Below are 58,940 nucleotides of genomic sequence, written 5' to 3' on the forward strand. Positions count from 1 at the left end.
ATTATACATCCCATTAAAACGACAAAGTAACACTGTTAGAAGAGTATTACTTTTACTTATTCAGACATCTATAATTCTTAATTAATTATGTAAAGTTATATTGTTATCAATGAATTTTAAAAATAACTATTACTAATTAAATCTTGGTTGCTTCCCCTGCTTCGGAAGCCACGCTACAACACTATTTCTATCCATTCTTTCACTTACTTCACAAAAACATAATAATTTTACAGTGTCCAAGCTCTTAAGAGACCTTTGAGGCTTATCAAAAAAAATCGAGTTATTATTCCTAGAAACAAGGCCTATAAGTTCGTGAAAACTATGTATCGTAACATTTAGCTGCACTCCGATCCTTTCATATATTAAGTTCACTGTTGGCAGTCTGGAGAGAGCAGTGCGAACCGACATTGTGGCAGAAGTCTCTAAAGGCTACGACCTTGACTCGCAAGCTTGTGGAGGGACCGGGGAGAGGATATCAATTCGCTGCATCTCTGTACAAAATGAGGCTAGCCTTCCGTCACAATATTACGTCGCGCTATATTGGTGTTCTCTGAAAGTCCTGCGTTGTTGAGTTTATTTTAATCAAAAATACATGTATGTGTCGGTTACATATTAATTTTGCGTAAAATGGCTAATACTGAGGGAATATTGCGGTCATTATTTGTATAATTAAAAGAGAAACGTTTTCAAGTTGGACGTATGAAGCAAAATGTGCTTACAAAGATAGAAACATTTACATATTAAAATAGCGGATGGAGGAAGACAAAATATAAATTTTCAATTTTCATGTATAAGAAATATCCTTGACTAACAGGGTGCTCTGAGACAAATACAGGGACATCATTTTATTTTTACTTCAATTTTTATTGTACCTGAGTTTTTGAATGTACTTCACTCCCACCCCCTCTACTAGTAAACTTCCAACCGTTCTCCACATAGAACCAAGCGTATACGTCAAAGTCGCCTTAAGGTCATAGTAAACACAAACAGTACTCAGTGAGTATAGTATGTTCCAGAAATATATTCGCGTTTTCCAATGACGAAAGAGCTTTCAATATTGAATCATATTTTTGCACAGATACTATCGTCCGTTTGCCTACATCGCATCCTGGTTTCCCCTATCCGCTTCTGCTGGCCCTCTGTAAAGGCTAGTGGCTGGGCTGTCTTAGCTCTTTTCTGAAAACATTAATTTCTGTTAGGAATTGGACGTCTACGTAATATTATACAACTATTTAAAATAACTTAAATAAAAGGGCCTCGTTAATTAATTGTCACGTGATTTCCCTTCTTTTTATACAACCCTGCGACAAAACTCTTGGACGGACTATACCTGCATGTCTGAGTAATTTTATCTTTTCGGATCGGGCAGAAGTGAAGACTGAATTTATAGTACGTAAGGTACTCTTTTATAGAGTAGGTACAGAATTATTTCAACATGAGTTACTAGTACGAAGGACGAAACTGGTAATTGGAATTAGATGCAATAGTCTGTAGCGCGATAATATGCAAAAAAAAACTGGAGCCTTTATCGAAATGAACGGCCACCATTTTCAAAATTGTATTTAAATATCCATATTATGATTATTTTTTAATTTAACTTAATTCTCTATATTGTACGCTAATGTGCTGTAGACAGTATAATGTACACTGCATAATGAATACGTCCGAATGGATAGTTCATTTCGTGAGTAAAAACACTTATTGTTAATACTGTGCTGTATTTTGATTAAAGAAAAACCTAATGAAAATTATCAAACTCAAAATCGCGATATTTCCTAGTTTACGTAAATCGATGAACTACTTTTCTTCCCTCCTATACCTAGTAAAGTGATTTGTTTTCATTTTACGCCAGTATCATCGAACTCCAGTCGTGGAAGGGGATAGCAAACGGTGTTTCCGTTTAATCCAAAGGTATAGCCAGGTTAATATTAGAAATGTTAGTAAAAATAAGATGATGTCCCTGTACATTATATTGTTTTACCTGTATTCTGTTTGGGGGGTGAAAATGAGTGGTCATTCTTCTTCTTGTGGGGTCTGTGTCACAAAATTTTTTTATAGAAAAGTCGATAAACATCTGATCTATAAAAACATACAAGGTATGCAGATTTTTTCTGCCTACCCAGTATTTACACCTTAGCTTCGCCACTTGTAATTTATAATAATTATGGCTACTTGGTTATTGTCGTACCCGTATGAGAGTCATTAACCTTTGATAAGTTCAGATTGTTTCTCAAACTAAATTTGATATTGTTCAAGCTACAGATATTTGTAGCACGAGATGTCGAAATACATGAGAGATTTTTTGCTCCTTTCATTGTCCCATATTACATACGTACACAAAAATATGGTAAGCCTACATAGGATTTATGCTTGACACCTAACAGTCTGTATAGAATTCTGCGCTCCATAACGAAACCCGCGATAAAACATGGGGAACTAACTACCGCTCTAAATGTTCTCACAGAGATATTATTTATACGCTATCTGTCTATCTGAATACTTAGGCTGTCATGCTACTGGGGTAACTAGCATTCGGAGCTGTTTTCAGAAATATACAGATTCTGTGTGAAGCCACTTGTTGCTGCTTTACGGTTTTTATTTCGACTTTTCGTCCAAGACAAGAAGACCAGTTCGATGAGATTCGTACGGAATCCCTGGAGTTGGCGCCGCCGCCTGAGTGCAAGCCCTGGCATTTAAAGCCAATCTGAAATCCTCAATTCATCATATTTGATACATTACAAATACAGATGAATGAAACGATGTAGTGGAATAGAGTGCATCGCAAAGAGACTGTCGGTGGTGGATTAACGCGCACGTGATATGATAATGACGAGATCTGGACGATACAGGCAGCCTCTATTGACAGCAATGCAAGCCAGTCAGTCGGTGGTCGTCGCGAGAGCAGAGTGGAGGCATCATGGAGAGGTGAGTACTAGGTTACACACAATCAGTTAAAGGATCTCGATAATTGTTCTGAAAATAGGATTTCTGAGTGAAAGATATTTGGGAGGAAGACAAAAGAATAATGAGCGATATAATCTCCTACGTTGTAGAATTTCTCCTGCTTTTATTTCTGTGCCTATTCCAGGATAAGTGCAAATTCCAGCAATTTGCGTTGATTAGATGTTCGTTGTAAATGTTTTCTGTGCCAGTGATGTTTATGAGAGTGAATTATGATTATATAGTAGGCTAATGGGATGGAAAAGAAAGTGTCCCAATACTTCAATTGTTCATAAAACAAATTTCAATTTTATTCGCCGATATATGAATCCGGATCTCCGGTATAGAGATACGTCGTATTTCTTGTATTTTACAAAAAGGATAAACAGGAATGCGAAATTTTAAATACACACGCGGTGACTTGGATTTTAGGCCAGGAAACGAAGCGGCAAAGCGGAGATTTTATTATTATACACTATATTTATTTATGTGATTTATTCTTCAAACTTGCTTCCTATTTTCTTGTGACTCCATCTCTTGTCAGATTTTACATAACTGCTTAAGTTGGTGTAATATTATTTAATTCACTGATGAGTTAGAATAGTGATATAAGAATGTATTGGACGGAACAACCTGAATATATGAGAAAAGTTTGACATAATTTTTATAAACGTAATACCTACGTTGAAAAGGATAGACGTAGTCTAATAGGTTAAAAAATGCATATGGAAGCACTGTATTATAATAACTCTAAAGAGGCAGGTGGTCTGCGGCTTTCAGAGGCCGTGTTGGTATCTGTCAAGATAAAATGAACGAGAAAAAAGGATAGCGATTGCCATCTTGAAAGTCCTTACAATAACATTACTTTGTTCAGCTGTTGGCAGTGCATTAATCATATCGTATTTCCACAGCAATCTTTGTGATTTAAGTAATAGATCACCACCACCACCACCACCACCACCGTTGTTAGTAGTATTAAAACTTAATCATCCTACTCCATTACCTCCTGGCCTAGTTGCCTCATAAGGTGCCTTTTTGTATCACTTGTGAGGTTCAGACCTGTCTTCGGACAGTTGACTATACAATAATAATAATAATAATTATAATAATAATAATAATAATAATTATTATTATTATTATTATTATTATTATTATTATTATTATTATTATTATTATTATTATTCTCGCTCCATTTTACACCGGGATAGCCACAGGCGATAGACTTAATATTCCGATAACATTTCAAAAAATAATGTAGGCCTAAACAGATGGTATTAGAACTTTAATATAATGAAACGTATATTAACATTATTAAATCGGTTGTAAATACATTTTATAATACAAATGATACAAGAATTAAATAGAGTAGGCCAGTCGGATAAGGCGCTTGCCTACCTATCCGGAGTTGAGCTCGGGCGCGGATTCGATTCCCTCTTGGGCTGATTACCTGGTTGGATTTTTCCGAAGTTTTCTCCAACCGTAAGGCAAATGTCAGGTAATCTATGGAGAATCCTCGGCCTCATCTCGCTAAATATCTCGCTATCACCAATCCCATCGATGCTAAATAACTTCGTAGTTGATACGTTAAATAATCTAGTAAAAAATAGAGTAGGCCTACGTCTCGCCTAATGATATTGCTCAAAATTTATACTAGATTGCCAGATGAAATATCGTAAACGTTTTGAGTTTATTATGAAATAGAAATATTGTTTTAAAATTAAAATTCTACAGTCCTTGGAGGGCCAAGGCTTCGCGTCCATATGTCTCAGAAGAGGTGAACGATCTTCCAATCAGAAAAGGGTAATGTGTGATCAGCACAATGATTCTGCTGGCTGTAGTTTACGATTATCCGGCACTTAAGTCGTGTTTGCATTACTATAACATGTTAATCGAAAATTGTTTCTTTTCTTTTTCACTATCCTCTTCTCCTCTTCCCTTTTTTCTTGCACCCTTGTACTACCGCTTTCTTCTTTCTTCTTATACAATCCTTACTTGTCTATTCGTATCTTACTATCCCTTACCTTTCTTTCATTATTTTTTGCATATATAGGGACATCATTTTTTTACTTCAATTTTTATTGTGTCTGAGTTTTTGAATGTACTTTACTCCCACCCCTTCTATTAATGAAGTTCCAACCGTCCTCCACACAGAACCAAGGCCGCATACAGTAAACATACTGACTTAGTGAGTATAGTACGTTTCAGAAATATGTTCGCGTTTTCCATTGACGAGCTTTCAATATTGAATCATATTTTCGCACAGGTACTGTTGTCCGTTTGCCTACGTCGCATCCCGATTTCCCTCACCTGCTTCTGCTCGCCCCTCTGTAAAGGCTAGTGACTGGGCTATCTTAGATCTTTTCTGAAAACATTAATTTCTGTTAGGAATTGGATGTCTACGTAATATTATACAACCGTTTAAAATAACTTAAATAAAAGGGCCTCGTTAAGTAATTAACTGTTACGTGATTTCCTCCTTTTCTACGATCCTGCGACATAACCACTTGGACGGACAGTAGATAGCATGTCTGAGTAATTTTATCTTTTCGGATCGGGCAGAAGTGAAGATTGAATTTACAGTACGTAAGGTACTCTTTTATAGAGTAGGTACAGAATTATTTCAACATGAGTTACTAGGACAAAGGACGAAAGTGGTAATTGGAATTTAGATGCAATAGTCTTTAGTGCGATAATATACAAAAAAGAACTGAAGCCTGTATCGAAATAAATGGCCACACATTTTCAGAAAATGTGTTTAAATATCCATATTATGATTATTTTTCAATTTAACTTAATTCTCTATATTGTACGCTAATGTGCTGTAGACAGTATAATATACACCTCATGGATAACTCGGTTCGTGAGTAAAAACACATATTGTTAATACTGTACTGTATTTTGATTAAACAAAAATCTAATGAAAATTATGAAACTCAAAGTGGCGATATTTCCTAGTTTACGTAAGTGGATGAACTACTTTTCTTCCCTTCTGTACCTAGTAAAATGATTTGTTTGTATTTTACTCCAGTATCATCGAACTCCAGTCGTGGAAGGGGATAGCAAACGGTGTTTCCGGTACTCAACCATTAATCCAAAAGTATAGCCAGGTTAATATTAAAAATGTTAGTAAAAATAAAATTATGTCCCTGTATAAGACCGCACAATTTCATACATGTTTTATCAATTTTTGTACTTAACGAGTCTCTAACCATATGGTGCAAGGATTATATAGACTAGTGATGAGTGTTTTAATTTTATTTCAATAAAAATCGAGGTGAAGTTTAGTGATTTGGTTAATATGAGGGGGCACGCCCCCCAAGTCCGCTTTTCATTATTCTCTCAGAAAAAAATGCGGGGACTCGAAACAGCGCTCATTCCATATCGTTAATCCAAGTATAGCGTTTCAGATCAAGCAGCTGCGACGAGGAATATTATAGGTAGCAATACTGGTAGGCCTATACAATTTTACGACTGAATATTTCGTCCTTAATTACATTATTGTTTCTAATGTAGCAAAATGCAGAAAATACTTAACATTTGACACATAAAGATACAGTTTGTCTAGGTATCGGCACATGTAATGTACATTTATGAGTTGAAGGGGTGAGAATGAGGTAGTCCAAAGCCATACCTTTAATAAAAATGTTTTTTTTTTGTGAGAATTCATTTCTTATAGGCCTACACATGAGGAAGCTACTAGTAAAATATTATAAAAATGACTCAACAAATGACGCAAGTAGGCTTATACGCCGAAGAAATTATGATGCGGTATTGCACCTGATAGCATCGGACTCTAAATCTTCAATTTACTCATCTATAAAATGTTGTCTGTGTGGCTTAGGACTATAATACCATTCTCATCCCTTCAGTTATTTATACAGCTAAAAAAATCCTCTACCATAGGCGAGGATATTTTGAAAAGAGTTTGTTCTTATAGGGCAGTCCACACCTATGGAGTAACGGTCCGCGAAACCAGGTGGCCCGGGTTCGATTCCCGGTCGGGGCAAGTTACTTGGTTGAGGTTTTTTTCGGAGTTTTCCCTCAACCCAATATGAGCAAATGCTGGGTAACTATCGATGCTGGACCCCGGACTCATTTCGCCGGCATTATCACCTTCATTTCATTCAGACGCAAAGTAACCTGAGATGTTGATACAGCGTCGAAAATAACCTACTAAAAAAATCTTATAGAGCAGCGGTGACCAAAACTGGTATCGTGATTACATCGTGTAATCACAAACATTGAAACGGATAAGGAGAGTTTTCTGTAAATTGCTGTCTGCCCCATTCACGTACTGAAAACAAGCAGTGGCGGTATCATGTCGCTCTACAAGCAGAAATAGAAGGTTTTATAAGGAATCGGAAAAGAAATAGTTTCGTTTTCCTTTGCTGAACGGTTCAGTTAGATTATTTAGAAGCAACAAAAGGCATTACAAGAAGTCACATTGAATACACAGACTTAAAAGGGATTATATTATTATTATTATTATTATTATTATTATTATTATTAATATTGATCAGTAAATGTTATAAATTTATTCTTCTGTACGTGTATGTATATTTTTTTCATAATGTTTGCCAGGCGATGTAAACATTGCCGGCAGAGGAGGATAGAAGTGTAATATTGCTATTCCAACAATGGCAGAGATCCCGGTCCACGTTTATCTTGAAGTTGTGGGGGGGGGGTCTGAAGCGTTCTACCCCCGCCCAACTTCAAGATAACTTAGAATGAGACTCTGCCATTGGTTGAATAGTACTTAGGCCTATACTTCCCTCCCCCTCTGGAGGCAATGTTTACATCTCCTGTCAGACAGTATGGAACGAAGTATAGGCTACCGGTACATATCAATTTTAAGCTTTTTAATCTTTAGATGAGTTTACCTATTATCAGTTATTTACTAGTTATTCTTTTAATAATACCCTAATATTATAGAACAACTGGTTCAATATTATATGTTTTGTAAGAATGGAACGAGCTATTAAACTCCATTATTCTCTGCTTAAAACATTTGCTGCTAAGATATTAGATATTCTACTTATGTCAATATTGTTTTCACAAGTTACACTTTTTAAACACAAAAACATGTCCCGCCTTATAGACGAAAACATAGTACAGTTGAGAATTGCCGTGTGTAACATTTAGCCGACTTTGTTTCCTTTTCAGAAAGATGCACAAAAAATAATTTAATGTTAAAGTTTTGTTTCAATAATTAAGTTAATATATTTATCTGTTTGAAAAGGGGGGTTTCGTATATTTTTAAGCGACCTTACAAATGAGATCTGTTTTTTCCTTATTAAATTATACATGAATTAATATAAAACGATTTTCTTCTTTGCAATAAAGCTATTGAGATGAATGAATATACTGCTTGATTATAAATAAAACACATTCTATCTAGAGATAGACAGGAAATGAGCTATGGAATGTTCAGTTCAGCATGTAAGTTTTCATGCAAAGTACCTCTCCCTCGTCTCCGTACTTCTTATACCTGGTAAGGCTTATCTTGTCTCAGTAGCAATAAAACCAAGTCCCTTCAAATGAGGGTGGAGATTGCTGTAAATTTTCAGGATTCCTTTCAAAACCTTGTTATTGTACAGGCTGCCGGATCTCAATTTCTTGAAAGACAAGCTCAGTGACGGAACTACACAGTACGAAGAGAGATATTTTGTAATTTTATTTTGCGCTACAGAATGTATCAACTAGTCCCTTCCGCCACTGGATGGATGGACGGCATCGCTCCATCCCCCCATCGTCATAACAATACAGACGAAGTAAGACATATCTCCTTTCTCTCTCTTTTCACAGTGAGACAAGATACATCACACATACTTTAGACTGTCTCTCGTGTGTAATCACAGCCGTTCGAGTTTTGATCACCCCTGTTATAGAGCCACAGTTGCTAGATGTGCTTTTAGCAGTCAGGATTTGTTTTTCCGTACCGCACGTACCACCGTGCCCGTTTTCTGTTTCTGTTTATGAAGTACCGGTAGCTTGACAGTCTGATATTTACACATGATTATATTTCAGAAATATATTTCGGAAAAGTGTCCTAGTATTTACATTAGACACGTATGATTATTAATAAAATTTAACTGTTTTAATTATATTATTTAGGCTTGCATGTTGTTTGTAATAGATGAGGCCTATACTACATCGATTTTTCACTTGCATAAGGAATACAGTAAGTAAGTTAACACTTATGACATGGCTGAATATATTATATATTCATCATAGGCGCCGACTACGGGCATGCTCGGTCGCTCGGGCAGACCCTAGAAAGAAAGTGGGCATGCTCAGCATACCCGCTCATGTGATTTCTAGTTCTTGATATTACTTATTATTATTATTATTATTATTATTATTATTATTATTATTATTATTATTATTATTATTATTATTATTGTAACTTATTATGATAATTATTCAAAAAGTTTTACTAAATTATCGCTTAGCTTGTACAGGGACATCATTTTATTTTTACTAACATTTCTAATATTAACCTGGCTATACCTTTGGCTTAAAGGTTGTAAACCGGAAACACCGTTTGCTACCCTCTTCCACGACTGCAGTTCGATGACACTGGCGTAAGATAGAAACAAATCACTTTCCTAGGTATAGGAGGGATGAAAAGTAGTTCATGCATATACATAAAGTAGGAAATATCGCGATTTTGAGTTTGATAATTTTCATTAGGTTTTTCTTTAATCAAAATACAGTAAAGTATTAACAATAAGTGTTTTTACTCTCGAACTGAGCTGTCCATTCGGACGTATTCATTATGCAGTGCATATTATACTGTCTACAGCACATTAGCTTACAATATAGAGAATGAAGTTAAATCGAAAAATAATCATAATATGGATATTTAAACACATATTTGAAAATGATGGCCGTTCATTTCTATACAGGTTTCAGTTCTTTTTTGCATATTATCGCACATAGACTATTATACCTAATTCCTATTACCAGTTTCGTCTTTCGTACTAGTAACTCATGTTGAAATATATATATATATATATATATATATATATAATCTATAAAAGAGTACCTTACGTAGGCCTACTGTAAATTCAGTCTTCATTTCTGCCCGATCCGAAAAGATAAAATTATTCAGACATGCTATTTACTGTCCGTCCAAGTGGTTTTGTCGCAGGGTCGTAGAAAGGAGGGAAATCACGTAACAGTTAATTACTTAACGAGGTTATTTTATTTAAGTTATTTTAAACAGTTATATAATATTACGTAGACGTCCAATTTCCTAACAGAAATTAATGTTTTCAGAAAAGAGCTAAGGCAGCCCAGCCACAAAGGGACGGGCAGAAGTGGGTGGGAGAAACCGGGATGCGACATAGGCAAACGGACGACAGTACCTGTGCGAGAATATGGTTCAATATTGAAAGCGAACATATTTCTGGAAAGTACTATACTCACTAACTCAGTACTGTTTGTGTTTACTATGACCGTAAGGCGACTTTGACTGTATACGCTTGGTTCTGTGTGAAGAACGGTTGGAAGTTTACTAGTAGAGGGGGTGGGAGTGAAGTACATTAAAAAAAAACTCAGGTACAATAAAAATTGAAGTAAAAATAAAATGATGTCCCTGTACTTTTATAGATAGGCCTACTATTTTGTCATCTATGAAAGAAGCCAGAAATACTGATGAATTTTTGTCACTTTGGAAAGATGCTAATGAAAACTCTCATATACTGCAATTAAGTCCCTCTAAACTTTCACTGCCAAGAAAAATTCCATTAAGATTAGAAAGTGGTAAGACATGTAACTTCTCAAACATTCAGGAAAAGTTCCGTGATTTATAGTATGAGGTAGTGAATCAAACAGTAACAAGCTTGAAAACCAGATTTCCATCCGAAACAATGTCATCTTATAAAAATGGAACAGTTTTTACTAGGCTAGAAGATAATAGTTATGTTATTTATATATTATGGTCACGATTTTGACGGTGTAAACTTAACATCGATGGAATGATCAACGAGTCCATCAGTAAAACAGCTGTCAGGAGAAACATTTTCCAGGTTCTATCATCGTAGGTGAGTGATTAGGCCTATATACGTAATGTTTGTATTTATTTCATATTTTCACAACAAAGTTGTATCAATAAATAATAATCCGTGGCGCTACAGCCCTTTAAGATCCCAGACCGACCAGCCGGCCTCACGTCCACATACCAAAGCAGAGGTGGACGATCATCCAACCAGAATGGAAGTATCGTGTGGTTAGCAGCCGTTATAGTTAGCTTTCATAACCGGATTTTGCTACCTATCGTAGCTTCCCAATTGCATTACGATACTGGATGGTCACCGATCCTATACACTATCGGAAATTTCATGAGAAAATTTCTTCTCCGTGAAGACTCGAGTCAGCGCGCATTCCGTAAGGCAGGATGCCTTAGACCGCGACGCCACGGTGCGGGACACAAAATTATATTAAGAATTTATAAATGTAAGTAGCGCAGTTTATAACATGGACCTCGGATTTTTAGACTCTGGTTGAAACATACGTTCTTTAATGCATCTAGTTTTAGACAATATCATCACTCGAGAGTTTCTCGTGTTACATACATTTAGGGATTTTGTATAAAATTGTTGCAACCTATCCTATTCGAGCCTAAACATGAGCATGCCCCAAGAATTTCAAAAGTCGGCGTCTATAATATTCATCCATGCTTATGATCTTTGTGCGGGACGAAACAAATTTAATTATTGCAATGATTCATTTGTCGAAATTATCATACGCCCTATGTGACTATAAATTGATGAGCTACCATCTTGTAAAGAACTGTGAAAGTCTAGAATCCGTACGACTGGAGCCATTCTTGCTTAAACGTGTCAACAGTGCTTATAAGAAAAAAATAAAGCTTAATTAACTTACGTCTTTCTATTCAAACCATCTCCCCTCCCTTCACATATTTCTTCATCCTACCGATACCTGATCTTGTCACTGATAGTGGGTCTACTTGTCAGCAGAATGTGGTGGTGGAAGGGGACGGACCACTGATCACTGATCAGCAGACTCAGGATCCGAGACAACTTGAGAATGAAGTAAGTTACAGTGCAACAGAGTACAGATGGAGTGAGGTAGTGCATTGAGTTTTGTTTACCTGTGCTTTAGTGTACAATCCGGTTCATGATCAGAGGTACAGTATTCTTCCATCTCTCCCTACCAAACGAATTCAGGCCATCACAGTACATCTTCAATTCATAGTGAACAGTTTTTTCGAACTAGTTGCAAGTATGTACACGGTTGTTCATTGTAGTGCTAACGCCTTCAACGTTGCCAAGAGACCAGTGGCGGCTCGCAACCTCAAAAGTTGGTGAAGCTCTTTTATTAAGGAACTTGATGTACGTCTTACCAATTTTTTATAGATTAAGCTGATTCGTCTGTCTCTACGGAAGGAGAATTGTTACTGATGTCATGAAATGGCTGCTTTTCAATCATATCATGTAACAAGTCCTTGTGAATGGAGATGCACGCCAATGATGTTAATCTTCCTTGTGCCATTGAATTGCGAAGATTTGTCTTTATGCGGTTGAGTGCAAAAAAACTTCTCTCCACTGAAACGCTTGTTGGCGGTGTCACAATAAGGGAAAAGAGCCTATAGGTTTCTTCAATACGTCTTTGTTTCAACTTAAAAGTTTTAGTGCTTGTATCAAGGGAAATGTTCTGGTACTCATGATCTGCATAGAGAAGCTCTAGTTCTGTTTTCAAACGACTTACTTTGAACAAATTTGGGAAAGTCTTTTGTAGAATGGCAAGAGCATTAGAAGGAAAAATATTTGAACACTGAAGAAATTTTGAAGTATTGGCAAAAGAGCAAAACTGAAGCTGTTCAACTTGCATAAAAATGACGTCACGTATTTCTAAAATAATTGTTTGTACTTCTGAAAAAGTTCACCTTCTGAAGCTTAACATATTTCCACCCTGAAAATTCACCCCTTTCTTTAGCCTTTTCAAAAAAAAAAAAAAAAAAACTGACAAAAACTACATCTGTTTTCACAAAATCCATCAGAGTTCCATGCCGATTTTTTTATTCCAACTAACAACAGGGCCAACAAAACAATTTTTCCAAATAATAACTACCGCACAGCCACTGATATTCACTGTACCACGCACTTTTAAAATGTTTGTTGTAAGATCTTGCACCTTTTCTTTTCAACTTTTTTGCCGATATATAAATAACTAATGTTGGTTTCCCCGCTAACAATTTTTAGCTGTTATTTAGCGTCGATGAGATAGGTGATAGCGAGATGGTATTTGGCGAGACGAGGCCGAGGATTCGCCACAGATTACCTGGCATTCATCTTGCAGTTGAGGAAAACCTCGAAAAAAATCCAACCAGGTAATCAGCCCAAGCGGAGATCGAACCCGCGCCCGAGCGCAACTTCAGACCGGCAGGCAAGCGTCTTAACCGACTGAGCCACGCTGGTGGTTTCCCCGCTAACACATCTCATTCATCACCTTCAGTCTATCGCGAAAATGGTGTCTGTAACACGCTACACACTATATCGTTTATAGGATACATTCCTCGTTGTTAATAAAAAATATTTGAGTCACCACTTTTAAAAATAATTATGAAACTATCACTAAAAATAAATAACTGCTTAGTTAACTTAATCCTCTAATAGGTATATCGTTTTAGCAACAAGACATAACATAGTCACTCTATTTACATGTCTCACATACTGAAATTAACAGGTACAAAGAAGTGTGAACACTGTGAAAGACAAGGAATTTTATCTCATTGTATTCGCGTGCCGTTATTTTCCTTTCAAAAGAGCCAAGCCAGGAGGCTACAATGTGTTTGCAGCTACAAGAGAAATGTTTTGTCAGCGATTCAAGTACCGTCGCAGACAGGTTCTATAGAAACCTTACAAGGGTTCGTTGCCATGGTTACCCGTAAACAAATCCGCAAATTGAAAAGCTCTACCTCTGAAAGAGGGATATAGCTGCAATATTGTCACCCTTCTCCACTCTGCGCCAACTATAGTGACAATGGGACTAGTGTTCCATAATGCAGAATACCTAAGTGCAGAACATATCACAACGCAGAACGTAAAAGACAAAAATGAAGTGAAATAAAATAAAATATTAAAATACTTGTAAATAAGTGAAGTTGCGCTTAGTAAAAAGGTGAAGTGCCGCTTCACGAGCTTCATCCGAAAACCCGCCCCTGCAAGGGACATGAAAACTTTTGAGGTATGTATCCTACTTTATTTTTCACTAGATTATACTATTAACAGTAGAATATAACGGAGCACATTGCCGTCATTGTTTACATTCACAGTACTGTATGCAGGGGCGGCTCGTCCATAACAGCTGCGGAGCTGCAGCACTCCCTGCTTTGACAGGAAAATAAAAATAATATTTATTTTAATATTTAGAAGAATTGTTACAGCTTTTATTGGTCAATTGCTTTATATTTCATCTGGCCGGGAATATGTACTATTATCTTATGCATAATCTTTTTGCGCGTCGACTGTATTGGAATTGACACTGCATTCAAAGTCGTCCTGGGATCTGCAGGGTGGTCAGCTCATAGAGAGTGTGTCTTGCATGGTCAGGGAGTAGAGAGGTGAAGGGAAGCAGAGGAAAACTGCCGCTGTTTAAAACACATATCTCGCTGCAGTGGCTTGCAGAGCCAGGCCACAAGGGATCTTTCCTCTCCTCCCACACCACTATTGTAATGCTGCGTCAAATGGATTCTCTATTCCCTTGAAACTTAATGAAAACATTTTTATTTTCTTTTCACATACTTATTGTTGTAGAATCTTATCGACTTAATATAACCAAATTAATATTCTCTTTTGCCTTATTATTACGTATATATCCAGCCTCCAGCAGAACCTAATATTTGCCTTAACTCAAAATGATTGCACGAGTAGAATCCTTTTGATATAGCACGTAAAATGCGAAAGAGACTTCTTTTCCAGTTTTAGAAAATTGTTGACCATCATCAGTATATCTGAGTGTTGCTTTGGTGTGACGTCTTAATACCGTAACTTAACCAGTGCAAATTTGCAAGCATGAGTGTGTGTGAATTACAGAATATTAATTTTATTTTTCTCAACTTTCCCTTGCGGAGAATATTGATGTAATGAAGTGAAATTAAAGGGTCGTCCGTTACCCGACTTAAATCTTACTTAAGCTTCATCCAGCCGAAATAGTGCATATATGTAAGGAAGTATAACAATGAAATTTACGCTAAGCATTTGTGGTTACGTGGATATGAACAAAAAAAAAATCTGTATTTTGTTTTCCTTGCCTCCTCTTTGGTGGTGATGCTGCATGGACTGGGAGTGGACATTTGCCTCTAAAAAGCAAAATGCACGAATCTTCGCAGTCTCACCTGAAAAATGTTGTTTCAGTGGCTATGTTACGCAACTCATACTGCTGTGCAATTAAGTGAAACGAACAGAACAAACATTGTCAAACATAATCAAGAAGTGAGAAAAAATCGTGAAATTATTTTAAAAAATAATATTGATTGTATCAAATTTTGTGGTCAATATGAACTTCCCGTTAGGGGACATGATGAAAAAACGATTCGAAGAACCTTGATGTGTTTCGTGGGTTACTGCAGTCCATGAGTAATCTAAACTAGCCTCTCAAAAATCATTTGGAACATGCCACTATTTAAGGTTATTCTAAGACAATTCAGAATGAACTGGTAGATTGTAAGTTGAGTGTCTGCCGATCTGAAATTCAGACTGAAATCGACGGTATTAGTTTTTCTTAGGGATTAGCAAATGGTCCCACAGATATCTCCCAACTAAGTCAGGAAGTTTTGATTTTTCGAAATGTAGTGCACTTATTTTTGTCCTATACTTATTAGTAATGGTATCAAGAAATGAAATTTGTATGTACCGAAATCTTCTGCAGCTCTCCAAATCCACAAGTTCACGAGCCGCCACTGACTGTATGTCTGTCTACTACGTTCAAGGAACTCTATAGTAAAGTTGTTATACTCGAATTTTCAACCCCCAACTCTCGCTCATTACAAACTGGAGGTCAAAATACTGAAAGAAAAGAAGATAAGCGGAATGCTTACTAACTGCAATTTAATATACTTTCGTGTCGAATGTGAACTGTTGCTATAGCTCCTATTGAACTGCAAGAAGAGATCTTGTGTCAAAATGGATTGAGGGAAAGGAATTTCTGAAGATGAACAGTGATGTAGTTTATTGTGATTTCTGTATTAAAGACGTAAGTACTTGTGTATTTTGGGGTGCGCGATAGAATCGCGGTTAAATGTGTAACACTGCAAATTCTGCAAGTCACAGATTGGATTCCCGATAAGGTCATGCGGAAATGCAAAAGATTTACAATTCTTACTTTTCCCAAATTTATTCGCTTAAATAAGCACCTGTCTTCTTATGATGTAGAAAGATAGTTTTCTGCGTTCAAGAACGTTCTTCAGACAAACATATGAGTGAAGAAAATCTGAGAAATTAGTTATAGTAGGCCTACATTGTTTCAAAATAAAATAAAAATGTAACATAATGTAGAACTCAATTTTGATAATTGCATATTTTTACTGATTTTCACTTCATTGTGCATCTTTTGTCATATGATAGTGTATTTTTTAATCCAATGCCACCAGGTTGTCTTTCGACATTTCTGGTCTTCTCTCCAGGCCGTGGCTTAGTTGTAACCCACTTCTGAGGTTGGGGCACCTGGAAGGCGGAGTTACATTACCCCGATGATGTGATAGGATGATTATGATAATGGTGATTATGATAATGGGGTGCCAGGAGAGGTCTTAAATCTAAACTTAACCTAAATTCCAGACTATGGACGAACACAGGAATAATCCCCTAACCGGGAATCGAACCCGGGACCACATGAACTATAGCCAGAAGCTCTGACCACTAGACCATGAGGCTGGTCATGATAGTGTATGAATACATGCAGGTTTTAAGGTTTCATAGTGCATGGAAATCCGAGCTCTAGTAATCACAAAATGATGTGAGAAGGAACATTTTTGGAATGGAAAATTTTCTGCCTGACAGAATTGTTGCTTTCTTTGCTCTCTTGCTTACAACCTCGAGAACTACACATTGCTCACTTAGCATTCTCATTAGTCGCTAAACTTATCAAACGGGAGTCGTAAGTATTTGAGTGGTTTATGATTGTCTCAGAAAACTGTTTCATGTGGTTAATTTCCAGATGAAATTTATTTGTAAGTCCTCATGCATTTTGAATTATGCTTGTACTGTTTTCGTGTAGGCCTAATTGTGTAGGCTAATGCAAAAAATAGGCTTATATTGTGTAAATGGTAGCTATTTGAGCAACAATTAGTTTATCTACTGGTCAGGAGAAGAGGTGCGTGATAATTTGATAATTATATCAGTATAATTATTATGAAACTTAGCAAAATCAATTACTAAAAATAGTTAATAAGAAGAAAATTTATAATTATGTCAGTATACTTAAAAAACTTGGCAAAATCAATAAGCTAAAAAAAATTGCATAATGGAAAAATGTTTAGGAAAATGTCAGATTCGAGCAAAGCAGTGGTCAGCTGGAAGATGTAGATAATGAAAAACAGCAACCATATGAGCCTACAATTCCGTATCATTTTGAAAAAAAAAAACTACCTCAAAAGGATTAATATCTGTGGCATGTTAGTCAGAGCTAGAGACACAATACTGAAATGCCTGGTTAAGATTTGGAAACTTTTCCAGAATCTGAAAACTATAGCTATGTTAGCCATGAAGTGGTCGCTCCAAATTTATGACAATCACTGTAATTAAATTTAAAATCGTAAGATGAAGATTACATTTGTAAAGTTTCTCTCAACCCATAAGCAGTGCTGACTAGATCAGATGCTATGGACAGTACTCTATAACAGAGTCGCCAGTATGAAAGGATGATTCCAAGCCGTTGGCATGAGACGAACTCGATGGCTCAGTGGTAGAGCGCCTGACTGGAGAACAGGAAGTCGCAGGTTCGATTCCTGCTCGAGCTTGTGAAATTTTTCTTTCATACCATGGCATGATTGTGACTATAATAGCATTTAAATTCATTAATATGTCACATCAACGGACGTGTATACGTCACCAAACATCGTAAGATGAAGATTACATTTTTTTTTTCCCCCCGAGCACTTTTTTCAATTGTCAAATATTTGAGTTAGTTTACTTGTGATTTTTAGTTTCATATTTTAAATATAAATTAATTAATTGATTAACTAGCGGACTTACTCGTGTTAATTATGCAAGTCTGTGCGGCTTACAGCTGTTTCGGTGCTAAGGATGGTGTGATGAAGCACCGAAACAGCTGTAAGCCACACAGACTTACATAATTAACACGAGTAAGTCCGCTGGTTCATCAATTACTTATATTCAAGTGTTAAAAGTAGTGTACGCAAGATTCAAAATGGATAAATTAATTTGTAGTATTTTACCAAATTTGTCAGAATACATGTATGTGCATATATGAAATTGTGTTCCTTGTTACTATTATTATTTGTCTTTATAGGGAGCCTACAATGGTAGGAAGTGTTAAATAAATTAGTTTTTTTTTATAATTTATTGTAGGTACCGGTAACAGTAAAATCAGTTACTTAAAAATTGCTCAATAACGGGAATTTTCAAGAAAATGTATAATAAATATCAGTACAAAACTTAGAAAATCAATCGGGGGGGGGGGGGGGGAAAGCCAAAGGAAAAAAAATACAAAAACGACACCTTAGGCCTACTCCTGTACTAGTTGGATGGTAGTTCACCTCTATTGAAGCATGTAGATGTGAGACCAGCAGTCTACTTTTAAACCTTGGTCCTCTGTGTGCTCTTGCACAAAGGATTTGTTTTAATCTACTACTGCTGCTGCTGCTACGACGACCACCACCACCACCACTACCACCACATAACTGTTATGTAATAATGTATGTAAGTGTTGGGTCTTAATGTAGAGATCCTTTAAAAGCATTCAGAATTTATGATGTATTGATACTGATAACAGTGTAAACACGAAATGAAAATGTAAGAACACACTAAATTGCTCGAACTTCTCACACTATAATTTTATCCACCATAAATATCCCTAAATCAGCTGAAATGAAACATTAAAACAGTCAAAATACTCATTCTACTGAGCTAAGTTTGGGTCAAAGGATTTTTTAAAAAGTTGCGTATTGTGGTCTATTTTAAAACATTTTCTTAGTATTAGCATGAACTGAGCAATGGAAACCTTAATAAAGATAGACCTTTCGTAACATGTTGTTGACCATTCTGTTTTGCAGCAGCGATGAAGAGGCATGTCCACATGATCTAAGCGTGTTGGACTTCCTGCACTTGGACGATCTGCTGGAGGAACCCAACAGAACGAATCTGGAGTACCTGTGGCCCTGCGAGGTCCGAGCCTATTGGCTGGAGCTACACAACCTCATCGCTCTGCTGCGCTTCCTGCTAAGCTATGTTACCGTGCTTATTATCGTGCTAGGTGAGTGCTCCTTTGTAAATCGAAAGTGTATTCTGTGAGTTTGTGATAGAAAAACTATTAGGCGGCATTTCTCCAAATAACTCTCTTTCTCTTGAAATTCTCATTGTACCACTGCGAGTTTTAACATATCACCTTACCGGTTCTGTTTAATCTCATTAGTGTACAGAAATAATCAAATAACGTAATGTCTCACTTGTACACAAAACTCAACCTTCATAAAATTTTGAAAGTTTTTTTGTCAGGAAAAGGATTGCTGAAATTTATATTTTTCGTATGCAGCTCGAGACTGCTTGTTGCTTCGCTATGCTTCTGGCTGTCGACCATCTCTAACTCCAAAAATTTGTATTATAGTAAATGTCAGCTCTATTACCAGCATGACTATTAATTGAAGGGTTTCGCAGACAACTATCATCTAAGACCGGCAAAGAAATAACATCTATACCCTACAGTGGTACTATTTTTACATTACCTGCAATTTTAAATGCTATTATTAAATTGCGAAATTGTTAGGGATATAGAACTGATATCGTCAAGCAAGCTGGTCAGTCTGCGACTAAAGAAGGAAAGGTTGTTACGCTAAATTAATATAAAGCACCACTTAAACACTATAAAAAATGCTAAAAATTGGAAGTGAAATATTAATTCACCATGGTGGTTTTCATTTTCACAATTTCAGTGCGCTTTAACAGCTGGACTAGACTAGACTAGAAAACTGAAGAAGGTGGAAACAAGCCGAAACTAGTTAAAATAAAGTTATAGATAAAATTAAGGTAAAATGCCGTAATACAGTACTTCCAATTAACAAAGGAAAGTTAAAAAAGTTGTTTACTTAACAAATTTAACAATTTGTTATTGATTCACTTCACAACACTAAATACCTATTTAAAAATAGTAAAAGTGTAAAAACCTCAGAACTTCAAAAAACTTTACTATGTGAAATTTGTTGAAAAATGTAATACACATTAATATGCTGTACGCCATTTACTCTATCCTTAAGCAGTTGAACTATTGCTTGTTGTCTATGTCTTCCTGATTGCTTTGTTGCTACAGGTGCGGATAGTGTCTGGGTGTGATGATGAGAGTAAGTGGGGTAATAGATATGGTAATGGGAGGATGTGGGGATGCCTATGTAACTTTTAACCAATCATTAAACATACCTTAACAATTCAGGAGAAATGTGAAATTAAGGGCCCATCAGTTGAATCTCATAATGGAAAGAGCCGCTAAACAAAATACAAAGGCTCGCATATTTTTTTTCTAATTTATGCAGTATCCCTGCTTTCTTCTCTCGATCTCCACATAGTCTGTGTTAGATTAATGTGTTTCAAAGACAATTCCATGAGCTGGGGCAACAAGATGGAGTTTTAAAATAAGAACAGTAAATGTTGTTCATGAGAAGGAGCCATTGCTAGAATATTTTTTTAACCATATATCTGAAACGTCTAACTACATCACAATAAATGAGGCAAGCACCCTGGTGCGTACTCTTGAAGATCCTGAATTCAATTTCTAGCTCAGTTTTTTCATTTATTGATGTATCATATAGATATATTATACAACCAACTACAACATCGCCAGTTAGATATTTCTAAGGTTCAAATCAGCATATAAAAAATTATATTATGGTTTATTTAACGACAGTCGCAACTGCAGGGGTTATATCAGCGTCGCCAGTGTGCCGGAATTTTGTCCCGCAGGATTCTTTTAAATGCCAGTAAATCTACTGACATGAGCCTGTCTCATTTAAACACACTTAAATGCCATCGACCTGGGCCGGGATCGAACCCGCAACCGTCTATGCTACTGAAGCCGACTCTGCATATCAATATTTGTTAATGCCATACAGACAATATAGAACAGTGCACAGTTGAGCAGCGAGATCTGTGAAAATGAAAACCCTAAAAAGCGTCGTAAGATCGAAGGAATTCAGACAAGGGTTGTGGCTGCCAAGAAAATGTGAGACCTCATTATCACACATCTGTGTCAAGAAAAATTTGAATGCTACAAAAGCTCATTTCCTGAAAATGACCTAAATGTATGTGTGAAGCTTTTTCCAATGTTCGATAAAGACAAACTAAAAGCGGAACTCACTGTGTTGTATCAGAGACAAAAATTCAGAAATATCAGTGACGCAGTCAAGCTCTTGCAGTTTCTTCTATCTGAGAACTTGCAGGCCTTATTTTCAGAAGTTGTGAAACTACTACACATAGCTATCAACATACCAATGACAACTTCCGAACCAGAACGTTCCTTTTCGTGTTTGAAGAGAGTAAAATCCTATCTTAGATATACGATGAGAGAAGAGAGACTGACCGCATTAGCTATGTTTTCCATTGTAAAGACTATGTTAAACGACATACCGTATCGGATTTTAATAAGAAGATGATTCAAAAGTTTGCAACCTACAAGACAAGGTGCATGGAACTAATCTTTTAAATAAGGTAAGTTGCATGGTTTATTTTTGTATGCAGCCTCTCCCTGAATTCAATACCCACGAGCCTATAAGTCTAAACACCATGAGATTGATCTGTTTTCCAAACGTTATATTTCTTCAGACATATTTACAGAATGGAAGTAGTCCAAAGAAAACAACTCCCAAATGGAAAGCTACCATTACATCTTCTCCTAGAACTATAAAATGCTTATAAAATGCTCATCAGGAAGCTTTACTAACCTCAGATCTTTTGTTAAGTTTAACATGACCATTAGCATTTTGTAAACCATAATGAACTAAGTACCGTACGTAACTTTGCTCATATGTAGAGCAAGATTCTATAATCTACTTTGTTATGCTAGAGACATGTTATTTTTTTTACTGAGTTTACTAATATGTTAATTGAGGTTATTTCATTAATATAGAGAACTATGTATGTAACTGTTCATTTTTAAATTCTTTCAATGTTAGTTCATGAAAATGCATATAACCTAAGTTGCAAACAAGGAAGAATAGTGATTATAATTCAAGAATTAATCCTCTATAGTAGGCCTACACAATTGAAGAGTAGTAGTTGTAGTTGTTGTTTAGTCAACTGTCCGGAAACAGGTTTGTCCTCATAAGCGACACCAATAAGGCATCACTCATGAGGCAACTAAGCCAGAAGATGTTGTCCCAAAACTCTGTCCATTTGGTCATTTTTATTCTTTGTACACATATACTTTGTATGATTTTCTTTTTAGGTCTCTATTATATATTTTAAGCTTCTTTTTTTCCAAGACACTGCCAATCCTTGTCTAAAAGTTTGTATTATTGTGCATGTAACTTGAAAACTCGCTCAGTCCGTAGACCGGTGGATAAAACAACTAGTCCAGGCCCAGTCCTTTCATAAAAATGGATGGAACGCGTGTTGGGATCACACTCTTCAATTCCAGAAACTACAAAGTCTAACATCATGAGAGTTTTGGCTGATTTTTCAGGTATCGGTAGATGCTATTAAATTATTACATGTCATTTTTCACATCCATTTTCCACTCAAGTCATCATTTTTAAATAAATGAATAACCTTGCAGAAAATAAATGGGAATAATATGAAATCTTATTTTACAGTTTTACAGTAAAGAAAGGTCAGAACCTGCGACAGCTGAGGATATGGCAGAGGTATTAGATACAGTATGATTAAAAATGTGGGGATGTGATCAAAAAGTGCAAGTAAAGTGGAACTGTAAAAGATCGAGAAGTATAGGGAAGAGAGGAAGTGTGAAATTAGATGTTTAGAGATAAAATATAAGTATTTATAGTAAGTGAGAATAGTGAGAAAGGATTAAGTGTTTGGAATAGTGAGAAAGTGAAAGTGAGCGCAGAAAGGAAAGAGTGAAAATAATGAAAAGGGGTTAAGAGAAGTGAACAAGTGACAGCATAAACGTTGGAACAGTAAATGAATATAAGAGAAAGATAGGAGAAAAGGTCAAAGAACAAATAGGACAAATAATTCAATATGATAATTTATAGAGAAAAAGTGAAATTGAGATTTTAGTGAATAGTAGTTAGAGAGAGGAAAAAGGGGGTTTGAAAGTGGTATATAATATTAGATATATTAGGATTAATGAATAAATAGAGAATAGCAAATGAAATGTAGGAGAAATATTGAAGGGAAGATTAGACCAAGTAATAAAAAGGTAAATAGGAGTATTTGTGTAGACGTGTACTGCAAATAATGTGTTAGTGTAATAATATGTTAATAGTGGCACTGGATACAGAGAAATGTGAGGTACACCATTACATATAAATAAGTGCTGTGATGAAATATATCATATATTATCATATATCAATTTGGCTTTCGGAAGAACCAGACAATAAACGATGCTCTCTTTTCCTTCATTGAAAATCTTCTCGAAGCAAAAGATAAGAAAGAAAATAGTCTTGAGATCTATAAAGAATTATAGATCTCAGTAAAGCCTTTGACATGGTAAACCATGATTTATTAATAACTAAATTAGAGTCCTATGGTATAAGAGGCCTAGCAGGTAATTGGTTTAAATCATATCTTGACAGTCGAAAACAATTTGTAGAAATAAACACAATACGTTCGACTTCCACCTCTATGAAGCACGGTGTTCCGCAGGGCTCAGTTCTTGGACCGGTACTTTTTTTTATTATATATAAATGATCTCCCAGATCATATACTTTTTGCTAAGACGGTTTTGTTTGCTGATGATACAAATATGCTATTTAACTCTAACAATAAAAATGAGTTGCTAAGTACAGTCAATCAGAGCAATGGCCACTTCCAAAACTGGCTTCAGCAAAATAAGTTACAACTGAAAATTAGTAAGACTGTTTACATACTCTTTAACAATAGCAGCGATCAAAATTCTACTCCTATCAAAATAAATGATAAAGACATAATGGAAGTTAAAAATACAAAATTTCTAGGCATCTGGATCGACTCTGCTTTAACCTGGAACTATCTTGATGAAATACCGGATGCACTAATAAAATCTTGCATGCCAAATATAATTAAACCAATTGTTGATATATGTAACTGTTCTATAACTAAAGGTATCTTCCCAAATGTATTCAAAGTAGCTAAAATTATTCCAATACATAAGAAGGGCGATAAATCAAAAGTAAATAATTACAGACCAATATCCCTACTATCATCCTTCTCAAAAATCCTAGAAAAAGTAATATATAATAGAATGATGTTTTTTCTCGAAAATCATAATGTCTTTTGTAACTCACAGTTTGGTTTTCGAAAAATGAAATCCATTAATAATACCTTATTCTCCTTCATTAATAGTATATTACAAGCAAAAGACAATAGAGACCAAATACTAGGGCAATTCCTTGATCTTTCCAAAGCATTCGACACTGTGAATCATGATATCCTAATAAGAAAACTCAATAATTATGGAATAAGAGGTTTAGCAAATGATTGGTTCATATCGTACTTAAGTAATCGAAAACAGATTGTCCAAATAAATTCAGTCAACTCAGCTCCAGCTTCTATCAAAACTGGTGTTCCGCAAGGCTCAGTACTGGATCCAATATTATTTCTGCTATATGTTAATGATTTACCAATAAATATATCCCACTCAGAAACAGTGCTTTTTGCGGATGATACAAATATGATTTTCAAAAGTAGAAATGAGAATATCCTACAGAATAACATAAATGAAGCTAATAATCAATTAAAAGAGTGGCTAATACATAACAGACTTAATCTAAACATCGACAAAACAGTTTTTATTAATTTTAATCGAAATAAAACGCATAAAAACTTGCAAATATATATTGACAATCAGAATATAAAAGAAGTTGAGTGCACAAAATTCTTGGGAGTATGAATTGACTCGAATTTGTCCTGGACTAAACACGTAAGCTTTCTCTCTGGAAAACTGTGCAAATTATGTTATGCTTTTAGAATTCTTACGAAAAGCATATCTCTTCCAACCTTGAAAGTAGTCTACTATGCCCATGTACATTCCATTCTTTCATATGGTGTAATGCTTTGGGGCATGTCCTCTGAAGCTATGAAAATATTTAAACTTCAAAAGAAAATAATAAAACAAGTTCCTATATGCATTCCAAGCAAAGAAATTTTTCAAGAATTAAATATTTTACCACTCCCCTGCATCTACATCCTAGAAACTGTTTGCTTTATACATAAGAATCTTAACTATTTTAAAAGGAACTCTGAAACTCACAACCATAACACAAGAACTGCCAACAATTTGCATATAAACTGTCATAATACTACCAAAAGTCTCAACAGTACTTCTCATACAGGTACAGTATCTCATTATATAACAAGATACCAGGGGATATTAAACACTTAAATTATGAAGGTTTCAAAACCAGGGTAAAAACTATTCTGCTCCAGTCCATGCCGTTCAAAATCACTGATTTCTTGCATTAAAGCTATAAAGCAAAATACCTACCTTCATTACTGGTGCACATAATTTTTTCTCCAAACAATATTAATAATAATGTAGGACTATCTCGTTTTTACCTATCTCTATTAATGTATTTATTTAATGTCTTGTAAACGGAAAATGTATTATATATATTGTTATTTATTGTGGCTTTGGTAGTTTTACTATTCATTGGAAAACTTAAGAGTGTTAAAATTAAATTCATACTAGAAATTAATTAAATTCATACTAGAAATCTTATTTGTGTGTGTATGTGTGTGTCTGTATGTGTATTTTGTGTGTTTGTATCTAATGACGAACCTATAATCTGTAATAGATTGTACAGGGAATGAATAAATACAATACAATACAATCATGTTGAGAAAACTATAGAAAAATTGAACCGCTAGGTATATGCTTTCAGAATATTAAACAAAACAACCTCTAATAAAGTTCTCAGATCTATGTATTTTAGCTTTGTACATTCCCAGATTCAGTATGGCATACCATTATGGGGCGCAACAAGCAAAATTACGGAAATTTTTAAGCTACAGAAGAAAATTATAAAAATTATGAAACAAGCACCTATAAGGTCGCAAAGTAAAGAAATTTTTAGGGAACTCAAAATTCTGCCAGTACCTTGTATATACATTCTAGAAACAGTGTCTTTAATTCATAAAAACAAAGAAAAATTCAAATTGAATTCAGACTACCACATGTATCAAACAAGAATATCAAGTCATATCCATCTATCCACTCATAGAATAACCACAAGTCTTAAAAGTATTTTACATAGAGGCATACATATGTATAATAAAATTTCAAGCTCCATAATAAGTAGTAAACAAAAGAAGTTTAAAAGCATGGTCAACAGGTTGTTGCTGCATCATATGCCATATACTGTAGAGGAATTTATGTCTTTAGACCTTGCAGAAAGTGCCTACTAATGTGTAATTGTATCATGTCAGCAGATGTCCTGCAATAACAAAGCTACAAATTCATAAATATGTCCATAGTATAATCAGAAACTAGATTAAGACTTAGAAATAAGATTGACGAAGCCATGATTTGTAAAGATCTTTATGGTGAATAAACTAATACTGCTGCTGCTGCTGCTGCTGCTGCTGCTGCTGCTGCTGCTGCTACTACTGCTACTACTGCTACTACTGCTACTACTGCTACTACTACTACTACTACTACTACTACTACTACTACTACTACTACTACTACTACTACTACTATCATATATCATATATCATACACATATCACATATATCGTATATCATATACTGGTATCGTATCATACCTATATCATTTTACAGTTTTAATTTATGAATTACAAAAAAAAAAAAAATGCAGTTTCTTCAAAAATATTACATTTATCGGAAAAATCGCAATATAGCGAACGTCAGTAGGGGAAGTTATCCCCACTCACATGAAATGTTCATTCGACACAACACTCACCTATCACACAGCGTGTCTGGTGAGCTAGTAGGGGAAAAGTGGAATGGGTCGTGGGCGGAGCTTCTACGTTCGCTATATTGCGATTTGCCCCATTTATCTTCTATGAAAGGAACTACAATGATTATAAACACTGACAAAACACTTACAGGTAGGTAGGCCTACTTATAAAAATTGATAAATACAGATAACAAAAATAGAGAGAGAGGGTGGGGAGGGGGAGAGGAGATTTTTTAATGGTGAACAAATACTATTTAATTGACATATTTCAAACATTTTTACCTGCGTATAATGCTGGGTACAGTACCGGTACTCTTTTAACACAAAGAAATTAAGCTGGAATTTTGTTGCTGTTTTACCATTATAATCGCTATAGTTACGCAAACCAAAATAGCCTTTAGCCTATTCGAACATAAATAGAATAGTACTGATTAAAACTATGTCCTGTTCTCGTTTTCAACAGGCCTGATAATGAACACGGTGGCATTCATAGTGTTGAGTGCTGCTCCAGTGAATGCCTCAAGTATGTCAGTGTACTTAAGAGTGTTGGCTCTCACTGACAATGGAGTACTACTTTTCAATTTTGCAGTTGGTGTATTACGATCTCACAGTACACAAGTCAACAGGCTGTATATGGTGAGTAGAACTGTATAGTGAATTGCTGTGTGGAGATGAGACTTGGTTTAGAATACGAAATAATTTACGAGTTCTTCCAGAGTAGAAGATCACTGTATTCTATCTTTCGTTAGAGGCCTATATTAGATAATTAAAGGTACAAATGAATGTTAACATGCCAGTTATTCATTATTATGTTAATTATTTTCCTACGTCAGCAGATGTCATAATCATTATAGGACAAAAATTTAATTATTAAACAATATTTATACTTCATAACAAACACAACACTTCTACAATGTTTTATGCAGGGATCTGTGAATTTAACAAAGATGATTGATTCTATGTTAGGTTCTTGACTAAAAGTAGGTAATTCATTCTAACTTCAGATTTGTTTTATTATAAAATGTATTTACAAACGTTACGTGAAATTCATATGCTGGTATATTCCATTACATACAGGGTGAATCTTCTCATCCTGCGGATTGGTAACTAAGCAAACCTGCATTTTACAGACGATGCAAAATGCAGGTGCTCACATCGCATTCACCAGCCCGTCTGATAAGGCTACGCTGTTGACCTGTGTTAATGTGCTGTGATAGCTCAACAGTTAACATGCTGGATTGTCCAGGTTCAAATCACGGCTCTGGATACATACTTTTTTGTTGTAATCTACTTGTGTTTCGAGAATGTTCTAAAAGGCATGTTTTCTGTCCGAATGCGTAGAACATTCTAGACACTGAATTTGCCTATAAATAGGTGGTGCCAGCCGCTTGTGCTCAGTGCGGTACGTAGCAGTCAATTCGGCCGAAAATTATACGATGCAGGGGACTGTGTTTACGGTATAGTCTGTAAAAAGTCGGTACTGCATAATTTCTCATCTGCAGGATGAAAAGATCACCCGGTATAATCTCTCTTCAAATAATTTCTAAACTCATTCATTCACTGACTCAATCAATCACTTCATTCATGATCTGTAAGATCTGAGGTTCCATTCAATTCATATCAGTTTGCCAACAATTTTATTCTTTATTGCCTTCCTCTCACATATTTGATTTTTAATATAAAACAAAATTAGAATTGATTGCCAAAGATGGTGAAATTTTAGAATGGTGTGTAAAATATGTAATTCTTAAGAAATTTATGTAACCAATATCAGTGGTGTTTCGTTTTTTTTTTTTTTCTGAGGGACTTTTGGGGAATGGAGTTTACCTCCCAAAAGCGACCCCCTTCGCAAGTTCTTAATTTCTTTGAAGCATCTCTGATTCGACCATGCTTTTTTATCTTATTTTCGTTTCTTTGTTTTGCAAGTTCGAATTTGTTCTGCATCAGGGACATTCCCCTCTTTCCCCTGCACTCTTCACTTGTATTAGGCACTTTTGAGAACTAAAACAGAAACAGAATGCCCAGAATAATAAGACTATGAATCGAAAGGTTACAAATGAAAGGAAGGTATTTGAAAAGACTGCTGGATGAGTCCATTCCAGGCCAATAAGGCGAAATTCATCATCATCATCATCATCATCATCATCATATCAATATTATCGTCATGACCGTCATTGTCATTACTCATTATCATTATTATGATTCAATACTTTGAAAGTTACAGTGTACTCTAACTCTGTCTAAATGTAACATGTAACAAATATATTTATGCATGATTTTAAAGTTCCTATTAAGAAAGACATATAATAAGCATTGTTTTTATGTACTTACTCAACGAAATTTTCTTAGTTGCTTTCTTATTTAGGGCTATCAGCAATCTAGTGTGATACTTAAATATCGCAAATCACAAATAAATTATTATTATTATTATTATTATTATTATTATTATTATTATTATTATTATTATTATTATTATTATTATTATTACTGTACCGGTATATGCAGTAGTTGAACTTAAAGGAAGAAGTTTGAAAATATTTTAATATAAGAAATCTAAATTATTGGTACCCAGATCTTACAATATGATATCTAATGAACTACCGTATCTTAGGGTGGTATGTTAAATCTTCTAAGTTTGCCTTATTATTACTTACACATATATTAAGTATCGGTATGTTAATATTCAGATTTATCCATGTTATTGCCCCACAAAAGTTTAAAGGGTTGAACTGAAGATAGTTGTTCGAATTTCAGGAGAATCCATGGCTGTGTGGAATGCACAAAGTAATGATAGAAATGTTCTTTCTTCTGTCCACTTGGATGGTTGTAACATTGACGTTAGAGAGACTGATGGTGGTCTGGTGTCCATTTCGACTTGGGTCTCGCTTGAATGCACGCTCAGCAAGTATTGTTGTGTTCATCCTGAGTGGAACTCTCCTTCCAGTCGGTCTCACCAAGTTGCAGTATGCTGGTGAGTCATTTGCTTCCTCGTTTAATTTCAGATATCACTCTTGATAATTTTAATATGAGCGGAAACTCCGAACATAAAGAGACATAATGAACAAATCTCTGAAAATCGTTATGTGCTTTCTAAAATTATTGACTGCATTAATTTTTGCTATATATTCGAACTAACACTTTGGGACCATGATGAAAGTGCAGACTCGAATAATCCAGATGTTTTTAAACTCCTCAACTTCTCTGCAGAGTTAGATGTTTCTTTAAGGGACCTTTTTTTTTTCTAGGTGGTTATTTAAAATGACGCTGTATCAACTACTGGATTATTTAGTGTCGATGGAATTAGTGATAGAGAGATGGCTTTGGCGAGATTAGGCCGAGGACTCTCTATAGATTACCTGACATTCGCCTTACGTTGTGGAAAATCTCTGTAAAAACCCAATCAGTCAATTAGCCCAAGCGAGAATCGAACCCACTCCCGAGCGCAACTCCGAATCAGAAGGCAAGCACCTCTGCCTACTGAGCTACGCCGGTAGCTGGAGACCACCTTACCAGTGCTACTGTGTTCAAAGGGACCTGTGAGGAAATACAAAATGACTTACTACAGTGTATGCTTACAGTATGTCAGAACTATTAAACAAGAAATCTCACATGCAGAGTTTGTTTCAGTAATAGCAGATGAAACGGCTGACATTTCATCTGCATTCCAATTAGTTGTGTTCAGATATGTGTTAAACAATGGATAATCACTTGAACGAATCTGGGAATTTTGCAACCTTTCTAGATGTGATTCTGCATTAATTGTTCGATGTATTCAAAATGTCTCGAAAAAGTAGTTGTTAACTCAGACAAATTGGTTTCTCAGAGCATGATTGTGCTAATGTTATGAGTGGTTAAGCAATAAACTCTGTTTATTCTTCGTACAATGAAACATTAAATTAAAAACATAATGAACTTTTCTAGCAAAACACCTATTAATAAGGGATATGTATAATAGTCTGAGAGTTAGTGTGCTGGCTCTCTCTTTGAGAGAGGACTTTTTCGTAAATTGTTTTTTAATCATGATTAAACTTCTGACTGGAACACTGAACATGAACAGGTTTCGAAGTGGACAGCTCCTTTGAGTATCAGGCCTGTGACTTCGGGACGCCTAAGGAGTGGGACGAGTTCATGTATGTGTACATCGCCATGACGACATGGGTGCCGCTGTTCTTCATCATACTCAGCAACGTGTTCCTGCTGGCTCAGCTACGTCACTCTGCAGAAACACGTTCTACTATGACAGGTACTACATTCATGTTAGGGAATAGGCAAAGGACTGTAACATACATAAAGTCCAGTAATATGAGAATCTTACCTTCGATTATACCTACTTTCATTTGAAAGATTGGAGAATGCTAGGTTTGCAGTGAAAAACCTGCCCTTGGGCAGAATGTGTGTGCGTGTACGTGTGTGCATGTGCTTAGTAACATAATTACCCTTGCAGTCTGTAGCGAAATTGAGGAGCTGTGAAATAAAACTCGTTAAATACACTTCCAATCATAATAGATTTTGAAACAGATTCATTCATACTCTTGGAAGGCCCGTACATAGCTATTTCATTAACTTCTGAATATTTTTTTTTCCGAATAGACTTTATAGCCGGATATAGAACCCTTCCCAGAATATGGATTCATTTCAAATTCGGTTACGATTGGAGGTGGACTTAATGGGTTTTGATTCAGACTCAAATGATCTTTAAAAGATGCATGCCTAGCACCTCTCTTGACAAGTGCTTTAGATCATCAAACTCGTTAGAAAATCGAACTTTTTTTTCCTCCATGCTTAACAGTATATATATATATATATATATATATATATATATATATATATATATATATATATATATATATATTTTTTTTTTTTTTCCTATATTACCGGTACACTTTACCATAGTCAGCCACAGGAACTCCCTTTGGGTTCCCTCCCTCCCCCAAAGAAATGGCTCTGCTCGGAAACTTAACAAATAGAGGGAATTTACAATTTACAAATTATCAAAGAGTTTCATAATTGAGTAACTACTGTTACTGATTACTTACTTACTTACTTACTTACAAATGGCCTTTAAGAAACCCGCAGGTTCAATGCCGCCCTCACATAAGCCCACCATCTGTCCCTATCCTGTGCAAGATTAATCCAGTCTCTATCATCATATCCCACCTCCCTCAAATCCATTTTAATATTATCCTCCCATCTACGTTTCGGCCTCCCCAAAGGTCTTTTTCCCTCCGATCTCCTAACTAACACTATATGAATGTATGAATGTATATATTTGTCTTTAAGCAATATACCTTTCGGTGAGGCGGCACTTCACAATATTAGCATACAGTGCCGTCTCACCGTTTTACACGCCTCTCGTACAAGTCAATTAGGACATTACTTTGTTAAAATTTCTTATTGCAATTCTTCCACTAGTCTTTTTTTGTCTGTCATCAATTCTTCCCCTGTTTTACTCCTAACTCATCATTATACCAAAAGTACTGTAACCCCCTCCTGTATGACACATTTCCCCTCACTCTACATCTCTAATTATTTGCTCTTTTCACTACTCACTTTTCCACATTGCTACTTTTTAGATCTTAGTTTTCTTTTCTCACGATTTATTTCCCCTCCACACCATTTCCTTAAGTCACACTGTTTTTTCACCTTGTTTTCCCCTCTTCCTTCATCACTGCTCCCTGAACTATCTCCTACTTGCGTTACTCTGCTTCTCGTCAGCCTCGATTTAGATCTTAGTTCCTTCACCCGCTTCGGAATTGCTCCCATCTGATGTCCACTATTTCCATTCGCTTGCATTGAGGTCTTGTTCTGCTGAGCTTGTGGAATGCCAGTTCGCGTCACTCCTATTTCTTCATCAGTTGACGTCACTAACTGCTTTCCGGAAATCGTCACTGAGTTTGACAAGTTTGCATTTTTCTCGCGTACACTCACCATACTTGTGTCACTAACCTCGCCTTTAGCTACGATATTCTTGATTTTTTGTTTCAAAATTTTTCTGTTCCTTTCCTTTTCTTCTGAGCCTACGATCGGTTCCTTTAATGTTACTAAGCACTCCTCTACACTAAAAACCAAATTGTTAATCTTAATTTTGTCTTTGATGAGTTTCGCGAATTGTCCATTATTACGTGCTGCTTTAAGAAACGGGATTAGAACTCTTCTTCTACTTCTCACTTCGTAGCTCCAGTCGTCATCTATTCTGATCGTTGTGTTCCCTAGCATCCTTCTATTCTTCGTAATCCTCTCCTTCGTAACCAAACTCTTAAATTTTACTAATATTGGCCTAGCATGTTCCGAATTTTGTATTTGCTTTTTTCCTATTCTAAATGCTTCCTGTACTTGTCCATCGCTCACGTCCATACCAAAACACTCCCAACACACTCCTAATATCTTCTCATATGTATCGATACTCTGTTCTCTATCTTTTTCTTCTATACCGAAAAATAACAAGTTTTTTCTCCTCTTTTCCTCTTCAAATTGATCCCATTTGCTTTTCATAATTTCGTTTTCCAGTTGAATTTCTTCCATCCTCTTCCTTAGCTCTGCCATGCTCTCCTTCATTTCCATCAGGTCTTGTTTCACTGTACTGCCCTCCATTTCACTGTTACGCATACTTATTCACCGGTTTAACACAGGTCAACGCCTCTACTACACGTTACTATCTCCTGACTTGCACAAAGCGAACCGACTTCCTCTGCAACTTGCTTAAGACTGACTAACACTATATGCATTTCTGAATTCGCCCATATGTGTCACTGTTACTGGTTACAGATTTTAATAAAAATTAATAAAATTAATGTTCGATAAATTTAGAAAAGTAATCTTATGTTGGCATTTAATACCGTACAGCAACTGTACCCACAGGCTTTCCAGTCAATAAACAATATTAAAAAAATTAATTATTGTTATGGTCTGTAATTTTCACTATGGTACCGGTAACTGTTATTCTTTCTTGCATAATAATGTGACTTCCATAAAGTATTAGGGAGGCTATAATTAATGTAAAATTCATCTACTAGAAAATATGTGGGTTGACCACCTTGAAGAAAATCTTGCGGGAATTCATGCATGTAATCATTTGTGTTAATCATAACACGGTCTTATATTTTCGAAAAATGATAATAATGAAATAGAAGTCCTTTCCTAAGAATGTCACTTCTTTCAATTTAATTTATCTTTGAAAATAGAATGTTAGAGAACTAATATTTACATCGCAATGTCTTAAACAAAGTTATACTAGTGCCGGTACACCTATTACATTAGTTGATAAGTGAAACTGGTAAATCTGTACAGAAATGAAGGTCATACTAATAGCTCTTTAATAACTTCGGAAGGCACTAAGCTCACTAACCTCCGCTTTGCCTCTGATAACGCCCTCCTCTCTTCCATTTTATACTATAAAGGCTGTCGACGTCACATTTAGGCTACTATGGCAGCAACTACAGCAATGAGTTCCAAGCTGTTTCCTTTGTGCTGCACAAAAGAAACTTGTTTATATATTTACTGTTAAAAAGAATGTCAGAACACTTTCGTAATGATTGTGTTGTGTTCATATATTTTTATTATTTTTATTTGGTTGTTGTTACTTCGAGAAACCAGACCTCCCTTGCTTCCTCTGATGATGTGCTACTGTGTTGTATGGCTTGTGAAGTGAAAATCAGTGAGGGAAGTGAGACAGTGTGCGCCAGTATGGAATACTGCCACTGGTTTCTGTGGCCAGAAAACATACCGTTAGTGAAAAATGTCATACCATCACTGTAAAAATGTGATCCATAAAAATTTGTTTATACATTCTTTCATAGCAAAGAGTACTATCTGTATGCTTCGTAGATCTAAACCACAGCCTTCTGGAATTATATTCAACGTGTATTTAGACACGTTTATTTGATAAATCAACCCCTGGAATGCTTAACAACTGTAGTATTCAACGAGCTAGAATTAAGAATACTTCTAGCTCGTTGGTAGTATTTCAAGTGTAGAAGGTTGTGGTCTGTAGCTTGTAGTGACCATTGTTGCCAGTTTAATAACTGAATCATCAGATCTTATTCTTTTAAAATATTTGTCAGTGACACATATCGTTACTTATCTATTATTTAAATAGGGTTACATAAGTACTATTTTAAGTACTGTACCAGTACCGGTACCTATTTGTTAGTGGTAGAAATAAAGTTTTAATTGTTAACACTAAAGGAAATAAATTAATTTTACACCACTGTTTAGCGATTTTCCGTAAAAGCAGTATTGGTATTGTTTGGGCCTCAAGTCAGAAGGTAAATTTCTGCTTCAGCATACTCTTGTAAGATAATTTTTGTTGTTGTTGCACTTTTTATTAATAATTAAGTAAGGCACTTTAAAGCCTTAACATTATTTTAAATGATAAGTCTCAATGGACATTGCAAAATAATCTAGTAAATAACTGAAATAACTTGAAATTATTTTATTAAGAAATTTAGTGTGTTGCGTAAGCTTCAAAGATTCGCATTATTGACTGAACGAAATAATTGATGTATATATCATGTAGGTACGTGTATATTGTAAGGGAAGGGTACGCCTTTTTAAATCGAGGTATGCCAGGGGAAAATCTTGAGGTAGCATACCACCTCTGGTTTTTTTCCCCCACTTCCCTCACTGGTGAAAATTAATCCAATAATAATGTAGTTCAACTTTTATTAGTTTCTGAAGCAAGAAGTTGAGAAATATGATGAATTTGTAAAGACTTTGAAACGTTTTTTAAAGGAAATTGAACTACTAATAAGTTTTGGCTCTGTTGTCTGTGAGCAGCTGGCTGCAGAGACACTGTTGACAGTGGTTCTGTAAGGACACATAAAACAACGCGGACACTGCTGCTCATTTCTGCGATGTATGTTGTTCTGTTGCTGCCTCTTGCTATTGTGGAGACGATAGAGTTATACTGGGTTGTTGTTCTGCAGAGATATCCAGAGCCTGACAGGCAACTCTATATTGAATGGTAAGCTCTCTGTCTCTATTATTTTGTTTTGTTCTTCGTTTTTCTCCTTTTTCTGTAGTTTCATCTCTTCCACATTCTCCTCTTATGTCAAAGATTGTTACTTTATATTGTCCTTTCTTTCCTCTTATTTCAGTTTCTCTATTTCCTCTTCTTCGTTTTGTTATATTTCTGCTTCTTCTGTTTGTTCCCCCTCTTCATCTGTCGCCTCCTTTTCGCTTCCTCATTCACCCCTTCCATTTTTTTTTCCTTTTCTTCTCGTACTCCTTTCTGTTTATACAGTTTCTAGCCGTTGTTTAGAGTTGTTCATAATTTTGTCATTTGTCCCGTTTGCTTTTGCTTCTATCTTGTATAGTAATTGAAGGAGAGAGAATGATACAATCCTAAGCTACAAAGAATAATTTTCACAGGAAAATGTACAGTATTAAAAGTTTAGAGTTCATTAGGTGTGGTATCATAATTTCTCCAGCCTATACTTGCGACATTTGTTGAATACCAGTAAATTTTATAATGCGGTATTTTAGAAGTAGCTGTCTCATATATATAAGAAATGAACTTGCATAAAATTCTGTTTTTATTAAAAATGTGACTTTGGTCTATACCAGTATTATTCGCACTTTATTTTCGAGGACTGTATCTTGAATGAAGAAAATTTATTTATTCATTGACAATGTTCAATCATTCTTTCTAATTTCATAATACAGTAGAATCCCTCTTATCCGGCACCAAAGGGACCAGGCTAGTTCCGGATACGAGATTTTGCCAGATAATTGAATAAATACCGGTATATACGAAAAAAAAAAAGTTCGTCTTTTATGGTGCCAAATGTTGAAACTCCAGCCATGTAAAGCTTATTTCTCTTTCACTTGCTCATAACTGAATACACATAAAAATTGTGTGGATTTTTTTTTAATTAAAACGCATCACACAACACAAATAATACTTCGGAATATGTATGATAAGACTTTCTTGTGTTAAATTTTAACGTACCTTGTTTACATGTTTCGACCTATTTATGGGTCATCTTCAGAACTGGTCGTTGTTGGTCTTGGCACCACTTGTTTTTTCCTGTGAGGGTGCGTTCGTAGTGTAGACACAAGAAAGTCTTATCATACATATTCAGAAGTGATACAGTGTTAAAAGTTGTGTAATCAAGATGTAAAAATAATACACTAATTTTAGGTTCAAATATATGCTGAAAACAAAAGTTCGTGTGAAATTTCTAATGTGCCAATACTGACAGCCCGAACATAAATAAAAAACATAAAAACTGTGTGGATTTTCTTTATTAAAACACATAACACAACACAAATAATACACTAATTTTAGGTTCGAATATTCACTGAAAATGAAAGTTCGTGCAGACTTCCTAATGTGACAAAATTGATAGCCCAGACTGTGGCAATGTGGCAGATTTAAACTTTTTTTTTTTGCCCAGCCAAAAGTGCCGTTGTTTTGGTATTGCTGGTTATTTAGGTGCTGGTTACCAGGAATTTTACTGTACCGGTACCTTTTAAAAATCGTTATATTGAGATAATTATGTTGGTATATTTTTTGTAGGGTTTATATCTTGGTAAATCTAATTTCGTATTTTAGATAAAATGATAAAGATGGAAGTCTGTAACACGTGAGTGCGCTAAGTTAGCATTGTAATTTAGCACCTTAATATATGGGACAAGCTGTATGAACTATTTTAAAAGTATTTTATTTGCCAGTGCTTGTATATCTCTGTACATATTATTTGTTTGAACAGTTCTCTAATCTTTTCACGAATTTCAGTTTTTGTTGCACATATGGTCAAACTTACGAAGTTGCCATTGTTTTACAGGTTGAGGCAGAAGATTCTTCTGAAAAGATGGCGTGGTTTCTGCTTTGCTCTTTACCAATGGAATTTTGCAATAAATTTCCTACTTTATTGTCTCTCCGGGAAGAAGTTCAGAAATGAAGTATTTGTACGACTGCATCACTGCTGTTTTTTTGGTCACTCCTATAACAGATGTTCTGTGTTGAAGCAGCGTTCGCTGAACACAGCACTGAAACTGGTTGACCAGCATCACACCCCTCCCACAATAGTTATATCCCACAGCTCTCTCAGCCTCTGCAACGAACCATCTCCAGAGGATGTCATATGAGTCGAGAGGAGTTCAAAAATGGGCATTGGTTAGTTATTGCTAGAAAGCAAACCAGGGATAGCCACATTCAAGATGATGACCTAATGCTTTAAGGTCAAAGCCAGGAATGACTTCCATCAAGTCATTCAGTCACCGATACACAAGAAAGATGATGAAAACTTTCTATCTGATGGTTGATATGAATTGAAAGAAGCCATATGAGGGGCACAATTCTAAAATCGTTGAAAAATCCATCAGACGTTACAATCGGTGAATACTCACTAGGTTATTGATTGTTCTGATACATTTGCAATGCCTGTTCACTTACGTATGTTACAGCATGTTTATTATCAGAACAATAGTTTTAAGTGGATTACCGTACTAAAAAATGCAAGAAAATGTACACTTTGATCATTTAGAAACTCTTCATGTATTACACTTACATCTGTAGCTGTTTCTGTTGTTAATCCAAAAATCTCAAAAATGCTTCAGAATATGGCACTGAAATTGTCAAATAGGAAACACATCATGTTGGATGCTAAGCATTGTTTCTGGTCAAAGATCCGTCGTTCATTTAAGATTTGATGGACAATGAAAGCATTTTCTGATTATTTTATTGATTGAAGCACAATGCATCAAATAAATCTATAACAACGAAAAATGCCTAAAATATTAACTGTCGAAATTAACAGGAAGAATATATTGAAGAATAAATTCAAACCGCTTTCTATGATGTACACACAATGAGGGAAATGAGATGGTATGAAATACCACCACTAGTGTCTATGGCCAGAAGACATACTGCTAGTGAAAAATGACATACCATCATGAAAAAAATGTGATCAGTAAAAATTGGTTTCTACATTTCTTCACAACAAAGAGTACAGTACTATCTGTTTGCTTCATAAATCTAAACTACAGCCTTCAGGAACTGTATTCAACATGTATTTAGACACGTTTATTTTGATAAGTCAACCCCTGAAATGTTTACAGTGGTAGTATTTAAATTATTGAAGGCTATGGTAAGTCGCAATGGACATTGAAAAATAATCTAGCAAATAACTGAAGTAACTTGAAATTATTTTATTAAGGAATTTAATATCTTGATTCAGGTCCAAAGTAAACAGTAAAATAACTGTATTCTAATCCTTTATGTAAATGACGTTACATAGCTTACACTATGTTTTAATATATTTCCAGAAAGAGCTTTAAGGATCAAGAAAAATGATTAATTGTGTTTGCATTATCGATGTTTGAATTCGCAACTAACTTATGTAAATATGCTTGATGACTGGCAAGACTGAAATTGTGTCTCATTATTATATGTATTGCCCGTATAGAAAATAAGAGTTACATTACTGTAATATTAACTGTTACATTTTTTATTTTATTTCACAGAATATTATTAACCTTCCATTTAAAAGATTTATATTGACACTGGTACGTGACAGGCTACCAGCTGAAATATCACGAGTGGAATTACAGCTAAAGTAAGTTTTCTATTATCACTTAACCCAGCATTGTCAGACAGAAACTAAACGGAGTGGAGCGCTCCACTATAACTCATTGCGTGCTCTGATATTTCCACAGACATAAGCAAGCTCCAACTGCACTCTCTAGCTCCACAACCGGTTTTGGAGCTTACAACTCTGACACTACCGGTACTGACTTAACCTCTCAACCCGGTAGGTAGTTAAAGGTCCCAGTACTAAACCACAGTCTAGTATATACAGTCACGAAGCTTGAGTTGTGAGGGTGCTAGGAGCAATAGACTGTGCCGGTACTATTTCGCATTGTCTATAATGAGGCGATATTAGCGATCCTAGTGGTTAGCAACTATCTATGGATGCATATTTACTACGTATTGACTGCATATACTAGACTGTGACTAAACGCTGAAGCAATACATATTTAAATCTTCTAGTAGAATTAAATTTGCATGACGTCACTTTTTATTTCTACTTTCGAAATGGTTAAACATAATACAACCATATGGCAGCAAAAACCGGACTCTCTGCAATACACTCGAAAAAAACCGCATGAAAATATCTCCAATAGATTACGAACTGTAGTCTGTTTTGTACAATCGTATATTAAGAGTACACAAATGTACATACAACTGCTATAGAACTACCCTAGAGAGCTGCGTACACGCATACAGAAAACCGGCCTGAGGAGTTAAGAATCTCTGTGGAAGTCATCCAGTCCTCAACAGATGTTAGTTAATTGGTTTCAAATACTTGAATATTAAATCATTCAGTTATTTCAGCTGACTTTAGTGTAATCTCATGTAATCTCTTTCACCTCTTTTTTCGCCATGCCAGATCGTATAGTAAACTCTACTGTAAATTTTGTGTTTCAGTTCATATTCATATCTTTTTTGTGATATAGAAGTCCTCTGCAGGCAGGAGGCAGGTATACAGACATTGTTCCATAAAGTCGCGCACACATGTAGCAAACAAACAACGAACAAATGCAGTCATTCACTGAATTCGGAACATGTGGATGGTCCAGCGAAGGCAAACTGATCGTTTGATTTGGCATATGCTGTGGACGGAATTCGTCACTTGTTCGTAGTTTGTTGTAGCAGTAGATCTCAATAACTTCACCAACCGGTACTATTATGTTAAAATTGGAGTGGACTAAAGAAATTTAAATCAACCCATCCAGGGCTGTATTTGCACATGAGTCAACATAAGCTGTGACCCTGGGTGGCAAATTTTTGGGATTAGTACCGTAGTACTCGAGCTGTGAAAATTTGAGAAATTTTGGACACACGCACACTTATGATGAACATTTTACATTAATTTTTATATATCCGAACAATAGGCATTTTTATATTATGTCCGAACAATATGTCATTAATTAACTAATAAGTAAGAGGAAGTAAGTTTGTCTGATTACAACTCCAATTAAGGCTTTATTTCACACTGTGTCGCATAGTTAAAGGTCTTAAGTCGCTTAATTTTTACATGGCAGCTCATGGCATCTCAAAGCAAAATAATACCTGTTCTCTGCAATAATTGGCAACTTATTGGTTAAATACCTGCAATTTAAAGAGTTCGCTTGTTTAGAAAAATTAATTATTCGACATTAAAGAATTTAGGCCTATTTATTATCAATATTTTTCTTCTTCCATTGTTGATATCTATCCTTTACAATAAATTTCAAAATCATTTCATTATTGATTAACGCTTTGAACTTCGAACTGTGTCCAACACTTATCATTGCATTTCATTGTTGTGACAAATACGTATGTATTACCGTATTATTATTATTATTATTATTATTATTATTATTATTATTATTATTATTATTATTATTACTGTATTGATAGTTGAAATGAACTAGTACCAGTAGGCTACATAAGTCATGATATGTTCAAAAGAGCCCTCTGGAATTGTTAAATTATGTACTGGTAGTCGTAAGTTATTAATATTATTAAAAAGTTCATAATGTTATACATTATGACATGAGTCAATTGTTAGGGAATGAGCAAAGCAAGTTTCCTATATTGTCACATTGCTCTTATTTCCGGCAGCCAATCACGTTGCAGGTCAGCTACATTTAAACGTGTACGTTTTGTCATTTGCTGCTGATGACGTTATGCACTTCCTAAGGTTGGATGAATACTGGATATAATCATCCGCCATTTTGGTTCTTTCGTTGCCATTTGGAGCAAGCAGATGAGAACACTATTTGTCGCACTGTTAAATATGTTGTAGTTGCTATAATAATCAGTCAATCGCGCTGTAATTTTTAGGATTCATAGATGAACGTCTGTGGAAAACATAGAAAAAATTCGGAATCAAGATCATCTTTGGAAAGTGAGAAACAAATTACTAACTTCGAAGTGGCCCATTCAAAATAGACATTGACACCCTCAGTAATTAATAAGCAACATAGTTTTTTATTTTTCACGTTAGATGGGGAGTCAAAGCGAGAGAAATGTTTAAAAAGAATGGAAATTACTTTTAAAAGTGGCTACTCAAAATATTTACTGGCTTCCGAGTTACTGCCAAGTTAAAAGAATATGCGTTTATGTCTGGCGGACTTCCGTATGCAGAGTGAAAACTTTTGTTTGTTAGAATTGCGGATTTTCATAGAAATCATTGCTCTGATTTCAGATTTGTTTTCAAAAGGTTTCCAGTGCTTAAGGTTTTCGAGTTAATCGTGAGTTTTGAAATTTAATTAAAATATTACATAAATAACACCGAGTATAACATACTTTGAAATTCAGAAAAATGAAAAGAATGTCCAGTAGTCTTTAAATTTATTATTGATATTATTATTATTATTATTATTATTATTATTATTATTATTATTATTATTATTATTATTATTATTTCATGGAATGAAGTTCTCTTGTTTCACTTTCCTGCCCTAGCAGAAGAACTAATCCACTCCAAACTGATCAAGATTTGACACTGAAATCGCCGAAGTTCTTTTTTAACTTTTTCGTACACGTTTAACACTTTACTGAGTCTTGGGCTCAGATGAAAGGTAAAAATATACTGGGTGTTCAGTTCAAAATGTGTCTTGGCTCGCTGTATGCCGTCATGTGGCTAGCTGATGAGCCTAGAGAATTCAATCTTCCTACACTTCTGCAGCTCAGGTGTATAATCTAAGAGGCAGAGAAGTTGGCTAGCAAGTACGGCGTTCATTCTGAAGAGTACGTGCCGATACGTAAGGTAACGCCGGTAGTGGCAGGAATGTGAACTGTTTGGAAATACGTACTGTCGGGATATGGGGAGAGGGTTAAGACGATTACTTGCGTATTTGTTGACATTAACTTAGACGGTCAACATGGACACGGAGCATTTGATTTGTGTTGTGGAATGTTACCGTATGCAACCGATGATAACAAATACCCTGCGTACGACTTGCCGGCGCAAAACACAGTTCGAAAGAGGTTATGGTAGCACACAGACCGTACAGACCGCCATCTGTTGCTACGACGTTCAAGTTATACTGTACACGTTCTCAAGTTCAGATTGAAGAACGCCTTAAATAATAGGCAACTTCTCTAACATATAAACTGAAACTTGCTTCAAATCGGTGACCCAACAACAGTGACGTCATGACACACTTTGAAATGAACACCCAGTATGTATTGATATGGGAATTTATATGCAATAAAAAATATGGAAATATGAATGGATTTATTCGGCAGCATTAAGTATTTGGGCCTTCCACTGAACTAGGTTTACAATAAATACAAGTACCTAAATAATAATAATAATAATAATAATAATAATAATAATAATAATAATAATAGTGGTGGTGGTGGTTTTAAACATTACTATGAGAATCTTTTCATTACTATGAATTTCGAACTATGCCGTAGTAGTAGTAATAATAATAATAATAATAATAATAATAATAATAATAATAAATTTAAAGACTACTATGACATTATTTTCATTTTTCTGAATTTCAAAGTATGTCATACTAGTGTTTAATCATCATAGATGTGATTTATGTAATAGAAATATTTTGATTAAATTTCAAAATTCACGATTAACTCGAAAACCTTAAGCCAGCGATCATCAGCACAGTCTACCCTCGGGCTAGCGTCTCTTCCCTGCAGATAAGAGATACACTAGCGTGCATCCAGGGCTGCTGGCAGATATGCTTTCTCCCTCTCCATTCTGAATGATGGTGCATATTCCGATACACTCCTTACCCGTTACCCATTTCAGCGAGTGCTGACGAGCACTGCCTTAAGCAATGGAAACATTTTGAAAACAAATTTGAAATCGGAGCGATGATTTCTATGAGAATCCGTAGTTCTAATAGACAAAAGTTTTCACTCTGCAAACGAAAGTCCACCAGGCAAAAACGCGTATTTGTTTAACTCGTAACTCGGAAACTAGTATGTACAGATTTCGAATAGAAACCACTTTTAAAAGTAATTCTCAATCTTTCTAAACATTTCTCTCACTTTGATCCCCATGTAAAGTGAAATATAAAGTAGTTTGTCGCTTATCAACTTTTGAGTGTGTCAATGTCTATTTTGGACAGGTCACTTCGAAGTTAGTATTTTTTTCTCACTTTCCAAAAAAGATTTTGATTTCGAATTTCTTCCTATGCTTTCCTTAGACATTTATCTATGAATCCTAGAAATTAAGTGTGATTGACTATCATAGGAGCTACGACATGATGTTTAACTGTGCAGAAAATAGCGTTCTCATTTGGTAGCTCGGCAATGAAAGAACTAAAATGGCGAACAATAATATCTACCTAGTCTTTATAGAACCTACACTTTCTCAGTCGTAAGCAAAGAGGAGGGGCCACACCAGGAATAACAACAAGACCATAATTTTGACGAGTGCAATAACTGTATACGTAACATTATAAACATGTTTGATACGTTATTTTTTTGTACAACAGGATTATAAAACAAGTAATAAAGAAATAACATCAGATTTGTAATGATAGTAGTTTGCTATCATGGTCTATGAAGAAAGAGATTGCTATGACAACAATGAGGTATTAAATATTATGGCAAATCATTTCATAATGTTAACTTTATGGCACAAGTTATGCTGTCATAATAGAAGTCATGACATTTTAGTTGGCATGGTAATATTTTACCGCTCTGGTATAATAATGTGACATATTTTCACTGTCGATAATAGTACATTATGCAACGAGCCTATAATGATAGTAATTAAGAAGCGAGTATGGATGTTTATGAAACGAGCGCGAGTTTCATAATTTTCATACGAGCTTCTTAATTACCATTATAGGCGAGTTTCATACGACTTTTTGTGCTCGACCATATTTCTAACTTGAAATTATTCAGATGTATACATTTTATTTGTATCTGACAAGATCGGAAGTGACCTTGTTCTAGGTCGTGAATTGTGAGATGTGCGCAGACGCGAAAGTATAGATTTTTTCCGAGGAACAATAATGTCATTGACCTTGATGTAATCCCGTTAAACTTGGTATAACCTGGATTATTGAATTCGACATTGAAAAACGAGATGACAAATTGAATTTATTTGAATATTATTTACAATTAACGCTAATTATTATAGTAACAGAACATAATCTTCTGCGACAGTATTGGATTTCCAGCCTTCGATACTTGCGGTTTTATAACGGTACAAAGCTGACTTGTCATTGGCTGAATACCTGTAAGCTGAGTTGTCATTGGCTAAAAACACCTGTACTTTAATGACATGCATTAAAAGGACTGCTACCAGGTGTATAATTACTACATTTCGGCATGGTCGAGCATAAAGACTGTTTATAATACTGGAGTACAAAAATAGTCTTTATCTTTAGTCAGAATCGTGTATAATAGTATGCCACATTATTGTACTAGTGTTGCAAAAATATTACCATGCCAACTAAAACGTCAAAGTTAACATTATCAAACTATTTGCCATGCTATAATATGATGAAATTTGTTTAAACAAAAGCCGCCCTAAATAAGGGTTCGATAGATCGGCCTACTAATCAATTCATAAAGAATAATAAGTAAACAAAACAATTTTGTGACATTTGGAAAGAAAAAGAAAAAAAACATTAAGATAAGAAAACGTAGGAAATCATTTACAATAAAAATTTTGTTGGGTACAAATGATTACTAATTATAGCTAAGGATGATTTTAACACGTGAGATGCTATGGCATCAATCGTTGCATCAGAAATTTTATATTGTTTAAGTTGATTTAAAGTTTCACGTGGGATCGTGCCACGGGCACCGAACATGAGCCCAAAAACTGTCCAATGTGTAATGTGGTATTGTGCTCCAAGATGCTGACAACAAGGCTCATATATGATTTGTTTTTCACGACACACCTCTTGTGGCTATTGCTCATGCATCTCAAAACGGATTGTGGGATCAAGAATGACACCCTTATCCTTCTGCCAATCAATTATGATGATATCAGCCCGTCTAGTAGAGCCATCAGAAGAGACGCAACCAACCTCCTTATAAACCTCATAGGAAGCATTCTGACGGATTGAAGCTGCGATGAGAGAATGAACCGTATTATGTCTGTTGATTCGGAGCAATTCTCCATGATGGCAGAAACCCAAGACGTGAGGAAGCGTTTCTTGCTCATCGCATCTTCTGCAATGGGTTGAGTCAAGAGTTCTACCAGGGAGAGTACGTACAGGTATTGTATTACAGTTCATCTTAATGGCTTGCGTCTACTGACTGCTCGAAAATCCCTTTTTGGTTGAGATCCACGAATTACCTTTCTTCCAGTGAGAATAGAAAACAACTCCCAAACCTTTACTTTTCAATTTGCTCCATTGATGAAAAGAATCTTCACGCAATGCTTTTCTTAGTTTTTGAGAAGAAATACGTTCAGAGCAATCGAACTTAATTGGTAATTGTTTGATGCAATGTTCAATTTTGTTTGGAAGATTTCGAGTGGCTGCTACATGAGGGTTGTCAACGTGTAAAAGTCTTTGACAAATATTTAAGTGCTGAAGGTAAGCTTCCCACTGGGCTTTAAATACTCCTAAACCTCGCAATCTTCTTGGTGCATACAACATAGCATCCGGGGTGTCGGTAGGAATGTTAATTATTTCCTTAACAGCGCTGCGAATTAATTTGTCAATATCAGATAGAAATTTCACTTTAAGATCTTTTAAAGGAGCACATTGGAAGGGGTAAACCAACTGAGGCCAGATATATTGATTTAATATATTTATCTTTTGGTCAGGCATGAGTAAGGGTGAAGTGACCAGCTGATTAAGATTTTTTGTCAGTTTTTCAATTAGTTGAGCCGCATTAAATTTTATTTCATCATTAAAAGTAATGCCAAGATATCTTATAACTTCATCCGATTTGATGCAAGATATTTCTTGTCCATCGATCAAGGTAAGGGAATCAGAGCAGAGACATCCTTTACGTAGGTGTATAACATTACTTTTATGCGGGTTTACTTCAAGACTAATTCTAGCTAAGGAATTCATAGTCAGCGATGTTGAATATTGAGTGGCAGATTTATTTTTACACAATAATACTAGATCATCCGCAAATGCAAGAATGGAAAGATTATTTAATTGAGGTGATATATTGTATCCATATTCTCCAGAGATATTACTTTCGCTTAATTCCTTCATCACGAAGTCAATGGCAACATTGAATAGAATTGGTGAGAGTGGAGCCCCCTGCGCAACTCCTTGCTTGATCATTATAGGGGCTGTCTTTGTAGTTTTATTAATAGTGATAGTAGTAGAATTTCCTATTAAAAGCGATGTTATAAGCGTCTTGAGTTTTGGAGGTATAGGCATAGCATTGAGGGTTTGTTCAATGTGTTGATGAGAGACATGATCAAACGCCTTAGAGATGTCCAGAAAAACTACACAACAATCCTTTTTATTAACTTTTGAATCCTTAAGGCATCCATTAACAATAGAGGAATTTAGGAAAACACCTGGACCAGACATAAAACCTCGTTGGTTAAGATTTAAATCAAGATAAGATCGTAACTTGATATCTAATACACGCTCAATAATTCTGCGCAGAACAGAATAGATCGTAATTGGACACCAGTTCTTAAGAATATCTGGATCGCCATCCTTATAAATCAGAATTGTGCGTGCACGTCGAAGGCACAGCGGAACATGTCCCCAACGGAGCATATATGTGGCAATCAATGAAAGAGATTTATATAAACGAAGCTCTTTAATGACCTTCATTCTGACTCCATCTTCACCTGGTGCAGTGTCAACCTTGATACCCTTACATGCAAATGCAATATCTTCAGGGTTGATGATAATATTGTCAGGATCTGAATAATTGGATACCGAAGATGAATGATAGTTATCAAGTGTGCAATTGTTGGCGACACCATATAAATTGTTGTAATATTCGTATACCGAAGAAACGGGTAACTTACATTGCATAGGACCTTTAGAGGATAATACATGCCGCACAATTTTCTGACGTTGAAAGTAATAATTAAATTGTGCTAAATCATAAGCGTATTTGTTCTTCCTTCTCTCAGAATTCTTCTTACTTCTATTTTTAGGATTGCTTGACTGTTTATAAGTAATACCATCTGGATTATTTTTCCTAGCTTGCCGTTTTTTGTAATAAGTTGTTGCAGGATGTTGGGGCCCTTTACATTGAGATACTGATTGTTTAAGGTAGTGACAATATTTTTCAACACATTTATCAAAGACGGCATTGTCTGAGACATCTAAACAAGCTAAGGTGTTGAATTGTGTATCCCAATACTGAAGATCAAAATTATCATGTAGGGAATCAGACGTAGAAGATGTAGAAGAAACAGGCTGAGACGACGAATTTGTGAATTCATTGTTGAGTACAGGATCATTATATGACTGATTGAGAATGTTTCCACGTACTTCAGACGTTGAAGATGTAGAAGGAACGGGCTGAGACGAAGAATTTGTGAATTCATTGTTGAGTACAGGATCATTATATGAGTGATTGATGATATTTCTATGTACTTCAGGATGGGCACGTACAATATGACGGTTAACGCTTTTAAAAAGACGGCCACATATTTCACATTTACGTAAATTCTTAGGTGATACATTTTTATCTGAATTTTGAGTATTAAGAGTAGTTTCTTCATTAGAATCAGCTTGGGATAAAGAGTCGTTATTATGACATCGATTGATGTGAATATGAATTCCTCTAGTTGTGAACTGTTTATGACAGATTTTACAATTTACGAAGGATTTTGTATTGTGCATACTATTTGAAGTTGTGGGAGTATCGTCCGTAATTACACAAAACCATCACAAATTTCAGCAAAAGACATAAAATATTACAATGAGGTCGATCAATAAGTCTTCAAAAAAAAAAAAAAAAAAATATATATATATATATATACATACACATACATACATACATACATACATACATACATACATACATACATACATACATACATACATACATACATACATACATACATACATACATACATACATACATACATACATACATACATACATACATACATACAATAGTTTGTTTACCTAAATTTGAAACACGCAAAAAAAAACTTAAATATTCACTAGAAATTGATATCTTCAAAATCATAAGAAATATAACAGGAATTAAACTCTTGCATAACACAGTTGTCCACAAGTCCACAATATGTCATTAGTTATATCCGTAATAAATTGTATGATTCTTGTCCATAGAAATCATGTCAACAAATAGGACCAAAAATAAATTTAAGATTTATCCATAATATAAAGAGTTAATTATGCTACTAACATTATCACTTGAAACACGTTTAAAAATAATAGTATCAGATTATAATTCTGCGTTAGAAACTCACTAATAAAATATGAAAATCCAATATATCAGTTCTTATAAGCAGATCATGGCTATACAATTCCATGGCCAACTACATTTCATAGCAACCTCTTTCTTCATAGACCATGATCTCAAACTACCCATGATTAGAAATCTGTTGTTATTTCTTTATTACCGGTAATTGTTTTATAATGCTGATGTGCAAAAAAATAACCTATGAAACACGTTTATGTTATATAGTATAGTTATTGCATTTGTAAAAATTAGAAAACTCCCTTCGCTCGTTCCCTAGAAATTGAGTCATGCCATAAAGTATAACATTATGAACTTGTTTCATACTATACGGTTTTTTTAATTGATTATTTTACGATGCTTTATTACCTGCAAAGATTATCTAGTATCTGAGTGAAATTAAAGTGATGATGGCAACGAAATGAGTCCAGGGTCCAGCACCGTAAGTTACCCAACATTTGCTCTTAATGGGTCGAGGGAAAACCTCGAAAAAACACCTCAACCACGCAACTTGTCCCGTGAGTTTTTTTTTAAAGCAAGACGTCAAGCGCTGCAGCAAGACCGTTCTTTTATTACATTTGCTTCAACATCGCTGCAGCAGCGCTGTAGCAAGCTTGCAAATCAAAACTTCGCTTTACGAGTTTGCAGCACGATCCATCATGGCGGAATGTGTGTTTTGGTCTTTTGCAACGTTTATTATTGTTAAAATTGTCTAGTAATAATAATTCCATGTCATTATCATGGAAGTCGAAACTATTCGGTTCTTTTAGGGTTAAATTTATTACGGCAGAAATAGAAGCCAATATTAATTGTCCACCATTTTGCAGTCAGTTGACCTACTTACATTTTTTTTTTCGACCCTCATTTTGCTGCAGCAAAGGCACAAAGCGCTTTACTGAAGCGCTTTAAAAAAACGCACGGGTCCCAACCAGGATTTGAACCCAGACCCGTTCGTTTCATGGTCAGGCGTGCAAGCCATTTCTCTACAGTAGTGGACTAATACTATTATGGCACAAGTTACTCCAGCATAATAGAAGTCATTACATTTTAGTGGCATGAAAATATTTCACGTTACTGGAACAATAATGTGGCATATTGTGTACGACAATTCCAAGTTGGAGAGATTTTCTGTGATTTATCCAAAGCATTTGACTGTATAAATCATAAAATGCTGCTAGATAAATTAGATTATTATGGAATTAAAGGCATTGCATACCAATGGTTTCATTCATATCTCATAGATAGGAAACAGAAAGTCGAAATCAAGACAACTATGAAATCTCCCTCGACATGGGGAATTATTAATAATGGAATTCCTCAAAGATCAATATTAGATCCCTACTTTCTCTACTGTTCATAAATGATCTTGCCCCCCCCCCCCCCAGTAAAAGATGTAGGTCTTTCCATATTATTTTAGATGATACAAGTATAATAATTACAGCCAATGACGCCAACACATTCCAATCTTTAACAGAAGGAATTCTCCTCAAAATATGTGATTGGTTCTCAGCCAGTGAATTGGTATTAAATTGTAACAAAACTAACATAATTCAATTTAAATTCTGTCCAAATTCAACCTCGTAAATTTAAAACTCAGTAATTAACAATAGGTCCCTAATAGAAACAACAACCAAACCGATAATGTGTTAAATTGAAAAAATCTCATTAAAGAAATTACTCCCAAACTAAATTCAGCATGTTTTGCTATTAGAACTGGTATCTCTAGTAAATATCAATACCTTTAAAACGATATACTTTACATACTTCCACTCACGTCAGTAATGAGTTTTGGAATAATATTCTGGGGAAATTCTATAGACAGTAACAGTATATTCCTACTACAAAAAAGAGTAACTAATTAGAATAATAGTAGGTGCCAAATCTAGGGAACCATATAGGACCATTTAAAAAAACTACTACAAATAATGCCCATGGCTTGTCAGTATATTTTTTCATTAATAAACTTCCTCGTAAACTTGTTCTGTATGGTTGTGAAACTTGGACTCTCACTTTGAGAGGTGAACAGAGATTAAGGGTGTTTGAGAATAAGGTTCTTAGAAAAATATTTGGTGCTAAGAGGGATGAAATTACAGGAGAATGGAGAAAGTTACACAACGCAGAACTGCAAGCATTGTAATCTTCACCTGGCATAATTAGGAACATTAAATCCAGATGTTTGAGATGGGTAGGACATGGTAGGACATGTAGCACGTAAGGGTGAATCCAGAAGTGCATATAGAGTGTTAGTTGGGAGGCCGGAGGGAAAAAGACCTCAGGAGAGGCCGAGTCGTAGATGGGAGGATAATATTAAAATGGATTTGAAGGAGGTGGGATATGATGATAGAGATTGGATTAATCTTGCACAGGATAGGGACCGATGGCAGCCTTATGTGAGGGTGGCAATGAACCTGCGGGCTCCTTAAAAGCCATTTGTAAGTAAGTATAAACTTCCTCGTGTGTAATCGTGAAAACTTTGTAATTACCCATTCAACAGTTCATAGCACAAATACTCGTCAAAAAATGACTTTCATACTGCACGACAAGTCTATCGTGCTATCAAAAAGGACTGTATTATATGGCAATAAAAATTTTTAGTAAATGATGAGCACAGGGAAGTCAGCAACAACATTTTTATCAAGACTTATGGCTTCTTTTGCATTCAAACAATTAAAATACGATCATTTGGTCCAGAGAACATCTCTCCTGTATAATATATTTCAACCAGACTGCGACTATAATTGAGACTTTATAGTAGGCCTACTATTAAGATTTTTCTTTATTGGCATGTTCCATATTCCAGCTGTGAAGCGATGTACGAATACCATGGAATGTAAATAAATTCAATAGGCCTACAAGAATTAGCAAAACAACTGACTAGGTACCAATATTATTTATATTAACACGTTTCTATGGCAATGTATCTCTTTCCGAGGCAGTCAAGATTTCTTATCTTGGAAGGTCAGAATGTTCAAGCAAATGTATGGCTACATGTACAAAGAGGTTCCTGAGGTGTCACCCCCAATCTTGGACTGGCTGATAGGGTTGAGTCCCATCATTCCATCACAGCAGGATGGCGTGCAAGTTCCACTGTGCACCATACCCGATGTTGACGTTACAAGGGTCAAAGAGGCATTTGGACGCCCCAAGCTACGATATCTATTGAGACAACTATTCAAGCCCGACATAGGAACAGCACGGATTGCTATAAACAGACTGACAGAACTGGTCCACGATCCTGAAAAGTGCTTTGAAGCTATCCAGATGGATATGGTGGGCAGACTGCAACATCTTTGTGGTTCACAGGACGTCTTTCTACGTGAGCGAAGTGTAATGATCATGTGCACTCTAGCACAGATGGATCTGGGCAGAGTCGCCATCTTGAATAACCTCAGAGCTGTTGATAATCTTAAGGCTCTCTTAGCTGATCCCAATCTGTTGATTCGCTTGAAGGTCAGTGAGACATTGGAGATCTTAGCCCTCAACATGACAGGTCAGAATCAAAAGTTAGTTCTGTAACGTGGGCAGTAAGATTAGAATAATCCAAATTCATTGGCACTACCACAGCCAGCTGCCAGGATTATATTAGCTTAATGCGCCCAAAGTATTAGATTAGTCTTCGTTAGGTAACCTATATGTCGATTACAATATATAGAATTTACTGTTACTAAAAAATACATTAGTAGGAAGTTCTTAAATCAGAAAATTCTATATGTTGACCTAATTCAAAATCTTAAAACTACACTATGATTTAGCTAACTCTTCTGACTGTATATAGTTTCGTAAGTTGTTCATTTTTTTGCCCATTTCATAAGCTTAGCAAGTAGAAACACATACATTAGTACATGCTACATTACGATACCATCTTTTTCTTGTCATAGCCTAAATTTTGGTAAATATGTAATTGCTTGCAGTAGGCTATATGCCTATCTTAACTCAGAGTATGTTTGATCTTGCATTGAATACCAGTGGCGTAGCGTCAATGTAAGCTAAAAAGCTTAGCTTCCCCAGTTAATAATAATTTCATAATAAACCTGCAGTTTATGAAGAAAATTAATTATTAATTTTAATGGAATTTATATTTATGCGTTAAATATTGTGATGCGGCAGCTCAGGATGATTTGTGATGCAGCAATATACAAGAAGCCTGCACACACCAGCTTCCAAGCAGACTGGTTTCTTCTGTGTAATCTACCCCGCAGATTTTCCATCCCTTTCTAACTAAACTACCCTAGTCGCAAGGCTCGCAAGAAGCTAGCTTTAACATTTAAAATAAGTAGTTTCCAAGTTATCCCTTTACGTCAGTTGTGTTCAGTTGAAGTGTTAGTGTGCATTGTGGCTGATATAATAAATAATGAGCGAAATAACAGTTCTGACGCTAATTTACTTGAATTTTTTTTAGGACAATTGTATTATCAAGACTAACTTACGAACAAAAGTGTGATTTAAAAAACAAATGACCGACTCCCTTGCTGTCAATGAAGGACACAACCAAAAGACAGACGCATGCTTACATAATGATACTAATATTGTGATTTCTCTAAGTATGACGGAGTGAGCTAATGTTATATATTATGTATATGTGTCCATTTGTTAAGAGATATGTGTAAACCGTGAAATCATATTTTACTACATATCATTTGAGGTCATGCCTTATTGGTGTTACTTACGATGTTCCAACCAATCTTCGACTGCTGACTTGAAATTGACTACTATTTATTTTAAGACTGTATTTTTGTAATACGTTTTGTCATATTGCATGAAAGACAACTTGAGTTAGTTTCCCCTGCTCAAAATTTCATGCTACACAACTGTTTAATACTACAATTTATAGCAGTAGATGCTTTTTATATTTTCATATATACGAAGTCTGGGCACAAATAACTCAATTGAGTCACTGCAGATTTCCCCTTAACTCCCCACTCCACCTTCCCCAGCTAAGATGAGCAGACAGGCAGGGAAGCATTGCTCAATAACAGATTGAATAAGGCAGGCATCATAGCTTTTACGAACTTTCAGCTCTTGCTAGTTGTCTGAAATCCATCACTGTTGTTTGTAAGACAGTGTAAGTGATGAGGACATGGGCGTGGGTTTCAGAGTTCCGTTCTGCTTCCCCATTGTGCCTCAGAGCTGATATATACAGTATATTGATCACACACTTTTAACACTATATCACTTAGGAATATATTTATGATAACCACTTTCTTGTGTTAGATGTAAACTAAGGCCGGGTGTACATAGAATCAGTCATGACGTAACTTTTGCTTTATAGTGTCTCACAAATGCCTCGCAACAACTGAAATACTGGCAGTGTGGGTTTGAATAACTGCCCTAGGCTAGAAAATGGCGTCAATGGATGAGGACCGTCTATATCCGAAATTTTATTGTATTTGGTTATTATTTCCTAAGGACGCTTAGTATGCCTAAAAATCTACAATTTGACGTTGATATGCATCAACTGGTTAAGCGCCACTTTTTTAAAAATTGAGATTTTGATGCCAGCTATCGTACTGGAAGATAAACTAAATGTACGCACACTTTTGTCGCACTTCCTTGAAATATACCCTTATTATTAAAGAAAAATATATGCGTCATTGCTCGACTCTGAGATTGCAAGTTTAGCATCAAACAGCTATGTGCCTAAATCTTCATAAATGCTGAACGTAGCTAAATGGTACATTCCTGGTGCTTAAATTGTTTATGCATCTCTGACATACTTTCAATTGTGGAGTTCGTCACCTGGATAAGGTCGTCTAGAAGATTGCCAATACTTTGTTAATTTTATAAGTATTGAAATGTCACTGAAGTACAAATTTGTAAACTAATAATGACAAGCTGAGCACAAAATATTACAGGCATGTTAATAAGAATCTCCCTGGAACTGGAGAAGAGACTTTCAGCTCATTACAAGTATGTAACAATGCAATTATTATGTATAAATTGACATAATTTGCCGTTACGTGAGGCACAGAATATGCATTGGGCTCTACTTTATTTACTAGAAGGGCAGAGTAGAATGGGAAATATGCACTGTGAACTGTGCCATCTTATTGTAATCGTTAATGTGATCAGTGACAGATTTTAGGACCATGTCAGGATATCGTAATACTCTAGAATTGTTTATTTTACTTCGACAGCAGTCATTCAATGTTGTCTCTCCGTGTCTGCTCATGTCTGTCTTATCACATTTGCTTTTGTGTGCACCCCATCATAAGAAATCAATGGAAGACAAGTACCATCAGACAAAATGTTCCATCGTGCTGTGCTGCATCTGATTCTATATGCACCTGGCCTAAGTTTACATTAAACTAAATATTTACTAACTTAGTTTACATTTACCATATTAAAGTGATTATCATAAATATATTCCCAAGTTATATTTTCAATTAAAATGATCAGTTAATGGCCGGTTTGCCAATGCCTTCAGATATTGATGAATTAAAATTTTACTATACTACAATTCTGACAGTATTGCATTACAGGAGTAAGTTATTTCACCGCTGTGGAGTAATGGTCAGCACGTCTGGCTATGAAACGAGCAGGCCCGGGTTCAAATCTTGGTTGGGACAAGTTATCTGGTACCTGGTTGAGTTTCTTTCCGGGGTTTTTCGTCAGCCAACTGAAGTAGAATTGCTGGGTAACTTTAGGCGTTGAACCTCGGAATCATTTCGCCTCATTAATTCACATATCATCCATAAATAGCCCGAGTTAAATTCACAATGCATCGTACTGTATTTGTACAAGAGCGCGGTTGTTCGGCTATCCAATCATTCACAGAATAGGAGTGGTAAGCATAGTAAGTCTCAGGCTGCAGTGTAAGCCTTCGGGTCCCTCCTCCGTACAAGAGAAAAAAAAAATTATTTCACTATATATATTTCTTTTTCCCTAGGGGCAGGGCCCTTAACTTGTCATTACTCACTATGAGCAGCTTAGGCCTAAAGATGACGCTGGTGTCAAGAAGAGTAGACAACTTAGTTTGTCAGAGACTATCCAGAGTGCACTGCAAGCAGTGGGTCTACATTACACTCGTAATGAATGATGATAGAGAATTGTTGGGATGTCATAGGAGAACCGGAGTACCCAGATAAAATCCGTGTTGCTTGGACAATGGGCTTACCTAACACAAGTTATAAATTCAAGGCATAGTGGGATTTGGACTCGGGCTACCTGGCTTATAAGCCCAATGCTCTAATACTGAGTGCATAGCAGTTATTTCCCCAATATGATAAACGAAGATGTTATTCATGAGATTTTTCCTGTTTCATTATAAACGCTTCAGTAATGGTGCTGACTTGTCTGTTTCCTCTTCGTGAAAAATATATTTGAGTATAATACATGAGATTTAATAAGAAACAATGGGGAAAATTAAGCGGAAATGATTAATTCTTTATTTCACTTGTCATTTATGGACTACAAGCAAACATTCTGAGGGGGGGGCAGATAAAAAAGTTAAATTTTTTCCTTTCACCATGTTAATCATGTCAAAAGAAGGTCTTATACAAGTTTTGGCCACTTGACTGCAATTACGAGAGCTGTAAAAAAATAAGTTCGCCAGGGGCTGTTAACAGAAAGAAAACACAATTTCATTGGAAAAATTTATTGGAACAGACACAGCAATTGTTAAGCTATCTTTCCAAAATATTCCCCACTGGAATTAAGACATTTGTCATATCAGAGGATCGACAGAGAGGTGCAGACAGCTCTCAAAACTCTGGTTCCGATCCCAAGTGGCTGACTCCTACGACACAAGGATACAAAAATTGATCCCATGGTATGACAAATGTCTCAATTCCAATGGAGGATATGTTGACAAATAGCGCAACAATTGCTGTACCTGTTTCAATAAATCTCTCTATGCAATTGTGCTTTATTTTTCTGTAAACAGCCCCAGAGAAAATCACTTTCTGGGCAGCCTCGTAATTTCAGTTGAGTGGCCAAAATTTATATAAGCACTTCTTTTGACATTATTAACATGGTGGAAGAAAAGAAAAAAAACTTTTTATCTGCCACCATCAGAATATTTACTTGTGAACATTAAAAATGGTTCCTAAACAGAAATGGACTATTACATTCCTGAGAACAATATTTATAATACTAATAACAGTTAGACCAGAGGGTAGAATGAAATTAACAGATTAAGAGAATAGTCATTTTACTTTGTTCGACTGTGATTCAAATGACAGCATTTTGAGCTACGAATTCAGTGATAATGGGTTTGAGACTCAGACCATGTTTCTGGACTATAGTATTTATTTTAAATTTTGGAGTGTATAAGAATTTCTATACCTCATCTAGGAATGAAAGCACTGTAATGTTTTTTATAACAGCCTGTACTGGTGTGTTAGAACTCTGCAGGTGTTCAAGCAGCCACTTGAAGAAATATGAACGACATACTGCACAACAATGCAGAAAAAAGAAAAGTGATCCCGGTATAATATGTAAACTGAGATTAAATAAAATAATTAGAATTTACATTTCATATGATATCTTGCTTTTTTAAAATAAACAGATACAGTAAATGTAAAATTGGTCCACTGCTGTGAAGTAGTGGTTAGCACGTCTGGCCATGAAACTAGCGGGCCCAGGTTCAAATCCTGGTTGGGACAAGTTACTTGGTTGGGGTTTTTCCTCAACCAATTGAAGCAGAATTGCTGGGTAATTTTCGATGTTGGATCTCGGACTCATTTCGCCATCATTAATTCACATTTCATCATCCATACAATAGCCCGGGTTAAGTTCATGGTGCGGCACGCTGTACTTGTACAAGAGCGCTGTCTTTCAGCTACCCAATCATTCTGAGAATAGGAGTGGTAAGCACAATAAGCCTCAGGCTGCAGTACAAGCCTTTGGATCCCTCTTCCGTACAAGCAGAAAGAAAAAAGGTAAAATTGTCTGTATATTTTGAACCAATTTTACTTTATTTTACAATATGGTACCGTTATTAAATGATCATATTCCAAGATACTGTAACAAGGTCAAGCTACAATGGAGGGAGAAGATAAATGATGTCCCCATAATCTCGTTATATCGGGATTCTATGGTTTTGCTTTGTACCCCCCAAGGAAACGGTTCTCTCTCCGCCTATGTACACAAGTGTGTTTTTCTTAGTTTAATATTAAGTTTTTCTGCTTTTGGTCAAATAATTGAGTTTACAACAAAACTTGTAATTTTCAATTTGTTCATGATCTTATTTAGATATGGATCGGTGGTTAAAGTGTGGATCGTTGAAACATAAGACAGTAATAATCTGAGTGGTTCTAGTGTTGTCGAAAATAGTGCAGAAGTGCAGATAAAGTTCCTTCCCTAAAAAAAAATCACACAAATATTGTCCATCCTATTTGCAAATGGGATTTTTTCGTTCTGAATAAAGACAGAC

The 58,940-nt window shown here is 35.5% G+C and overlaps 1 protein-coding gene and 1 non-coding gene across 5 annotated transcripts; both read left to right on the forward strand.

Moving 5' to 3' along the window:
- The first annotated feature begins 2,787 nt into the window (after positions 1-2,787).
- LOC138696473 (B1 bradykinin receptor-like) lies at positions 2,788-39,659 on the forward strand. Of its 4 annotated transcripts, none has more exons than XM_069821483.1 (8): positions 2,871-2,925; positions 11,925-11,999; positions 19,202-19,401; positions 27,677-27,849; positions 29,968-30,184; positions 31,271-31,456; positions 35,989-36,175; positions 38,001-39,659. In XM_069821483.1, exons 2-8 carry the CDS (start codon positions 11,995-11,997, stop codon positions 38,302-38,304), a joined length of 1,272 nt encoding a protein of 423 aa, XP_069677584.1. In that variant the 5' UTR covers positions 2,871-2,925; positions 11,925-11,994; the 3' UTR covers positions 38,305-39,659. The 4 variants fall into 4 exon arrangements, with proteins under 4 accessions (XP_069677582.1, XP_069677586.1, XP_069677584.1 ...); XM_069821484.1 differs by having other exon boundaries at positions 2,872-2,925; positions 11,922-11,999; XM_069821481.1 differs by lacking the exon at positions 11,925-11,999 and having other exon boundaries at positions 2,788-2,925.
- On the forward strand, positions 17,855-17,926 carry TRNAS-GGA (transfer RNA serine (anticodon GGA)). Its single transcript has one exon. It is a non-coding gene; the product is annotated as a tRNA-Ser (tRNA).
- Positions 39,660-58,940: the final 19,281 nt, after the last annotated feature.

This window comes from Periplaneta americana, chromosome 3, assembly GCF_040183065.1.
Source record: "Periplaneta americana isolate PAMFEO1 chromosome 3, P.americana_PAMFEO1_priV1, whole genome shotgun sequence".
In the NCBI taxonomy this organism is placed as follows: domain Eukaryota; kingdom Metazoa; phylum Arthropoda; class Insecta; order Blattodea; family Blattidae; genus Periplaneta; species Periplaneta americana.

Excerpts from the sequence above, each read along its gene's own strand:
- LOC138696473 (XM_069821481.1), top strand. Across the intron at positions 31,457-35,988 it reads AACACGTTCTACTATGACAG|CTGGCTGCAGAGACACTGTT; the intron begins GTACTACATTCA and ends GTCTGTGAGCAG. Across the intron at positions 36,176-38,000 it reads AGGCAACTCTATATTGAATG|GTTGAGGCAGAAGATTCTTC; the intron begins GTAAGCTCTCTG and ends ATTGTTTTACAG.